At 35.9% G+C, this 72,089-nt stretch overlaps 1 protein-coding gene and 2 pseudogenes across 1 annotated transcript; 1 reads left to right on the top strand and 2 right to left on the bottom strand.

Annotated features, from left to right (window-relative positions):
* Window positions 1-12,925: 12,925 nt before the first annotated feature.
* Window positions 12,926-14,094, top strand: LOC143592251 (uncharacterized). Its single transcript, XM_077072229.1, has 5 exons — window positions 12,926-12,943; window positions 13,034-13,283; window positions 13,361-13,503; window positions 13,594-13,696; window positions 13,748-14,094. Exons 1-5 carry the CDS (start codon window positions 12,926-12,928, stop codon window positions 14,092-14,094), a joined length of 861 nt encoding a protein of 286 aa, XP_076928344.1.
* Window positions 14,095-30,072: 15,978 nt separating this feature from the next.
* On the bottom strand, window positions 30,073-31,790 carry LOC143592174 (transcription factor MYB102 pseudogene; annotated as a pseudogene).
* A 19,153-nt stretch (window positions 31,791-50,943) lies between these two features.
* LOC143592089 (protein THYLAKOID FORMATION 1, chloroplastic-like) lies at window positions 50,944-57,072 on the bottom strand (annotated as a pseudogene).
* Window positions 57,073-72,089: the final 15,017 nt, after the last annotated feature.

Here is a 72,089-nt window from a genome sequence, read left to right as displayed (position 1 = left end):
ATCTACTCGACGTTTAAGTTTCATGGCTAACTGTCCATAAAATCACCATCTTTAATTACAAAGAACATACCTTTAGACGTTGGTTATGTCGCGGTTTAGCTCGGTTGTAACTTAAATCTTGTATCTTGCTTGTATGTTCAAGATCTATCAAGGATCAACGTTTGTTTGGCCTTGGATCTCTCTCTTTCTCTCACAACCAAACGTGGTGTGTTGTTTGTGTGTGTTTTGAGTGTGTAGATAAATATGGAAAGATGGAATGAGGATTTAGGGTTTTAGGGAGGTTTAAGGGAGTATTTATACTCTCTTAAGCCCATGGACCTAAGACCCATCCCATCCTTTATTCCATCTTAATTATCCAAGTCCATACTTCTTTCTTTAATTTAATCTTAATTAAATATTAACACACGTTTCAAAACATAAACTTTCTTTTATTAATTATTTAAATTTAGGATGTTACAAGTCTTCCCTCCTTAAAGAGGTTTCGTCCATGAAACCTAACTATTACTTAAACAGATTAGGGTAAAACTTGTGCATCTCATCCTCAGCTTCCCAAGTGGCATCTGATCCCTTGCGATGCTTCCATATCACTTTCACTAAAGGTATGACCTTGTGACGAAGTTGTTTCTCCTTGCGATCAACAATATCTATCAGTTGCTCAATGTAATTCAATTGTTCATCAATCTCAATGTCCATCAATGGCCCTTGAGACGTGTCATCAGCTAGACATTTCTCAGATGAGAAGCAAGGAAGGTTGAATAAATTCCTTCTAACTCATTGGGTAAATCCAGCTTGTAAGCCACTTCACCCACACGATCCATAATATCAGATGATTCAATGTACCTCAGAATCAACTTTCCATTTTTACTAAAACGGATAATTCCTTTCCAAGGCGAGACCTTGAGCATCACATTGTCTCCAACGTTAAACTCAATCGGTCGTCGCTGCTTATCAGCATACGACTTATGTGTGTCTTGAGTAGCTTTCATTCTTGCCTTGATCTGATCGAACTTTGAAGAAGTTTCTTGCACGACTTCCAAACTTCCCATTTATTTTTTACCAATCTCTCCCCAACATACCGGGGTTCTACATCGTCTACCATAAAGTATTTCAAACGGCGGCATACCAATAATTGAGTGGTAACTGTTGTTATAGGAGAACTTTTCCAGATGCAGATGATCATCCCAACTCCCTCCAAAGTCTAAAACACAAGCACGTAGCATATCCTCAAGGGTTTGGATCGTCCTCTCATACTGTCCATCAGTATGAGGATGCTACGCCGTACTGATGTTCAATCTCATTCCCATAGCTTCATGGAATTTCTTCCAAAACCTCGAAGTAAACCGAGTATCTCTATAATACACGATCGATAACGGTACTCCATGTTTAGTTACAACCTCTTTTATGAAACAAGCTTGCTAACGTTTCTGACGAGATAGCCTCTCGTATAGGCAGAAAGTGAGTACTCTTGGTCAAACGGTCCACAATCACCCAGATGGTATGATGATGCTTAGCTGTACGAGGTAGCTTAGTTATGAAATCCATGGTGATGTGTTCCCATTTCCATTCAGGTATCTCTAGCGGTTGCATCTTTCCATAAGGCTTCTGGTGCTCTGCTTTTACTTGTAAACAAGTTAAGCACTTACTACATAATCCACCACATCATTTTTCATTCCTGGCCACCAGTAGCCTCTTTTTTTAAATCTTGGTACATCTTTATAGTTCATGGATGAATCGAATATCTCGACTTATGAGCTTCATCTAAGATTCGACCTCTAAGATCTCCATGACGTGGAATCCACATAATGTACAGCCAAACCTAGTTTTAACACCATGAGTGTTTTCCATCAAATCGTCTTGCTGACCAAAAATCTTTTCTTTCTTTATTAGCCCTTCATTTACCAGCACTTCTGACTGCACCTTGATGATTTCTTCAAATAAACTGGAGTTCATGATCAACTGGTATGACTTCACTGTTGAAATGACTTCCTCATTCTTACGGCTTAGCGCGTCGGCGACCACATTAGCTTTACCAGGATAGTACTTAATGTCGCAGTCATAATCCTTTAAATTCTAACCCCCTTCTCTGCCTCATGTTCAATTCTTTCTGCTTGATGAAGTACTTTAAACTTTTATGATCTATGTAAATAGTACACTTAGTACCATACAGATAATGCCTCCATATCTTGAGATCATGCACTACTTCTATTAGCTCTAAATCATGTGTCGGATAAGTACTCTTGTGGACTTTCAACTGTCGTGACGCGTAAGCTATCACTTTTCCTCGTCGCATCAACACACATCCTAACCCACGATGCGAAGCATCAGTACAAACAACCAAATCCTCATCGCCATCGGGCAAGGCAAGGATTGGAGCTTGCGCGAGTCTTTTCCTTATTTCCTCAAAAGCTTCCTCTTGAAACTTTCCCCAACTGAATACTACCGACTTTCGGGTCATACCGGTCAACAGTGCGGCTATCTTGGAGAAACCTTCGATGAATCTCCTATAGTAGCCAGCTAACTCTAAGAAGCTTCGTATATCAATCGGATTCTGCGGAGTCTTCCAATTCGTTATCGCCTCAATCTTAGCTGGGTCCACGGTGACTCCTTTAGGATTAATCACGTGACCTAGAAATTTCACTTCTCGCAACCAAAACGAGCATTTCGAAAACTTAGCATACAACTTCTCTTCTTTCAGAACTTCTAACACTTCTCTCAGATGCTCGGAATGATCAGACTCACTCTTTGAGTAAATCAATATATCATCAGTGAAGATGATAACTGACTTATCCAACATCGGCCGACACACCCTATTCATCATGTCCATAAATGCAGCGGGATCATTCGTTAAACCGAACGACATTACGAGGAACTCGTAGTGTCCATACCGCGTTCGAAACGATGTTTAAGGGATGTCTGACTCTTTCACTTTTAGCTGATGATAGCCTGATCTGAGATTTATCCGTGAGAACCAACTTGAACCTTGCAGTTGTCAAACAGATCATCAATCCTTGGGAAAGGATATCTATTCTTTTACCGTAAGCTTATTCAACTCGCGATAGTCTATGCACATTCTCATACTTCCATCTTTCTTCTTCATGAATAACACTGGTTCGCCCCACGGGGAAACACTTGGTCTTATAAAACCTTTTTCGATGAGTTCTTGCAGTTGGGACATCAATTCTTTCATCTCGGACGGCGCTAGACGGTAAGGCGCCTTCGCGACGGGTTGGGCTCCTGGTACTAAATGTATCTGAAATTCTATCTCTCGTTCCGGTGGAAACCCCGGAAGATCCTCAGGGAATATTTCTGGGTAGTCACGCACGATAGGAACATCTTTCATTTCTTTTGTCTCGGCTGAAGCGTTGACAACATACGCCAGGTAGGCACCGCACCCTCGCCTTAACAAATACTCGGCTTTTATCATCAAAATGACATAAAGCCTAGAACTTTTCTTATCACCATACACCGTCACCGCATTACCATCCAAGGACTTTAACCTTATTATTCTACTCTTACACACTATCTGAGCTTCATAATCAGATGACCAGTCCATTCCCAAAACCATATCGAACCCTCCTAAGGTCATAACATATAGAGTAACAGGAAACTCATGTCCCTCTAGCTCTATCTTACAGTCTTTAACCATTTTCATTATTTTAACCGAAGTGTCACTAGCGGTTTCTACAATTAAGCATGCTCAGGTGGGAGTAGTATGAGGATGGGTGACCACCTGGACAACCAAAAGCAAATCCGTGAGGCGATGGTGGTACGTCCCGGCCAAAGCGGACAATATTATGGTGTGGTGGTAGTTGGGTTGTTACATTTATGCAAAACATCGCGTTCTCACAATGTTCACTCTCACTCTGTTTATATATCTGATCATACATGTGATGTATGTATGTGAACACACTTAGTCATGATATAACCTGTGAAAAATAAGCTTGTAACACGTTGAAATCTCCACCTATGTGAAGGGTTGCATAGATCGGAAGGTAATTCGGGTTGGTTTTGTCTGAACCGGGATTGGGTGTCTTGTGGTGGTTCAAGGGTTTTGGTTAATGAGGATGGAAAATACAACTTCTTTTGATTTCTCTGGAATCTTAAGATGTCTTCAATGGTCAACTTTTCTCCCATTTGTGAATATATATATATATATATATATATATATATATATAAATCAAACTTAGTGACTCTTTTAAGGTCAGATCGTCAAGACCAGTTTCACCGAGGATGTGAATAAGTTCTTCCTCAATCCTGCTCTGAACATAACTCCCAACTCTAATGGATCCTTCGGCTTTGAGCCTAATAGCCCCACCCTCATTAGTTCGGTATATTCATGTTGAGACTGAGTTTGACTTTTTCTACATCTTCCTTTGTGGGACAGTTTCCGCATCCTAGGCATCGTTTATATCTTTTTGCTCTTCTTTTCATTGCGCTTTTGGAAACTTCACAAAATGGTGGCCTTTGTTCATTTTGGCGCCACTTTTTCCTCACCTCATTGCTTAAGAGAAAGATTCTCTCCCTAAGTTCTGGAGGAAACCTAGTTTTTTCAAAATGTATGCAGCAAAGGAAATTGAATCGAAAAAATACATTTCCAGTTCTTTAGGGTCTACCGGTAAAAGATCAGCGTTGCATTGTACCGGTTTATGAGGGGTAAAGTGGTAAGGTTTTGGTTTAGGGTTTTGTAATTTGGATAATGGTTTGAGAGGTTTGTAGTGATATTACCTTCTTCCTTACACAACGCTTCGTGCGGTCTTGAAATAACTATTTCTGACAAGTTCTAATTCACACGAAACATATGACTCACTCAAAGCTTCCGAAAAAATATTTATGTCATGAGGTTAATCTTACACTAACAGAGGAATTGGGTATAAACGCCATATTTTGCATAAATTTATTCTCAATATTACAAAACTGTTTTTTACTTTTTCACTTTTTGGTTATAACAGATTTTTAGTTGGTTATTTGAAAAAAAAAAAAAAAAAAAAAAATTCTTGAATACGCTTTTGGTTTTGTTAAAAATAGTCCTTGTTTGCTACAAAAATTTTGGTTATTAGAGAATTTTATAATTAGTTTAGCATGAAATTGGTCAAGTAATTACCCTCCCCACACTTGACTCTCACATTGTCCTCAATGTGAAAAGATTTAAACAGATTCATAATAAGATTCAAATGAAGTATGGTGGGTAAAATGGAAAGGAACTTCCCTACGGGCTAACGGAATTTTGACAGAGCGTCCCTTGTTTTTCGTCCGTTCTCCTGTAATGTACCTAAATTATAAAAAACTGCACACAACCAACAAACATCCAAAGCATAATAATACTGAAAATTATTATTATTATATTTATTTATTATATATATATATATTTTAACCTATTTTCAATGCCTAGTTTAATCAGAGTCTTGGCCAGACCCTTCTCCCAACATGTTCATTGATCTGGGTGGATGATAAGTACCTCTGAGACGGTCTTGAATGGTCCACCGATGTATGGTTTTAATCGATGTCCATTAAATTTGAACTTCTAGCTTTCAGAATTTGAGATCTCGACTGTCCCAACGAGAATTCAACTTTCCTGGAAAAAGACGTAAACGTGTGTTATATAACAGCACACGATATCCAACTTGAATTTTTTTGTTTCCTTTTAAATGGTCGTCGTGCAAACGTTTAGTATTTTCTTTGAAAGACTAGGAATTTTCATATGCCAATGCTCTCAGTTCATCTAGTTCGTGAATTTGATCTTCCCGGTTTTTATCGGCGAACATTAGATCAAAGTTTACTGCTCTAAGAGCCCAATAAGCTTTGTGTTTTAGTTCTACTAGTAGATGGCATTCTTTTCCATAAACGAGTTTGAAAGGTTATGTTCCTATGAGGGTTTTGTATGCTGTCCTAAGGGCCCACAAAACGTCATCTAACTTTTCCGCCCAATTCTTGCGATTCATTCCTATAGTTCTTTCAAAGATTCTCTTAATTCCCCGATTCGTGACTTCTACTTGCCAACTATTCTGAGGGTGATATGGTGTTGCCAGTCGTTGGTAGACTCCATATCTTGCTAAGATTTTGTCCATTAGTGCGTTACATAAGTGAGTACCTCTGTCGCTAATTAGGGCTTTCGGAGTACCGAAGAGTGAAAACAACTTTTTTCAGAAACCGTACAACTACTTAAGCATCGTTAGTGGGAAGAGCTTGTGCTTCTACCCATTTAGACACGTAGTCGACTGCTACAAGGATGTACTTATTCCCGAATGAGTTAGGAAATGGGCCCATGAAATCTATTCCCCATACATCAAAGACTTTACATATTTGAATGCCTTTTTGAGCCATCTCATTTTTGGCTGAGATGTTTCCGGCTATTTGATAGGCATTGCATGCTTTGATCAAAGCATGATATGGTGGGCCAGAAGAATCTTGCATCAAACAATTTTCTGGCCGTGGTGGCGGTATTGTGGTGTCCACCAATAGGTCCTTCATGGTAGTGTTTGAGAATATCTAAGGTTTCCTTTCCTGATACACACCTACAAACAAACTAATCGGCTCCTATCCTAAACAAGTATGGATTTTCCCAGAAGTAGAACTTAAGATCGGAGAAAAATTTCTTCCGTTGTTGATGAGTTATCCCTCTTCTTAAGATTCCACAAGCTAGATAGTTTGCGAAGTCGGAAAACAAAGGACTTTCATCTTCCTCTTTCATTAATATTTGGATATGTATGAGAACTTATTGTGGAAAATTATTATCAATAATTTCCTTGCGATGTTCTTTTAAAGCTGGGCATTCTAAGCGTGAAAGATGGTCTGCGGCTATATTATCTGCTCCTTTCTTGTTCTTGACTTCTATGTCGAATTCTTGGAGTAGTAGAATCCATCGGATAAGTATGGGTTTGGCATCTTATTTATTGAAGAGGTAGCATATTGCGACATGGTCGGTGTAAACAATTGTTTTGGAAAAAACTAGGTAGGATCTAAATTTTTCAAAGGCAAACACTACTGCCAATAACTCTTTTTCTGTTGTGGTGTAATTTTCTTATGCATCATTAAGAGTTTTACTAACATAGTAAATAAGGTGAAAATTTTTTTCTTTGCGTTGTCCGAGTACGGCTCCAACTGCAAAGTCACTTGCATCGCACATGATTTCGAATGGAAGGGTCCAATCGGGAGTAGTCATGATTAGTGCGTTGACAAGTTTGTCTTTTAATATGTTGAATGATTCAACACATTCTTCAGAGAAGACGAATGGTGTGTCTTTCTCAAGAAGTTTGGTCATAGGTCTAGCAATTTTGGAAAAGTCATTTATGAAGCGGCAGTAGAATCCCGCGTGACCTATAAACTTCTAATGGCTCTAACTGAAGTTGGTGGTGGAAGTTTAGAGATGATTTCTATTTTTGCCCTATCAACTTCTAATCCTGCTTGAGATATCTTATGACCGATAACAATGCCCTCTTTGACCATAAAGTGGCATTTTTCCTAGTTGAGTACTATATTCACTTCTTCACACCTAGTCAATATTTTGTCTAGGTTTTTCAGAAAATGATCGAAGAAGTCTCCAAAGACTGAGAAGTCGTCCATGAAAACTTCCATAGAGTGTTCGGTCATTTCATGAAAGATAGCAACCATGCAACGTTGGAAGGTGGTCGGAGCATTACATAGTCCAAATGGCATTCTTCGATAGGAGAAGGTTTCATACGGACATGTAAAGGTTGTTTTCTCCTGATCCACAGGAGCAATGGGAATTTGAAGGTATCCAGAAAATCCATTAAGAAAACAATAGAACATTTTTCCATATAGACGTTCAAGCATTTGATCGATAAAAGGAATTGGAAAATGATCTTTTCTTGTGGCGTCATTAAGCTTTCAGTAATCAATGCAAACTCGTCAGCCTGTGATGTTCCTCATTGGTATTAGCTCGTCCTTCTCATTCATCACTACTGTCATTCCTCCCTTCTTTGGTACTACTTGACTTGGACTAACCCAAGGTGAATCCGATATTGGGTAGATTAATCCGGCATAAAGGAGTTTGATTACTTCCTTCTTCACCACATCTTGCATGTTAGGATTGGGGCGTCTTTGATGTTGGACCACATGCTTGTATTCTTCTTCCATAAGGATTTTGTGAGTACAAAAGGAAGGACTGATGCCCTTGATATCCATGATCTTCCATGCGATAGCCTTCTTATTATTTTTAAGAACCTTAAGAAGTTCGTCTTTCTTTTCTTTAGAAAGGTGAGATGAAATCATTACTGGGAGTTGAGAGTCTTTTTCTAGAAAGGCATATTCGAGATGGTTTAGGAGTTCTTTTAACTTTAAGGTTGGTGGTTATTCGATTGATGGTTTTGATTTTTCATAAAAATTTGGTGATCTCACATACAACATCTGATGTTTCTTGATTGTTTTTGTTAGTATTGATATTTTTGTTTTCTAAAATGGGTATGGTGATGGTTTCGGTTAGGACTTGTGTTTCGAGTGGGTTAGTGATGGAGGAGTCTCGGACATAGCAACTCACGATAAAATCGATGATATCGACACAATATAATGTGTCATCGTTATGTTGCGGATATTGCATAGATTTTCCGATGTCAAAAGTGATTGCCTCGTCATTGAACCTGAGAGTGATTTTGCCAGTGCAAACATCAATAATAGCCTTTGCAGTGGCTAAGAAGGGTCTTCCTAAAATCGGAGATACACTTTTGTCTTCCTCCATGTCTAGAATCACAAAATCTACTAGGATAACAAACTTGTCAATTTTGACAAGCATGTTTTCAACAATTCCCCGAGGATATTTGACGGATCGGTCTTCTAACTGAATGCTCATGCGGGTGGGCTTTGGTTCTCTTATCTCTAGTTCTGCAAAAACCGCATAAGGCATTAAGTTAATACTAGCTCCTAGGTCAGCCAGGGCATTGCTAAAAGACAACTTTCCTATGAGACAAGGGATAGTAAAGCTCCCTGGATCAGTAATTTTAGGCGGCAACTTGCTTTGGAGGATAGCTGAACATTCTTTACTCAGGGTGACATGTGATAGCTCCTTCAGCTTCCTCTTGTTTGTCAGCACTTCTTTGAGAAACTTAGCATATTTTGGCATTTGAGCAATGGCTTCGACGAAAGGGATGTTGATGTGGAGTTGTTTGAAGAGTTCTAAAACCTTCCCGTACTGAGCTTCCAATCTCTCCTATTTCAGCCGTCCACAGTATGGAATACGTGCAACATAAGTTCGGACTGGTTCCTTAGGTTGTACGGTGCCTGTTGGGATCCGTCTTTGCTGCATTTTATCAGGGGATTCCTTCTCCATAACTGGTTATGAAGTAGGTGAGGCAACAGTGGTTGTGCCACTTCTTAATGTAACAAAGTTGGCTGCTGCATTTGGGTTTGTTATAGTGTATCTTGGAAGAGCGTCAGGTGGTCTTTCAGACAATTGTCGGGTAATCTATCTAATCTGAGTTTCTAGATTCTGCAATGATGGTTGTTGAATTTTCAGGCCATCTTCATGCTTTAACAATACTTCGCTGATATCAATAACTCTTGAGTCGGCCTTCATTTCTGCTTCATTTGTTTTGGTCATGATTTGGATCAACATTTCTTCGATTTTTGAGTAGATCGGATTCTGATGGCTACTGGAACTTTGGTCTTGGAATTGTGGTTTAGGCTGGAAGGATTGATTCATCAGTCTCTTTTCGAATCCAGATAGGGTTTGAGTGTTACCTCCGTCCTTCCAACTGAAATTCGGGTGGTTTCTCCATCCTGGATTGCAGTTGTTGCTGAAAGCGTTGTTTTGACGAGCGATGAAGTTGACTTCTTCCATGTCCATAACAACTTGTTTGCAATCACTTGTCTTATGAACTCCTCCACAGGTGTCACAGGTGATTCTGGTTTTTGAAAATTCGGCTTGAAGTTGTTCGAATTTTTTAGAAAGAGCTTCAAGCTGTGCAGTGACAAGAGTGTTGGAATCTATGTGGTGCATTCATTTGTGTTTTGGTGTAGATCTTGGTGGGTTATAAGCGAAACTCTTCTTTTCTGCCTTCTCCGTGATTTCAAATGCTTCGTTAGGTGATTTGGATCCCAGTTCTCCATCGACGACTTGGTCGATGCTCTGTTTGTTTTGACTGGATTGTGCGTCAAAGAAAGTTTGTACTTGTAACCATACGCTCAGTCCATGAAGTGGGCATCTTATCATAAGACTTATGTAGCTCTCCCATGCTGCGTGTAACGACTCATCATCATCGGTCCGGAATCCGGTGTTGCTGGCTCGGTATTTGGCAGTTTTATCAAACAGAAAGTATTTGAGGAGAAACTGTTCAACCATCTGGTCCCAGGTAGTGATGGAGCCAGAGGTAAGAGATTCTATCCATTCTAAGGCTTGACCCCTTAGAGAGAAAGGAAAGATATTGAGTTTTCTCTGATCTTTTGAACAGTTTTGAATTTTAAAGGATCCGCAGATTCGTAAGAATTGGGATATATGAGAAAGAGGGTCTTCATCGAGGAGACCATGAAATTGAACTGAATTTTCCACCATATGAATGGTGCTTCATTTGATTTCGAAATGTTCGGTGATATCGAGTGGAGCCACTCCAGTGTCGTAGCCTTCGAGAGTTGGCTTGGCATACCGGCTCATGTTTGGTTCATTGTTTTGTGCTTCCATCATTTCTTCGGTTTTGTTTCCTCTTGATGTCATGGCGTCTACTGACTCGTCTTTGATTGTTTTGGCGGATTCTGCAGCCCGTTTACGCGTTCGTCGATGAAAGAGTCGTTCCGGTTCAGAAATTGGAGAAACAAGCTCAGGTCCGAATGTAGAGGACATACATGGGATTAAATCAAGATTTAAACTATTTAGATTAAACTAAAGGCTAGGTTAAGGTTAAGCTAAAAGTTAGTATAAGCTATTCTAAAACTAAACTAAGGTATAAGCTAATTAAACTAGATTAAAGGTCAAGGTAATTAAAGGTAAAGGTTAGGCTAGCCTTAAAATAATTAATTCTAATATAGTAATAAGTGAAAGAAAATAAAATAAAAGTTACAAATTTTTACAGTTATAAACAATGATTAAATTAAAACTTGGAACGTTCTTAGAAACGTACCGTGTCCCCGGCAACGGCACCAAAAACTTGATGTGCGTGCGCGTGGCTGTTTGAAATATTAATATGAATTGGAGATTTAAGCTTTGCACAAGATCGTGTTTTAAATTTATAAAAGTGATTTCTACTAAAACTAAATACACACAAAATAGGCAAGTGTACCTGTCGTATATGTAAGATAGTATTGGTAAGAACCAAGTATCGATCCGTGGACACAAATGTTTCTAATAATGAATCTTCGTTTTAATGTAATCGGAGAGTTTTAATCATTTTGGGTTGATTTTTGAAAATATAAATACTTATAATATATATATATGTGTGTGTGTGTGTGTGTGTGTGTGTGACAATAAGAGAAGTTCTAAATGAGTAGTTCAATTATATGAAGGTTACCATCTAAGATCAAAAATCCACTCCATTTATCCTTGATGATTATAAAGTAAACATGTGATAAACTTGTCGTAATAATATATGATAGAATAGCCCCTCATTTCTAAGTGAGCATATCCTATGACATAAAATAAAGTAGCATGCGCATTTTAAAGTCAACCCTTTCCTAATGTCATGCTACCACGAGAATGTCAATTTAAGTTGGCAAGTAGTTTAGTAAAGTAGAAAGATTAGGATTGACTTCGATTTCTCAAATACCAATTCTAACAACTTTGGGTGGTTATAGTTTAGTCACACAACATCCCCTTGGTTGATTTAAGTAAGTTATAATTACACATTCCGTTAACATATGATTTCTTTTACTAGCATGATAACCTAAGAAATCGTGTTAACGATGTTATTTCAGAATTACCAAAACTAGAGAAATAGATCATAACTTATATCTCATCATTTCTGAGTACAATATAAGGATCTATGTTTCGATAAATTATCAAAGTATTCTATCTTTCAAGAACATGAATCAATCACGAATGATTGTCAATATGATTGTCAATTACCAACTTTGAATTGTTGATATAAGATAGTGAAACATTTATCATCAAAAGATAATTGCCAAATAACCATGTACTTTACTAAACTAAATCACATGTTTTTTATAATCATCAAGTAAAACAAAGCTTCTTCATAGATTTTAGATGGTAAATGGAGTTTAGCTCATAATGAGCATTGATATGGATATAAAAAGAGATGATAATAACAAACACATGATTAAACTAGGACAATCTAACCAAATGTGGATGAATCTCCCTTCTTAATGATGATGATGGATTATGATGATGTTGATGATGATGGATGATGATGGTAACCTCCAATCCTTCAAACTCCTCATAAGATCTTCAATATGAGTGTAATGTTGGTGTTTTTATAAGAGAAACACGTTTAGAGATCTTCTTCAAACACATCAAATGAGTGAAACTTAAGCCTCTATTTATAGGCTGTCTGGAGAGAGGGGCATGGCCCGTGCCTTAAGAGGCACGAACCCGTGTCCAGGTGTCCCAGTTGCATGTTGTTAGATCGTACATGATGACTCACCACGGGTGCGTGCTTTTGAGGCACAACCCCATGCTTTTTAACATGTGCTTAATTCCATTTTGTCTTATCTGAAGGTTACCACAACCTCGTGGTTGTGGGGCACGGCCCCGTGTTTTTGGTCTTCAGTATGTGTCTTTTCTTGTAGATTCTTGTCTTTTCTTGTGCTTAAAGTCATGGGGCATGGTTGAGGCTTTTCTTTCGTTTTTCTTCATCTTTTCACTTTTTTCTTCGTTTAAGGCTTGGATTTACCTGAAATTGCATTTTAGTGTGATAAGTAGCCTTCTGAGCTAGTTTATGTGATAGAAGTTGTTGTTTTTAGAGATTATTTGATGCTTAAAAGATGTATAATTTTATATACATAAGGTCCAAACCCATGTTTCACTTTCATGAGTGATAGGCAAAAGGTATGTTCTTTAGTTTGTGTTTGTTTTTAAGTTATAACTTTCTTGTACATTGCACTAGATCTGGATTTAAGTTGTAACTTTCTTGAACAGGGCCTTCATCCTGCTATTGAAAATTTGTTTCCATGTGCTGAGCACAAATTTTGTGTTAGGCATATTCATGAGAACTTTAAAGCAAGTTTCAGAGGGAAATTGTACAAAGATCTTCTATATAAGTGTGCTTATGCAACAATCATTCCTGAATTTGAGGCAACAATGGATGAGTTGAAAGCATTCAACCAGGATGCCCACTTGTGGTTGTCCAACATTCATCCTAAACACTGGTCTAAGTCACACTTCTCTGGTATGTACTTTATCTCTTTAATGTGTCAACTGTCATCTTTAGCTCTGTGATTAACAACTTCTTTGATTTGTTCATAGGGAGAGCGGTGTCTGATATGTTGATTAACAACATGTGTGAGGTTTTTAATGGTAAGATTGTGGAAGGCAGAGACAAGCCAATCGGATCAGCACTTGAATACATAAGGGAATACTTAATGAGAAGGATAGTGAATGTTTTGGAGGTTATAGACAAGAGTAAAGGGTTGCTTACACCCACTGCCACCATTGAGTTGCAAAAAATCAGGACAAATTCAGCACATTATACTGTTTAGTGGAATGAGGGAGATCTATATCATGTTAGTGGCAGACTAGGTAAGCAAAGAGTTGTTGATTTGGTTAAGAGGACATGTACATGCAGAAGGTGGGAGCTGACAGGTATGCAATTGTCTATTGTATAAATTTTGTATTATGTATTTTATTATGTAGTTAGTTGGGTAGTGTTTGAACTATGTTATATATGCAACCCATGTATTCCTTGTGAACATGTGGTTGTAGCAATTTGGTACAAGGCTCTTAGTGGTCGAAGGGTTGGTGCAGTAGAAAGCTGGGTTCATCCGGTGCATAGAATGGACACATGGAGACAAGTTTATTCTTTCAGGATCAATCCAATCAATGGCAGGCCCTTATGGCCAAAGTCTCAAGTTCCTACAGCTCTTACTCCTCCCAAACATAACAAACAAGTTGGTAGACCAAAGAAGTCTAGGAAGAGATCAACATTTGAGTTAGAGGACTTGATTCAAGGTGGTAAGTTGTCAAAGAAAGAAACCAAATGAGCCTGTTCAAAGTGTGACTCCACAAGATACAACATAAGGACAAGCAAGCAGGCAAGATGATTGGTCTTATGGAAGATTGGGCAGTATGTAAGGATGATTTGTCTTTTGGAATGTGTTTAGTTTATGTATGTGTTAATGTATGTTTTGATGTTGGTAATTTGGTGTTTTGAACTTGGTTTAATGACTTTAGGATGCTAATTTGGTGTTTTGAATTTGGTTATGTAATGACTGTGGTTGAATGGTTGATCTAATGACTTTATTTGAATGGTTTATGTAATCTCTTTGGTTAAATGATTAATGTAATGACTTTGGTTGATGTTTTTGACTTTGTTTTAGTGAATATTTTGACTACTGCAGTCAACATATGCCTAGTGCAGTCACATTTTGATTATTGCATTCAACATATGTCTAGTGTAGTCATAATTGGTTATTCCAGTCAACATATGTCTAGTGCAGTCAAAATTGGTTAATGCAGTCAACATATGCCTAGTGCAATGCACATTTGGTTTCCGCATACACAAACTCATTGTCAAATGCAAATGTGTAGTCAAAATGAACAATTGTTTTCTTTGCATTGTCTAATGCACATTAGTGTAGTCAATTGAAACTTAAAAACAACCAATACACATCTTTTCACTACCAATACATGCAATCAAAATACACAAACTAACATGCATAGTGGATTTGAAACATGATTTGAAAACATATTACATCAACCTTGAAAACTTACATTAGGAAGGTGTCATAAGTCAACAACAACAGTCAACACTACAAGACAACATAAACACCTTATGATGTGCTTGAAGTAGTTATAAAACAAATAACTAAAAATAAGCTAATCTAGACACTAAGTAATACTCTAGACCCTTAAACTTAACTTAAACTACTAACCGGCAAGTGAACCGGTCGACTCTAGTACAGCTAAGTAAGTCCGGATATCGAACCCACGAGACTCTTTAAATTACGAAACTAGCAAATTAGACTCAACTACAAGACACGACTATTTATTAATAATATTTGAGGGGGATTTAAACTAATTATTAAAACTCTAATAATAATTAACTAATGATTACTTAACTATTAAACTAATAAATAAACTAATTAAACCTAACCCTAATTAATATAATAATAATAAAACATAATCATTACTTATTAATTAACTAATAAAACTTAAACCCTAATTAGTTTTAACTAATAAAAAATTTAGAAAACTTGGATTGATTCAGATGATTAAAATAACTACCCAGGCCGGAATCCCCAAAGTTACGGTTATTAATTTAAATGGAAAAACGAAAGTTATGGAACCGGGATCATAAAATAGACCCTTGACAGAAATCCCGAACAGGACCCTTGAACTTCAAGAAGACGCCTATGGATTTCTAACAAGTTTTAAGACTCACCAGTTTTATATTAAACTTCCTTACGGTTATTTAATGGCTTAAGTCTAAGTATCTTTTATGACGAAAACCTACCTTACCGCGCGGAATTCAAAAGATAGGAAAGCAGACTCAATTAATTTAATAGACTAAGCTGACAATCAAACCTAGACGGACTCCTTACGAAGAACTAAATCTAGCAATCCCGACAAGCAAAGATCTATCAACAACCTAACACCTTACAACTTTCTAGGCTGGCAGTTCACTTTTATCTATTTACTTGATTTTATTGTTTCTATGATTTTATTGCATATTAATCACAAACTAGTCAAGAACACACAGTAAATGACCTAACAAAAGCCTATCCTATGAAACAATCAACAAGGGCAATGTGAAAAAATAAATTCAAGTAAACAAAACCAAGTAATCATACGCATTAATCGAATCAACTCAACCGTTTACTTAAAACATAAAATCCATAACGAAATAAAAATCCAAATAAAAATCAAACCGAACTAAGGTTCATCACGACCTAGGTAGTTTATAAGTTTAGCCTAGCATCATATAGTCTAAATCAAACGAAACAATCAAAACTGAAAACTTGGTGAAATAATATAGAACGAAAGATTAAATGCGGTAAAACCCGTATTTTTCGATCTTAAACGTCTAGCTCTTCACCGGATGTTCTCTTGCCTTCAAAATCACCACAAGGCTCGAAAATATCCTTCCAAGAACTCCAAAATCGGCTGGCTGCTTAAGGTTATGTCAGGATTAAGTTAAAGTTGTTTAAATACCCAAAACAAGGCCCGACAAGAAGCAAAAACGAAAATAATCTAGCCCAGCTGTGCCTAGGCGCCGCGCCAAGGGCTTTTAGCCTTCTGCCTTCACGCGGCGCGGCGTGCTCCTCCATGGGGGCCGGTCAGACCGGCCCAGTTTGACCGGTTCCTTCCTGATGCGTTCCGGATCTCCGTTTTGGCTCGTTTTAGCTCGTTTTTCATCACGATCAAACCCCGGAACCTACGAAACATAAAAGCGTTATTAGTATACAAATCTCGACTAAAAACGAACAAAAACTATTACAATATTAATTAAAATATACACGGGAAACATAAATATTTAGCATTATATCACCTTATTAACCTAAACAAAAGCTATATTCATCTAGAACAAAAGAAGCTACATTCATCTAGAACAAAAGTACATAGATTATGAAACATATCCAACTAGCAATCAACATCCTTTTTCATTTTTCTTGCTTTGTATCCAAGATTCTTGTTTGCTTCCTCAGGCTTGTTCTTAGCTTCTTCAAGACTATTATTAGCTTTCTCAAGACTGTTCTTAGCTCTGAGCAGACCTGGTATGATTTCCATGCACCTTTGACACTTTTTATGATCAAACCATCCAATAAATTTACAATTTGAACCCTAATTTCAAGCAAAATCATATAATTACTCGTGTTAAGCACATTCACATAACCTTAATTCAAGAAGAGAAATAGAAATTTATACCTGGACAGGGATGAATAGATACGACAACCTGGGTTTTATCCGTCCAAGAGGTTTAATCATGGCTTCTTTACCACATTCACACATAACACCATCCTTCACAAATTGATTACGGCTTCCCAATTTCCCCAATTAGATAACGGCTCGTAACCCTAATTTCTAATTGAATGAGGGAAACGACAGGGGAGGGTTATAAAAGGGGGGAAATGAGCTGGATAGTGAAATTACGTATTTAACCTCATGTGCAGGTCATGTGATAAGAGTTAACGAAAAAATCTAACTGAGTTAGTGGAAAAGGACGTAACGTGAAACATTTTGAAAACACATAATATGATTTCGGTTATTAAGTTTTCCTAAGGATAACTAATGAAAAACCATGAAAACATAAAGGACCTGTTTTGCCATTTTACCTATAATATGTCATATCTAAAATGTTTGATTATTTGTCATTAACGTTCCATTGGTTTAATGAGATAGTAACACTTTTAATACTAGACATCATAATTCGAAAAAAATTATTTACCATATTATCGTTTCAAAGTTTCATGCATTACAATTGTTGAAACCTACAAAGTGAAAACCAAAAATTATCATCATATTGATTCATTTTTTAACTAAAGCATAAAATAAATTACAACAACGCTGTTGAAAACATGTTTTCAACTCGGTTCAGTCTTTTTGACCCTGAAACCTGCAAAGTGAAAACCAAAAATTATCATTATATTGATTCATTTTTTAACTAAAGCATAAAATAAATTACAACAAAGTTGTTGAAAACATGTTTTCAACGTCTAACCATTAATCCATGCATGTTTCTGATTGTCAAAAATTAACATATCATAGCAAATATAGTTTATTCAAATCAATCACATATACAGTTTTATGTAAAAAAAATGTTAAATAACCTTAATGTTCTCTTTCTCAGTTATCCAATAAACATCATCCACTCCAAAGTGTTATACTAAGTGCATTACAGTTTTAATAAAAGAGAAAACCGATCACATAAGCTATTAAACAAACAATACACCCCTGCATAAAAGAATAACTTTCATCTAATGTAGAGTCTCTTACAAAAATTAATTACCATAACCTAATAAGCCCAGTTTGGAGTTTTATATGACTCTTGTTCGTAAGTTGGCAAGGCCGAGACGAACCCGAAAACAGACACAACGGAAAACCAAATATCTATCCTAAGTAAATTATTGAGCAATGATGCAGCGTGGTCACAGTTCAAAATCAGAAGAGTGACACTTTTTTAACTTTAAACGGCAATCATAAAATTAACGACAATTAGATTCAAAAAAACAGAAAGCTACACTATGTCACTATCCAAGCAAACACATGCTCTAACATTAGATTGCTACTCAGATTCCTAAAACCAAAAGCTCCCTTATCCAAGCACGCATAGGAACATGCAGGGAAATAAATAAGCTACAGGCTTTAACATTAAGTTGCTAATCTTAGACGTATACACAATTTTTTAAAGAGTGTATCGTTTAATAATGTTTGAACATGAACACGTTGATTAGTTGATTTAAAAATTAGTCACAAATAGTAACATTATAAGGCCTCAAAAACCTCAATCGGATACTGAAATCCTGTAACGGTAAAGTGAAAAAGAAAATTACATACTGCAAGCAATTGAGGCTGTCCCGATATTCCGAGCAAGTGTTGAACCTGCACAAATTAGAAAACAGTTAACAAATCTGCACATTTTCTTGAATTCCAAAATAAAATTTATAAAATTCCCTTAAATATCAATTTCAATACATTGCTTATATACACCCTTTGACTATTACGTGAAATTCATCAGTAACAACAGCAAGTGAACACAATCAGTGTCAGCGCATCAATGCTCCAATACTAAGTGTGTTTTCTTTAACACACAAATAGTCATATACAAACTAATGAGAATCATCTATGTAGCTGCATAATAATAAGTTAATAACCCAAAGTTAACCCTAATCAATAGCTAAAAGAAACCAAAATAAATTTATGAACCGAAATTAGTATAAAACACTTACCCAAATAATCAATCATATATATGTTGAATCAATTGGTGATTAAAACAGAGTTTCCTGCAACACAAACAAACAATGGTCAACAAATGAGTCTTATAACACAAAGATTACAGAGTTACAGTAGGTTAGAGCACGATAATTTAAATAGAGTAAAACCCTAATCCGAAACAACATAGAAATTGTTACCTGGATGGTGCACGACTTAGGGCTCATAGTCGTTTTCATACATCTCTTTCATTGTCACTGTTAGTTTGAAAAGTGAGAGAGAAGTAGAGGATAACACGTATGCATCTCCGAAGAGAAGCTATGTTCATCCGGTGAGTTGGTAGATGGGGAAGGTTAATTAGGGTTTTTTTAGGGTGTGATTGAGAAGAAGTGAGCTGTGTCTTGTATGGTTGAGGATAAATGAGTTTGTTGTGTTCACGAGTTCATTTATGAAGAGAAAGGCAAGATAAAGAAATTGTTATTCTTTTGGTATCTCCTATTTCTCTTCAACTTATTTTCCTTTCAAATATTTTTAATTTGAAAAGATAGAAATTTTTTTATTTTACTCGTCATTATCTCTTCTCTCCCCTCATTTTTCTTTCTTTTAATGAAACTTAGGAACACCTATTTTAACTTTTCCTTCCTTTTCCATTCTTAAATGAAACTCGGGAACACAACATATTTTTTTCATCCTTCATTTTCGTTCCCTTTCCTTGGTTAAATGAAACTCGGGAACACAGAGAGAAAGAAAACGGTATACACGTGTGCGGCTGAAAGTGAAGGGTATTTTAATATATATATATATATATATATATATATATATATATATATATATATATATATATATATATATATATAATAGTTTACATTAACCCTTCCTAAATACCACATACAACTTCGACAAATATACATTTTTTAAATAACCAAATGTCTATTTAACCGATCAAAGCCATAATTTTGTCAATCAGCATCGGATCTTCCTAAAATTGTCCATCCTAAATCTCATTAGGCCACTAAATTAATAATTATTATCTGACTAGCTAGATTTTCAACCACCTAGCTAGTCACGCCATATGCCAAAAATCTAGTCGTGACACCCCGGGTATTTTAGAATCTAGATGGACGCCTAGAGTGCAACGTCCCCGAAATTTCGATCCAAAAATGACAAGTTAGTAAAACTAAAGTGATTTAAAAATAAAAATAAAAATCTTGATTTATTGACCCATCGCAATACGCGATGGGCATAGCCAAAGAGGCCATCGCGATACGCGATGGTCCTTGATGACACATCACACACGTGTCACCCGGAGGTGACACGTGGCAGACGTCGCGACACATGGCAGGCCACGTGTCAACACGTGGCAGAGGGTGTTTCAGAATGTGACACGTGTTCGCCACGTGGCGACACGTGGCACTCTCTGAATAATGTGTGTCATCGCGATACGCGATGACCAAGAGAAAGGTTCCATCGCGTATCGCGATGGGACCAGATTTCAGCTCTAAATAGGGCGGCTCATGGCTTATTTCCATCACACAAACCCACTCTCTCTCTAGAAATACTTTCTCTCTCTACCTCGGTTTCCGTGCCACCGACCCGACAAATCATAACCTCGTAATCCGTACCATACACCAATGACACCTCGAAGTTCGTACCAACAAACCCGACGACCGGCGCACCTCGTTTTGCGTGCGCACCTCGTAACGCGTGACGACCTCGTAGACCGTGCCGACCCGAGACGACCCGACATTCTGTCTCGAAGTACGTGCAAGACCCGGCAACCCCCGAACGTTGCCTCGATTTGCGTACCGAGGAGTTGTTGATCAAGATTCTCAAAGTACGTGGAAGCGTCAAAGTGCTGCCCGAGAATCTAGAAAATAATAACCTAAGCAAGGTATGGGTTCTGCCTAAATAAAATATTATTATTTCAAAGGCTTAGACCCTAGTCGGGGGTATAACCTAGACCTTGATCAAAGTATAACAACTAAATAAAATTACTTTATAATTAAGAAATATAAGATGGTCTAAACAAAGATTATAGTTTCTTTATGAATGAGAAATTTAAGGTTATAGTTAAGATAGTGTTTCTTTATTTTTAAAGAAACATAAGACTTAACAAACAAAGGCTATAGATAAATGACGTTTCTCCTTAAAGAAGAAACATATCATAGACATTTCTTCTTGAAGAAGAAACGTAGCACATGGTTAGAAAATAAAGAGAAAGAATTCATATCAAACATATTTTATTCAAACAAAAGATCAATCAAGTTTAAGCTGTCAAAACCAGACTAAAGGTCTGTAGCCGGATTAAGAGACGATCCGGGTATTTACATAAACCTATTTTATTATTATAGGTCAATCATACAATCATTCATCCATTCACAAAGGTTTTCAAACGAGATCACCAATTCATTCATAACAGACAATCACAGGTAAATACGTTAAACCTTGTTCAGTCAAGATAAACGGGTTGTTTATCTTAAACAAAGACAGTCAAATAAAGATTTATGGAATTACGTGTTCCCTATTAAAAATACAAGATAGAAAATAAAAACAACTCAGACCGAGTACACATGTGTTTGGATCCAAACATAATCAATCTAGTCTATCAGTCAAGGCTACGTGGCCGCAGACTAGAGGTCATAATAAAAGTTCTCCAAAGGGTGTCAATTCCCGGAGAACCGTAATTGTGTGTGTATGGCAGTGGCACAATCCCAGAAAAAATAGACGTTTCTGCTGAGATTGTTTCATGAAAACTATCTTGTCAGTCAAAGAAAGATTTATAAAAATGTTTCTAAAGTCAACGATTCACGAGCATATCGCTGACGTATTCCCCCCCCCATCCCCCCCCCCCCCCGGATACAAAGTTAGTACATGTAGCAAGGAATTAGAGCCATTCAAGGAGATAGACGCTCGCAAGGTAGAGATGACTCAGTTTTAAAATTATTAAAATATTGCAAACAATATTTAAACAAGTTTTATAAATCAAACGAGGTTTACAAATTAAACTCACGAATATTTATTATTCGAAAAGCTTTATAATAAATCAAATATTATTATTGTTATAAATAAAGATTTTACAAATAAACTAATATTAATAAATATAAATTAATATTTTATTATTAAAAAGACTTCCGCTAAATAAAAATATATTTTAAACACTTCCGTTAAAACTCTGATATATTTTCAAAACAGGTACCAACTATTGGTCACACGCCTAGGCCCTAAGTGCAGGTGTGACAGGTTGGTATCAGAGCCATCGATCTTAGCAAATTAGGTATTTAATCATACCTAGGCTTCGATCAGAAATAAGTTTATAATAATCATTAGTATTCAAGAAAGGATATCAAATAAATAATTGAATGATTAAAAATACGAATAAAATATAACAAGTACGGATAAGATAAGAAAACGCGCTCTTATCCCCAATATAACCTCATACAGATGTGCGATCGTCAATCTAGCGAAGAATCCGTTCAGCTTCGACCCGGTAAAGGGAAAGGCTATATGGGAACATCTTTTCTCCCAATTCCTATATCTAGTGATGAGAGTTCATATCAAACAGCAATGGAAGAAGATTCAGATTCGTTTGATTCTAACATTCCGCTAGCTTGGATTATTCCAAATCGGAATACATATGGAGACGTATCAAGTAGATCCAAGAAACCAATGGTGTCGAAAGGAAAGGAAGTAATGACTTATTCAAAAGAAAAATCCTCAGGGACAGGAATATTATTCAACGATGCAAGATCTATACTTAACCAACATTGAAGGTGAAGGTCAGAACATGGAGATGTATGACATTGAAGATGATCCGACTCATTATGAGGTCAATGTCACCAAACTAACCAAAGCAATGGATGCTAAGGAAAGGCGAAGAGAAAAAGAGAAAGTAAAAAAAATACCAAGAATGACAACCAGATCAAGAAGCTGATTATTCAATGGAGGAAATAAGAATTCTTAGTAGTTGTAAACAATGCAATTGTAATAAATGTCGTGCAATCTTGTAACAACATAAATAAGAGATGTATTTAAATTTCCTCGAAATTTGTAATGTATCTTTTAAGGAAATATGTCAAGAAAAGATTGCACAAACTCTTAAGTACATCTGGAAGTATGAGAGTTATAGCTATAATTGAAGGAAAAGTCCAGGTGGACAAATTAAGCAAAGATTAAAAGGATCAGACCTAGAAAGAGAAGTATAGAAATTCTCGTGGTCTATTTGTACACAAGATTTGTACTAACCACTTCAATAATACACAACTAGAAAATATTGATGTCTCTCAAAGGACCCCATCGACTATCATCGTTAAAATACTTTGAAAATAATTATCGTTTCATACAATTATCTCAAACATCAAATTCTCAAATAAAGAATAATAAGAATTGCGTCATTACAATACAAACAATATCAAGAAAGATTAGAAAGAATCCTCTCGAAATGCGATAAGCGTAATTAAATATTTCATAAACAAATCAATCTTTTGCACTAACATCAAATGTCACACATCCGTTGAAAACATTCAATCATTAGTATATAAATAAAGAATTTCTATTCTGTTTACAGAATGTCGAATCCAAACAATCAAGGAAATGATGATGAAGCTTCAACTCATAGAAGCAACAAGGATATGACAAAACCTGCACAGGAGATTCCTGAGTAGTATCTGGTCAAAATCCAAGACATGATTCATAATGCAATGACTCCCTTCATCAATGCAATGAAAGAAGGGTCACACAAACATAAAATAGAACATTCAAATAAATCATCAAGAACTCATCCGTATAAGAAACCTTCTCATCATGAAGAAAGTGTTCATAGCTCCAACGCTGGGAGCAAACTCAATCTAAATTCAAGAAACAACTAGTAATTCAATGCAGTAGTTTTAAGAACTTCAAGGAATTTGGACCAAAAGAATTCTATGGCGATAAAGGTGCCATATCAGCTGTACGATGGCTTGAAGAAATCGAGTCCATTGTTATCATCAGCAATTGTACTGATATTCAAAAGATTCAATACTCCTCTCAATACTTTAAAGGTGAGGCTTTGGAGTGGTGGAATACCCTGATCATGTCAAAGGGTAGAGAAACTATGTACCAATTGAAGTGGGAAGAATTCAGAGAACTGGTGTTACGAAAGTTCTCTCCCATGCATGAAATCGATCTTATTCAAAATAAGTTTTTGAACCTCAAGGTGGAAGATACTAATCTCAGAGAATACAATACTAAGTTTAATGAGTATTGTAGATTGGTACCACATTTGGTAATACCCGAATCCAACAAAGTAACCCGCTACATATGGGGTTTACCTCGGGAAATTAGAGAAATGGTAAGATCTCATTTGCCTCAAACCGCTGATTTAGCCATGGAATTAGCCGGTTATCTTATGAATGGTCTTATTAGAAATCAAGAAGAAGATGAGAATGACAAAGGAAAGAGAGAAGAAATCGAGGAAAAGAAAACAAAGAAAAGCAAAGAAAAGGAGGAAGGGTCTTTTAAATATACAAGACCAATATGCCAAAGCTGTGGCAAGAGACATCACGAGAAATGTTTAAGACCAACAAACTTCCCCAAAAATATTCCATTAATCACATGCAACTTTTGCAATAAACTCGGTCATTCGGAAGACGATTGCAAAAGGAAAACAGTTGTATGTTTTAGTTGTGGAGAAAACGGACACTTCAGCTCAGAATGTCCGAATAAGACAAACAACGTTATTGGAAGTGGTGCCAAGAAAGGAAAGGCTGATATGTTAAACATACAAGATGCATCCAACCAAGAATAGAAGTAGACAAGAGTATGCCAACGAATGTCAAGATCTAAAGGCGTTAGAAATAACTAATAGTTTAGTTAGCTCTTGTAAAGTGTTTGTAATCTCATTTAAACGAGATATTTTGTAATCGTATAAGGGTATTTAAATCCCTAATGTATATAAAGAAAAATATTAGCATACAGATCGTGTCTTTACATAAGAATGCTAATACCTATGAAAAGAAATAATATCATACTTCATCATCTATAGAAAGATGAATTAAAGATGAAACAAATGAATTAAATTAAGACATAAGAATATGTCTACTCAAGAAAAATCAGTTATCCGAACAATTAAAGTTCAAGAGTATAATTGATAGAAATAAACGAAAGTAATCCATCAAGATCAAGAAGTAAAGGAATATTATTACTCAAGTATGAATATCTTGAAAGGTATCAAGACGAGTAAGATTAAAAGGATTCGATAGACTGAATCCAAGAAGCAATATTGTTAACATCAGTAAATGTTTAGAATACAAAAGGTAAGGTAAATAGTTAAACACAACTGGCCACTGTGCTTAACAATTTACAATTACTTATGATATTCTCAACTATTGACTGAATATGTCACCCAAAGATATAAGTTAACAACAAATCATAGATTGCAAACCATGCAAATGGTTCAAGTTAAGATCAAGTAGCAGATTAGAAAGAGTCTAATTGTAAATCGATAAGCAGGAAATCACTCACCACGAATCTCGAGGACGAGATTCATTCCAAGGTGGGGAGGATGTAACGTCCCCGAAATTTCGATCCAAAAATGACAAGTTAGTAAAACTAAAGTGATTTAAAAATAAAAATAAAAATCTTGATTTATTGACCCATCGCAATACGCGATGGGCATAGCCAAAGAGGCCATCGCGATACGCGATGGTCCTTGATGACACATCACACACGTGTCACCCGGAGGTGACACGTGGCAGACGTCGCGACACATAGCAGGCCACGTGTCAACACGTGGCAGAGGGTGTTTCAAAATGTGACACGTGTTCGCCACGTGGCAACACGTGGCACTCTCTGAATAATGTGTGTCATCGCGATACGCGATGACCAAGAGAAAGGTTCCATCGCGTATCGCGATGGGACCAGATTTCAGCTCTAAATAGGGCGGCTCATGGCTTATTTCCATCACACAAACCCACTCTCTCTCTAGAAATACTTTCTCTCTCTACCTCGGTTTCCGTGCCACCGACCCGACAAATCATAACCTCGTAATCCGTACCATACACCAACGACACCTCGAAGTTCGTACCAACAAACCCGACGACCGGCGCACCTCGTTTTGCGTGTCGACCTCGTAACGCGTGACGACCTCGTAGACCGTGCCGACCCTAGACGACCCGACATTCTGTCTCGAAGTACGTGCACGACCCGGCAACCCCGGATCGTTGCCTCGATTTGCGTGCCGAGGAGTTGTTGATCAAGATTCTCAAAGTACGTGCAAGCGTCAAAGTGCTGCCCGAGAATCTAGAAAATAATAACCTAAGCAAGGTATGGGTTCTGCCCAAATAAAATATTATTATTTCAAAGGCTTAGACCCTAGTCGGGGGTATAGCCTAGACCTTGATCAAAGTATAACAACTAAATAAAATTTCTTTATAATTAAGAAATATAAAATGGTCTAAACAAAGATTATAGTTTCTTTATGAATGAGAAACTTAAGGTTATAGTTAAGATAGTGTTTCTTGATTTTTAAAGAAACATAAGACTTAACAAACAAAGGTTATAGATAAATGACGTTTCTCCTTAAAGAAGAAACATATCATAGACATTTCTTCTTGAAGAAGAAGCGTAGCACATGGTTAGAAAATAAAGAGAAGGAATTCATATCAAACATATTTTATTCAAACAAAAGATCAATCAAGGTTTAAGCTGAAACCAGACTAAATGTCAGTAGCCGGATTAAGAGACGATCCGGGTATTTACATAAACCTATTTTATTATTATAGGTCAATCATACAATCATTCATCCTTTCACAAAGGTTTTCAAACGAGATCACCACATCATTCAGAACAGACAATCACAGGTAAATACGTTAAACCTTGTTCAGTCAAGATAAATGGGTTGTTTATCTTAAACAAAGACAGTCAAATAAAGGTTTATGGAATTACGTGTTCCCTATTAAAAATACAAGATAGAAAATAAAAACAACTCAGACCGAGTACACATGTGTTTGGATCCAAACATAATCAATCTAGTCTATCAGTCAAGGCTACGTGGCCGCAGACTAGAGGTCATAATAAAAGTTCTCCAAAGGGTGTCAATTCCCGGAGAACCGTAATTGTGTGTGTATGGCAGTGGCACAATCCCAGAAAAAATAGACGTTTCTGCTGAGATTGTTTCATGAAAACTATCTTGTCAGTCAAAGAAAGATTTATAAAAATGTTTCTAGAGTCAACGATTCACGAGCATATCGCTGACGTATTCCCCCCCCCCCCCCATCCCCCCCCATGATTACAGGATACAAAGTTAGTACATGTAGCAAGGAATTAGAGCCATTCAAGGAGATAGACGTTCGCAAGGTAGAGATGACTCAGTTTTAAAATTATTAAAATATTGCAAACAATATTTAAACAAGTTTTATAAATCAAACGAGGTTTACAAATTAAACTCACGAATATTTATTATTCGAAAAGCTTTATAATAAATCAAATATTATTATTGTTATAAATAAAGATTTTACAAATAAACTAATATTAATAAATATAAATTAATATTTTATTATTAAAAAGACTTCCGCTAAATAAAAATATATTTTAAAGACTTCCGTTAAAACTCTGATATATTTTCAAAACAGGTACCAACTATTGGTCACACGCCTAGGCCTTAAGTGCAGGTGTGACATAGAGAATCTAGTAGGCACCTAAAAAATCTAAGCGGGCGCTTAGAAAATCTAGGTAAGCCGTCATAATTTTTATTTACTTAAAAAACCTAGTAGGCTGCTTAATTAAGTTTTAGACAAAATTACAAAAATTGTCCTTTATGTTTACACCAAATTTCACTTATTGTCCTTTATCTTCAAAATTAACATGCTTTATCCTTTACGTTTATGAATCCAACAGCGTTTGTCCTTTGACCATAACCTAGTTAATTATTCTCGTTAAGTCAGTTCATGTGTCTTGCACATGGGGACAAATTGGTTATTCTACTCATTTAATTAAATAAAAAAGCCTTTAATAATTAAATTAAAATTTCTTAAATGATTAAAAACAAAATACAGTTTATTTTGTTAAATCAAATTTAATTAAAACTATATTGTAATTATTATATAACCCAACCCATTATCACCGTCTCCAAAAGTACCACAACTTTACTACCACCTGCAACCACCTACCACCTTCCAACACCTACTCCCACCCTAAACCCCCATAATTGTTGTTGAACTTTAACCAATGTTAGGTTATACAATGAACTTCGCCTAGATGATATCCATCCAATATAAACCTCCACCGTTCGATCCCATCGATTGAGTTCCCATACAAACCCTAGTTATCAATAATCTCACAAATAAAACTCCAATATCAACAATCAAACCACAAATCATTACTGATATCCACATTTCCCTTAGTCTATTTTCTACAGGCAACTCTAACACAACATTGCTATGCTGATATGAATAGATTCAATAGACTTGGCCAGATACTCGTGGGTGCAGAGGTCCAACTTCGAATCAGGATTTTATTCAAATGCTTATGAGAATCAAATCTCCCGGTCCCCATCTCAATCGGACACCGCCATCGCCTATCAACACCACATATCTGAAATAGACGGTGGGTGGTAGCTTCAGTCGGAGAACCTAGTACTATGATTTGGGCTATTTTTAGAGAGAGATTCATGAGAGAGAATGAGGGGGTTTTGCTTTATTGCCGAAAAAAGGTGCTTTCGCTGCCGTGGTCGAGGATGGTGACAGGTCATGGTGCCACCTATGGCTGGTTGTGGCAATGGCAGGTAGAGGAAATGAAGGGATGTGGTTGGGCATGTTTAAAAGGAGGAGAAGGAGAAAGGATAATATAAATAATTAGACATAATATATAATTTGTTTATGAATATTTTAATTAAGCATAATACATAATTTATTTATGAATTTTTTTATTACATAGGTAGAATGACCAATTTGTCCTCATATGCAAGGCACATGATCTAACTTAACAAGAAAAAAACTAACTGGGTTAGGGCAAAATGACGAACACTGTTGATTCATAAACATAAATGATAATGCATGTTAATTTTGAAAATAAAGGAAAATGAGTGAAATTTGGTGTAAACAAACATAAAGGACAATTTCTATAATTTTTTCTAATTTTATTAACCATCATATGCTAAGAAACAAAAACTATTCTTACTTATATAATTAATGGTAAGTGTTTCGGTATATAAATATTTTTAATAAATGTTGAGTAAATTAAAATCCTAGCGTCTCACATAGATCTTAAAATCTCCTGTGTCTAGACGAAACTTTTAAATATGATGTTACCTGGTTGGTTGAAAATCTTGTCAGATATTGATTTGTAACTTGGTAGGCTGATTGGATTTAAGGTAAGACAATTTCGGGAGAGAAAAATTTGATAAACAAAATGGTGACTTTGACAAGTCAATGGTTATTTTGGTCATTTTCCTCTAAACGACAAATAATGTTATATTTACTCTAGTTTGCACCAATAATTCAAATACTTTGACCACCGCCTCCACCAACAACAACCATAGTCACATGGTTCACTCACTTGGCCACGATTTTCGATCTGGATCGTTCGTACCAAAACGCGGTACGAAAACGATCCTGGAACGCTCTGGACCGCGATTCCAAGCCTGCAATTGGCGTTCCAGATAATCGACCAATGTTACCGGATGCTTTTGGGAGTGCGAACATAGATGAAGTTGCAGAGACGGGAGGCTGCTGAAATTAGGTTTTGAGGGAAGATACCACGATCTTTTTGTTTCTTTTTAACCAAATTTACATTTATATCCTTGAAGTCATAGTCATTATTTAAAATATACCCTAAACTTTTTATAATGTGTAAATATTAACAAATTGAAAAATTACTTATAAAAATTCAATCAAATTTATTGCGATTAATCTTGATTAACTGGTGCATTGTACCACACTATATGGTACACCGTACCGAAGCGATCCGAAATAAGGCTACCCTCCCTCGTACCGAATTTTAGAGACCTAGCGAATTGCAATCCCATTCCACGTTCCCGTACCGGAGCGTACCACGAACCATGTGACTATGACAACAACCATAACATCAACAACAATACTGTAAGTTTTTATTTTAAAGTTATAAAACTATACGGTTCATTCAACAAATCTATGTAATTTACAATACATCTCGTAAGCTATATGGAACGATTAAACTCTATACTATTTTGAATGTCTAAGTTAAACATGCTGCAGTAGCTTTCTCTCTCATCCTCGGTGCTGCTATTGTTGATGAACATCGATGACGAAATTAATGGTGTCGCACTTGACATGGGTGAGTCTAAGACCGACTCGTAGTTGAACTTTTGGCTACTGGAAATGATATTATCCGTACATGAAGGCCGAAAACTGGACGTAGATTGATTGTTGTCATTTGGGACACTAAAACAATCACTTGTCAAGCATGCACGCATCAAAATATCTTCACTAGTTTCGCCGCTCATGTTTACCGAGTCTTCTGGAAAGTTTTGCATAGCATTTGCATGCATGGGGTGTCTTTGATTCAAAAGGGTGCTTTGGAGATTAGAAGGGGTGAAACTGAAATTTGTATTTTGATGATTTTGATATGGATTTGTAGGGTATATGTGGTTATTGAATAACAACTCTTGGTTTACATTTTTTGATGATGATGCTAAGATGGTGAGAAGCTTTAGAACTTGAGGATTTACTAGAGTTTGGAGGCTAACAGAATTAAATATGGACGAAAATTCGAAGAAGTCTACACGAGGAGTGTGAGTCACCGGATCAATTCCATTCTGGAGTAGCTTTTTACGGATGTGGGTGTTCCAGTAGTTCTTAATTTCGTTATCAGTTCTTCCAGGTAAACGAGCGGCAATTGCTGACCATCTGTATTCAATCAAATTGAAAACGGAAAAGATGAGTCCTTAAAACTTTTGAGACAAAAAATGGCATTTCTCATTGAAAAATCTTAATGGTTAAAGAACATCTCTTTTATAGACTGTTATACTAGGTATTTTGTGATTAGTATAGTAGGCGTTTTTGGATTCAAATAAGTATTTTAAGGTGTTTATTTAAAGTTTTTCTACACTTCTATACAAGTGAACTCCATAGAGTATGATGAGAAACTTTAAGCGAAAAGTTAAGTTTGGTAAAAAAAACTATTATGGAAACAAACTCCAACAAAAAAAAAAAAGAAAAGAAAAGAAATTCTCAAATTAGTTAAGTATAGAAATACCTAATGTACTTAGCTGAATCGTAAACCACCTAGTAATCTAAAAAATTCTCCAATTAGTGAAAATACTGTATGTTCTAATGATTCATATTTTAAATCACTGGTGATCGAAATGGACAAATATTTTCATATAGTCTTTAGTTATGTGACAATTGGAAACTTTGAAGTAAATATTTTTTAGAAAGGTCTAGAGTAGAGTGTGTGTGTTCATCAATAAAAAACAGAAAAAAGAAAATAAAAGAATTTACTTATTTCCAAGAACACTATGAAGTTGGATGATAGTCTCTTCTTCTTCACAAGAAAATCTTCCTCTCTTCATACCAGGCCTCAAGTAATTTATCCACCGAAGCCGACAACTCTTTCCACATCTTTGAAGCCCTATTATACATTTATAATCAAAGGTTAGCTACATATATATAACACGATTCAATAATAACCGAAGGTAAGTATGCAGGCGATCGAGAGGCTAATTACCGGCTTTCTTGGGAAGGTTACGCCATTGGCCAGGTCCATGTTTTTGAACATGCTGGATGAGTATGAGATCTTCTTCCTCAGTCCAAGGCCCTTTCTTGAGCTCATTTTCAGATTGTAATAACTTTCTCATTTCTTACTGTTTTTTTTCAGTAAATGTTTCCTTATTGATATATCCTAACGAATATATATATATATAGACTTTATCTTAATGACTAATTAATATAATTAAGGACGACTTTTACAAGAAAACCTGAAAGTGGTAGGTCCAAGAGGGAGATGACTATTTACATGTATATATAGGAAAGATATACATATATGTTGCAATTGTTGTGAAGTGAAAAGGATCTGTTTTAATTTGATTATACACAACGTAACACATAGCACACGTTGATGGGATTGACTTTTATATTGTTTGACCTTATGAATAGTTGAAAAGAGGGGGTAAAGAAAGGTTGTTAGGTTGTCTACCGGAAATGTTTATGTAATTTCTTCATCTTTTTACATATATACACAAATACTCCGTGATCTTATGTCACATCGTTGATTAATGTTGTTTTCCTTGTACTTGAAGTGGAAGGATCTTATAAGCTTCGTTTGTCTATCAATGATGCAACTCCAACGTATGCATGTCATATGGCAATCCAATAACTTTTTATCAATAAATGAACTTGTAAACAAATAATATATGTATGTGTAATGGTTCTGCTACTGAAATTTAAACATATAAATCACATATATACTTTTAGCATCAAGGAGTACTTTCTGAGAGGAAAATCCTATTTAATTAAATTTACACGCATATAAAGTCTCTTACATATTTATTTTTTTTTTTTTTTGACATGCTTATAATTAAACATTTTAACTAGTTTAAAATAAATAGTATTATAACAAACCATGTTACATGATCTAGCCCGTCAAAATGATTAGCCTGATATTTAGGCTTTTAATTTGTCTAAACATGTTTTGCATTGCATGCTTTCCAGTATTGCCTAAATGCTTATGTGTTTTAATGTTAAATATGTTGTAGTATTTATTTTGTTTTCTCAGATTTATAAAAGTAATTAATAACTCACTACAAGTGTAAGAGAATCAAGTATTATATACGCATTATCATCGACGAATGGTGTCTGTTGGTAATATGCGATGATACCCCAAAACAGAGGTGCACAAACAACCAGAACCCGGAATCGGACCAGAAAAAAATACCTGGAATTGGTTTTTCTAATACTCGGGTTTTTAATACCCGAACCTGCACATGACCCTACCCATAGGGTAAGAATAAGGTATGCATTTCAGTGCCAAAATCCGTACTCGGAACCGGGTTTCTCCATTACCCGAAACCGGGTTTTTCAAATACCCGATCTATACCCAAATTACCCGAAACATAATTGAAAAATATCCGAAAATCCCCTTATAAAGTGCAACCCCTTAAAACATCCGATCTATACCCGGAAAAAACCCGGAATTGGGTTTTTACAATACCCGGAAATAGGGTATTCAAATACCCGATTCTATACCCGTCCTGAACCCAATGCATAGGATATGGTTTTTAGAAACAATATCCGGACTTGAACCCAACCCGGGTATTACCAATATCCGGTCATATTCAAACACGGTTTCATACCCGAAACCGGGTATTTAGAAAACCCGATTTGTGCACCTCTACCCCAAAAAACAAAACCCTAAAAAAAAGGAATGACAACTAAATATGTAAATATGTTGTCGCATGCCAGTAATATCCTACGATGGATAGCCTAAACTGGAAAGAATGAGATTTTTTCTGATGAATAACCGAGAGACCATTGATGCGTGAAAGTCCAAATGTTGTGGTTGCTTGTTTAAACAAACTTTTGATTGGCACTCCCTCGTCGGTAATCCTTCATATAACTTAGAGTTAAGACTAATAAGATTCACATAATGCTCCGTCAGATGTCCATAGGTGGGAATAGTTTTCTATAGATGAATATATCATCGATAATATATGTCGCTAATCTTAAAGATAAAGATTTCAAATAAAACTCTCTTCTAACCTTTTCAGATGCTTGTCACTAGGAAGACACCCCATGTATATGTCACGATTTTCTTTCTAGCTTTATGTATATATATATCAGTGCATACACATTTTTTGTATTTAGTATTACAGTATATTCATTACCGCGTGCATTGTATTATACGCGTAACAACTCGGGTTTTCCACTTAATATGTTATATGTGTTACCCGACCCGTTTTATGTTCGGGAAATTTTATTAACAAAAATATCGCGTTTATCGAGTAATTATTTTTTTAAAATTCTTTATTATATATAAATATAATAACTTAGGTTTATATACAATTTTTCCCCTAAACTATAATTTAATCTATTTTTTGTTTCCACACCTAAACTAGAGGGACCAGTTTGCAAATTCTGAATATTATAAACTCTTAACCCGTTTACCCATTTACCCAACCCATATTCATGATCCAAACCCGCAACCTGTATATCCATTTGATTTCATGAGCCACAATTGTCGTTCTATAGTTGGAATTAGATCAATAATATTATTCTTCTTACCTTAATCGGCTCCCCGACGATATGAATTAAGAAACGGGATCGTTTCTGTTATGTATTGATTATATTAACGATCTGTCTTAACCCGTTCTTCAATATACAAGATACCAATCACCATAATACAATTAAAGCTGCAGAAACAACCGTCATAGCATCACAAATCTTACTCCCAACAATAATTAGAGTAACTCAGATTGCTTGTGCATGCCCGTTCTTAATCAACTCATCGTCGGCTATTTTTTGTTCTAATTAGGCAGTCAGTTAACTTTGGTTAAGGTAATTGATTATACCAACTTCATCGTATTTATTCATAAATCGTTAACCCTATGGTTAATTAATCAAATACATACGAGATTAATCAATTAGGAATCTAGGGTTCATATGGTTTGGTTTGGGTTGGAGCAGGTCTGTTTATAAATTTTCCATTTTAGATTTTAATTTTCTAAACCCCTAGCCCAGTTGGCTAGGGTGGTGCATCTTAAGACTAGGAGTGGTTGGGGGGCGTGGGTTCGAGTCATCCCAACCCGTCTTTTTAGCTGTTTTTGATTAATTCATTTAATTTAGGAAAATTGGTTTTAAATAATTCTAACTATGTACTATTGGCAAATAACAGTTCAAACTTTATATTTGGCTGGTAGCGGTCCCAACTAAAGGTGTATTTGTTTACAACGGTCCATGACTAACAGAACCTTAACGTCGTTAGTTGCAGGCCGCCGGAAAAACCTTTTTGCTCGAAAAACTCATTTTTTTTCATTGGCAAACTCAACCTGAACACCACCACCACTAACTGACTCACCACCACCACTTGATCACCTCCAATTGACTCCGGCGGTGGTTTTAAGGTTCCGGTGACCTCAATAACCGAGGATTTTACTAGAAAAAATGTTCATAATGGGTTCGATATAACGCTATTAAAAGGTTTCAGTCGAAAATATTGAGTTTTCCGGCAAAAAATGTGATTTTCTGGCAAAAAAACGTTTTTTCGGCGACCTGCAACTAACGACGTTAAGGTTCTGTTAGTCGCAAGAATTGCAAGAATTGTTAGACAGGGGTTTTATCCGACCTAGTTACTCGCCGTGGGGAGCACCGGTGTTATTCGTGAAAAAGAAGGACGTAAGTTTTCGGATGTGTATTGATTAACGGGAATTGAATAAAGTAACTATAAAGAATAGATACCCCTTACCCCGAATTGATGACTTGTTTGATCAGCTCCAGGGTGCGAAGTATTTTTCGAAAATTGATCTCAGATCGGGTTATCATCAAGTAAGAATTCAGGAAGAAGATATCCCAAAAACAGCATTTCGAACTCGGTATGGTCATTATGAATTTTTGGTTATGCCGTTTGGGTTGACAAATGCACCTGCAGTGTTTATGGATCTCATGAACCGAGTTTGCAAACCTTACCTTGACAAGTTCGTGATAGTGTTTATCGATGACATTTTGATATATTCGAGAAGTAAGGAGGAACCCGAACAACATTTGCGGGAAGTCTTAGAATTATTGAGGCAAGAGAAGTTATACGCAAAGTTGTCCAAATGTGAATTTTGGCTACAAGAAGTACAGTTTTTGGGGCACATTGTGAACCATCAAGGGATCCAAGTAGACCCAAGTAAAATTGAGGCCATTAAAAATTGGCAAGTGCCTAAGTCACCAAGAGAAATTCGCCAATTCTTAGGACTAGCCGGGTATTATAGAAGATTCATCTAAAACTTTTCAAGTATTGCCCAACCTCTAACCCTCCTAACTCAAAAAGATCTAGCGTATGAATGGGGAGAAGAACAAGAAATGGCCTTCCAAACGTTAAAACAGAAGTTATGTGAGGCTCCAATATTAAGCCTTCCAGATGGAACTGATGAATTGGTGGTATATTGTGACGCGTCTCGTAAAGGTTTAGGATGCGTGCTGATGCAAGGAAAGAAAGTAATAGCATATGCCTCCCGACAATTAAAGATACACGAGAAGAACTATACAACCCACGATTTGGAATTGGGAGCGGTTATTTTTGCATTGATGATCTGGAGACACTACTTGTACGGCACAAAATGTACTATCTATACTGATCACAAAAGCCTACAACACATATTTGATCAGAAAGAGCTAAATATGAGAAAAAGGAGATGGGTAGAACTGTTAAATGATTATGATTGTGAGATTAAATACCATCCGGGTAAGGCCAACGTAGTAGCTGATGCTTTAAGCCGAAAAGACAGAGTCAAACCATTAAGGGTACGAGCACTCGAAATGATTGTTCAAAGTAGCCTAACCGAACAAGTTCGTGTTGCACAAGATGAGGCTTCGAAGGCAGATCAGCTAGAAAAAGAAGAACTACATGGGAATGAAAGGAATTTTGAGAAGAAAATTGATGAAGTATATTATTACAAAAACCGGGTCTGGATTCCAACACTTCATAAACTCCGAAAGTTGATTCTTGATGAAGCACATAAGTCCAAATATTCTATTCATCCAGGTACTGATAAGATGTATAAGGATGTTAAAGAATTTTACTGGTGGCCTGGCATGAAAAAGGATATAGCCGTGTATGTAAGTAAATGTGCAACGTGTGCAAGAGTTAAAGCCGAATATCAAAAACCTTCGGGAATGTTACAACAGCCCGAAATCCCACAACGGAAATGGGAACAAATTACCATGGACTTTGTGACGCACCTTCCTAAAACCTCCCGAGGACACAACGCTATCTAGGTAATTGTTGACCGATTAACCAAATCCGCACACTTTATTCCCATCCGTAACAACTACACCACCGAAAAACTCGCTCAAATTTACATCGATGAAATTGTATCCCGACACGGAGTACCTCTTTCAATTATTTCAGATCGAGACAGTCACTTTACTTCACATTTCTGGCAAGCAGTACAAGAATCTTTGGGAACTCGAATAGATTTGAGTACCGCCTACCATCCCCAAACCGACGGCCAATCTGAGCGAACCATTCAAACCTTAGAAGATCTACTTCGTGCTTGTGTACTTGATTTCAAAGGAAACTGGGATCAACATCTCTCGCTTATTGAGTTTTCCTATAATAATAGCTACCACAGTAGTATAAAAGTTGCACCTTATGAAGCTCTATACGGGCGAAAATGTAGATCACCACTATGTTGGACGGAAGTGGGTGATACCCAAATCTCAAGGTCAGATTTAATTCAGGAAACCACCGATAAGATTCACCAGATTAAGCAAAAATTGAAAGCTGCCCGCGATCGACAAAAGAGTTATGCCGATGTTCGCAGAAAACCGTTATCTTTTGAAATAGGTGATAAGGTGTTTTTAAAAGTATCGCCGTGGAAAGGTGTTATAAGATTTGGAAAGACTGGTAAACTAGCCCCGAGATACATCGGACCTTTCGAGATTATTGAAAAAATTGGTCCCGTAGCTTACCGATTAAAACTACCCTTAGAACTGAGCACTATTCACGACGTGTTTCATGTATCGAATCTGAAAAAGTGTTTGACTGATGAAACGACAATAGTGCCACTGGAAGATGCTCAGATCAACGAAAATCTCAACTTCGTAGAGGAACCGGTAGAAATTGTGGACGGGAAAACCAAACATTTACGACACAATAAAATTTCATTGGTAAAAGTTCGGTGGAATTCAAAACAAGGACCCGAATATACTTGGGAACGAAAGGACGAATTCCAAAAGAAATACCCACACCTGTTCCCTAAAAAAAACCGATGACACATTAAATTTCGAGGACAAAATTTCTTAACGGGGGGAGAATGTGACATTCGTGACAAAACGAGGTATATTATATTCACTATGTAGCAAGTAAACGATAAATCGGTTAATTCGTAGTGCTTAAACGAGTAACCGACCGATACTAATTATGACCCGTATACATACTGAGGGGTCATATACGAGTTATAGATATATTATAGAGGCTAACATATTGATATTTAGGCCCCAATACGTTTAAAACTCTTTAAACGAAAAGGGTTTCGTTTATCGATACGCTATAAGCTTAAACGCAATTGTTAATATCAAAACGAGCATTGTAGTATCCGTTAAGCCGAAAAAGATTTATAAAACACTTATATGACATGTTATAAGCAATCCGTGAAAATATTTTGGAATTTTACAACTAGTCAGTACGTTTTTCTTATTTTACAAAAAGAAGCTGAAAAACACTCGTTTTCGCGCTGGTTTTCGCACTCAAACTAGTTTTCTTGCAAAAAACCAAACCCGAATTAAATTTTGGACCGAAGTTTACGTATGGCACAAATACCAACGCATCATTGGGCCAAAATGGAGGCCCAATGGGCCTTATACATTGGCGGCCGCAAAGGGGGCAGCCCACCCCTCCTTCTAGTATTTTCTATATAAAAACATTTAGAGATATTTTGGACCAACTTTTCAAGAAAATACTTACCCTTGCTGTTCTTCTTCATCCTCCAGCCCAAACACTAAGGTAAATATTGATTTTTACATTGATTTTAACCATGATTAACATAGTTTAACCATGAAAAATTAATCCTTGATTAGTTTTAAACATGTTTAACCATCCGAAAAGCATAAAAATCAAGTAAAATCATGTTTTGATGTTAAACATGTTTACAAACCAGGAACATATACTTTTTTGATCAAAAACGCGGATTAGAACATGAATACAACGTTTTTACTGTTTGAAAGTTCGGTTTGAACCCAAAACCGAAACCCTAATTATCAAGGCTTTTACATGGATGATTTATGCTTGATTTGATGTTATATGATATGTAGATACACTGAGTTTACAACCCGAGACCCGGAAAGTCGTTTAAGCTAGCAAAACTCATCGAAAACCGACAAGGTAAACTCGTAACACTCGTTTAAGGGCTGTTTAGTATTAGGTTGTGACGTGCTTGTTGTTATCTTGTGAAAATTTTCAGGGACATTAGAAATCATATAAATGAGTCCCTATTCAAATTTGGTAATTTTTCGATAAACGGAGAATATTTGGTGAATTTATTTCCATTTATGAGCGTTTATTTGGGAAAAATAGCTAAACATATTGAAAAATTATGAAATTTGGTTTTGGAGATTAATATGTGATTGTAAGATCACTGGTAAAGTTTGTGGATCATTGGAAATGCCTAAGTATGGTTTGTGCAATTATGATTTAACCGAATTTTAACAGCCGAAAAACGCATAAAAAGGCATTTTGTAAAAAGAGTTAGGTTCTGGAGATTTTTCAGGGGCTATTTAATAACATTGAGGCCATTTTTAAAAATTATCGGATTTTTCGGAGGTCGTTTGATATAAACAGGCCATTTATTACACGATTATAACCTATTAAATGAATTTTTATAAATAAATAATTAATCATAAAATTTCTGAAAATATTTTTATAAAATTATCCATATTTTAATGTATTTTTACAAAAATTTACATAATTTATATATAAGTACATATTTAGTTATGATTAATCAAAGATTTAAATTATTATTGTTTTAACGAAACTGGCAGTTTGATGTTTAACGGACTGACTGGTACGTCAAAATATCAAAAGTGATCAAATATTTTATTTTTGGATTAAATTGATAAAAGCGAACTTTTTACGAGAATTCCGGACAATTTGGGTGGATTGTACGCGTCTTGTATAATCAAACCCCGTGTGAAAAAGGAAACGAACCCTGCGATCAATCCAGATACCGAAATCTTAAAATTCTTTTATAAATTAAATCATTTTATCAATCAATATGTTTACTTAAGTTTTTATGATCTTACCTATTCCCGAAACGCGTAAAAGATCAACTTGGCTAGGCTCGGAAAACGGTGAAACTGAGCCAAATCTGATTTTAAGTATTTCATAATATACAACGTCACAATCTAAGACTATGGTCATGTTTTGGGCCTAACAACTATAACCAAACTAGTTATACAGCCCAATTTGGTTTAAACACTGTACTAGTATTAACAGTACGATACCGATTATAGGATACAAGCTATAATCGAGGCATAACATATATTGACGTATATTACCTGCTCGAACTACAATAAGGTAAGTTTCACGACCCCACTTTCTAAACTGTTTGATGAACTTTTGGGGTGTAAAGCATGTTTACATATACTTATATACTTGAAAACGTGATGATGTGAATTATCTAAGTACTAACACTTGAAAGTCCCCACAAACACAAGTGATTAACTTCGTGCCGGTGACGTGTGGATAGTACTATCGGTTTGACAAACCCAACTGACAGAGCCGGTGGGGTATGCCGGAACATGTTAACCCAGTTGCACATTGTCATTTAAACTTATTACATACTGCAATGTGGTGTTAGACATAGTACATACTTGGGGCAAAGTGGCTGTTAAATGCCAACGGGAGTGCATGGGCAGGGGTGGCCATGTGTTTTAGCTCGTTTCGGTTTCACTTGTGGCTTAGTATAATACATCATACACATACATGTATACATACACACTGTAAACTTTACTAACTCGTATACTGATTTCGTTGGTACTCATGAAACTTGAAACTCACTAACTAGACGTAGTTGACCCGTTTTAACATGCTTTTCAGGTAAAGCAAAGGTGGAATGATTTGCTTAAGTTCTTGGTGTTAGGAATGAAGTTGAATAGCTGTGAATAGACGCAGATATATAATATTGAATAAGAAGCTCGTAAACCGGTTATGTGATTCTCATCTAGTTTGTAAACATAGTACCAACCCATGTAATATGATGTAAATTAATTTGTGAATTTCTTTATAAACAATGTTGTTGATACCAGTATTATCTGTTACATTCTCGTTTTACGCTTCCGCAACTACCTAGTCGGGGTGTGACATTTAGTTGGGACCGCTACCAGCCAAATGTAAAGTTGGGACTGTTATTTGCCAATAGGGCATGGTTGAGATTATTTAAAACCAATTTTCCTTTAATTTATTATATTAACATATTTAGTTATTTAAACTATATTATAAATACAATAACTAATCAATATTATTTTTTTCAAAACCGACACATTAACTAGTTGTTTTCCGATCCTTTGTTGAAACCATATATATACAGCCCGTCTTTTTAGCTGTTTTTGATTAATTTATTTAATTTATTATATTAACATATTTAGTTATTTAAACTATATTATAAATACAATAACTAATCAATATTTTTTTTTCAAAACCGACACATTAACTAGTTGTTTTCCGATCCTTTGTTGAAACCATATATATATATATATATACATATATATATATATATATATATGTATATATATATATATATATATAGGGTTGGTATCATTTAAGAACTCTAAAAAAGTTAAGAACCCTTAGGAACCATTAACAACCAAACATTTTTAAATTTGTTTTTATATATTAACATTATTTAAGAGTAGTTTTATCATATTTTATATAAATATTTTTTTTATTACATATATTAATCACAAGTTTACATATATGTAAAATTTATGTACTAACAAATTTACATAGGTGTCAAACAAAACATAGATATGTATAAAACTAATTTTCAAAAATGTAGATATAGATATAAAAAATGATAAAACTAATCTCAATGAACATTAACATACAAATTTTTGTATAAAAAATATTAATTTTTAAGGGTTTCTTCAAGTTCTTAAATAATTTTACAGTTTTGTAATGATATTCATCCTATATATATATATATATTTATATATATATATATATATAGGATTAGTATCATTACAGAACTCTTACATTATTTAAGAACTTAAAGGAACCTTTGAAAATTAACGTTTTTTACAAAATTTTTGGTATGTTAGTGTTATTTGAGTGTAGTTTTATCATTTTTTATATCTATAATTACGATTACAATTATGAAAATTAGTTTTTACACATATCTAAACTTTTTTCTGCATATATGTAAATTTGTTATCACATAAATTTTACACATATGTAAACTTGTGATTTATATATGTAATAACAAATTTATATATAAAATATGGTAAAACTAGTCTTAAACAATGTTAATATATGAAAAAAATTAAAAAAAATGTTTGTTTCTTATGAGTTCCTAAAAGTTCTTAACTTTTTTGAAGTTCTCAAATGATACTAACCATATATATATATATATATATATATATATATATATTCCTAGAAGTTCTTAACTTTTTTGAAGTTCTCAAATGATACTAACCATATATGTATATATATATATAGGATTGATTTCTTTTGAGAGCCACTTTGAGTTTCAAGAACTCGAAAAAACTCAACGTAACAATTTTTTTTTTCGAATTTTTTTTACACATGTGTAATACATAAGTGTAAGTGATGTACAAAAAATTACGGTATTTTTTTACACACCGAATCGACTTTTTACACATGTGTAACTAACGTTTAAACTTGTGTAATTATCAAAAATACTTATTCTCTCTCCTGCTTTATTTTTTAATTAAATTTAATCTCAACCAAATATTTCATATCATTTAATTAAATGTGTGGTTCAAAATTGAGTTTTTAAAGTTCTTAAAACTCACCATGGTTCTCAAAATAACCCTCCCCTATATATATATGATTATCAAAATTGATTAAGGGTTTTAAAGTAAAATATAGATTTAATACTTATTATTGATGAATATAGTAAAACAAAGTTCAAGTATTTTATAAATTGGTAAAGATATAAATAATAATATTTTGAAACAAATAAAAGTAATTATAAATACACTAAATATATTTTATTTAAAATAAAATAAATGTATTTATAAATACACTAAATATATTTTATTTAAAATAAAATAAATGGATAAAACAATCTATTTATATATCCTGTAAAAAAATTATAAGTATTTATTTATAATTATAATGTTACATAACTGAAATACATTTTATTAATTAACATTTTTGAAATAATTATTTGTACAAATACTGTATAAACAAATGTATTTTAATATATTATTATTTACTCACAATTTTTAAGATAACCATTCTAAATAAATAATAATACTTAATTAAGTTATAATTTCAAATACTCGTTTATGTCTTAATTCTCTACTAGTCCATCTTTTGATCCGTACTTATTTCTCCGATTATTATTACTACTTAGGGTTTTCCCGTTGCTTCATCTCGAAGAGGGTGACACTTGTTTTCTACCATTCTTATCGCATTCATTTACCTTTGCTTGTTTACTAAAATGAGTAACCACTCCCCTATTTTACTCATTTTAATCGTTTGGGGACATATACGTATTTATAGTACTTTCTTATTATGATCATCCACATTAGCAACTGTTATCCTTGTGTGTATATCAGTTTATGCCTAACTTGCTAGTTGCTGCATTCGGAGAAGTCCATCATTATAGTATGATCATACGACTGTCGTAGTGGTCGGTGTCCAATCTCATGACAATGGTTTCATAGACAACTCGTTTTTGGTAACCAATGCTCAATTCGCATGGCAACGGTTTAATCCTTTTTTTATTATTGGTTTGAATTGTGTTAATGCTATGACTTAATTGTTATCTCACATGAACAGTTTGCGTTTTCCTTTAAATATTATGTTGTATCTCAATTAACTGGTGTTTTACTCACTCAACCTTGTGTTGACAAAATTATTTCTATTTTATACGCATATGCAGGCTATCATTTGAACTAGTTACAAGATTTGGTGAAGAATTTAGGATTGCTTATGTTAGAACTTAGAAGAAACGTATTTAAGATTAATCAAGACTTAGTATAACTTAGATTATAAAATATCTTGTTTATAAATGTACTTTGTATTTGATTTATTTGGAAAATTAATTAAATAAATAGATATTGTCATTTTTAAATATTGCATGATAGTACCTTGAGAGCTGTGAGCAATCAGCTCACGCATTGACATTTCCGCCTTAGGTTGAAGTGTGACATATATTGTTTTATGTTATCATACATGTGTGGTTTTTTCTCTTTTTTTATTATTCGATGTTCGTCAATTTATTTTTGTCGTTTGATTTTCTATGTTTAGAACGTTTACACCTGGTGCGTTGTGCCGTGCTGATGGTGTAGTAAGTGAAAATAAATTTCTCAATGTCCAAATACAACAAGTTAACATATTTTAAAAAAATAAAAATCATGCGTTGCGGTGGCACTAGGGATGAGCAAAATCGGGACCGGTACCGAAATCGGTACCGATTTGGTACCGTCGGTACCGAATCGGTACCAAAGTTTTAAGTTTCGGGATCGGTACGGTACCGGTACGGTACCGGTATTTCCCGATTTTTACCTCGGGGAATATTTCAGTACCGGTACCAAGAATTAGGGATTTTCGGGATCGGGACCAGTCGGTACCGGTCCGGTACCATGCTCATCCCTAGGTGGCACATCGAAAACGAATTCACCGGTACTGTTTTAATTACGACACCGAAAATAAACCAAAAAATAAGTTAGCAACAAAACTCGTTGCGAAAAAAACTGCGCTTTGCGGTTGAAACCAACGCAATTTTAGTTAGTGTTGAATGTGATGGCATTATAAAAAAATGGAAGAAAAAACGTGTTGTGAGCGTAAATCAACAAGAACTCAAGCCCAAATACAACAAAGTAACATGTTTATATATTATAAACCCACAATGAACCAAAAATAGTAATAATAACCAACACGTTACAACCGCAAATTGACACAAATATGGCTAATAACAGCGGTGAAATAATAATAAAATAATAATAATAATAATAATATAATAATAAAGAGAGAAAAATATAAATTATAAAAAAAATAAAATAAGAAAAAGGTGGTCCGCCAAGTAATCCAATGAACCATTTGCAGCATCAAACCACCATTTATTTTTATCTATTACTAGCTTTAGAAACCCGTGTATTACACGGGATAAGTTAATATATAAATTACAATGAATAACTTAATACAAATAAAAAAATGATAATTAATTCTCTTTATATTATTTAATTTTTAAGACTTATTAAACATTGAATATTTGTAAAAAATAAAATAAAATAATTTATTATAGTTTTCAATTTCTCAAAAATTGAATGAAAGTGTATTTTTTTAAACATAAACTCTTTTATATACATTTTATTTTTAGAGAAAATATCTTTTGTGACATGTAATTATTATATTAGTATTTTTATATATTAAGTATGTTTACAATATAATTTATGACATTAATAATTCAATTAATGAAGATTAACCAATTAATACGGTATGTTGAATTTATAATCAATACTATATATTAAAAGATATATTTTTTTATTTTTTTCCATCAATAGAAGAGAATTGATTTTGAAGAGAATTTGATAATGAAAATAATCTTAGAATAATACGTGTCCAGAATTATTTTCTTTTATTAGTATAGGTAGATAGACATATAATAATGTTATGTTCGATTTTATATCATTTCATTTACTTTATCTTTTCAAGTTTGATTAAGTTATTTTTAGTAAGATATCTATTTAATCGTTTTTGTTTGATTTTGATTTGTTCTCTATCAATATGTACGTTTATATACACTGATCCAACGAATTCACCCCTTTTAGTACTAAAATAAAGGTGTAGCTACATTAACAATTATGTCTTCTATAAAGGACACAAAGACTGTTCTAACTTTTAAGAGAAGTTTTGTTTGATCAATATAAAAAATATATTTTTTATATCATTTATTCTAACTTAAAGGTAGCTAGTTAGTTAACTAACTTATAAACAAACACAAATACAATTGGATCAAGTAATCTTGATGTTGTGTTTTCTTGGAGTACAAGATTAAGATGTGATCAGTGACTACAACGAGTAACAGAAGTCAAAAGTCGTTGAAGTTCAGACTTATCAACCATATTGTATGCACTCATCACGTCTTTAGAAAATCTATTTGACACCAAGATCCATGCACATCTTGCTTGCCATTACACGTTAACGTTTTTAAATGTTTTTCTAATTTGTTTCTAGAAGACATTCAGTCACACCTTGGCATCATACCTCTGGTTCTTGCTATGACAATATATTTCTTATTTGACATTAGAAAATAGTAAGTCAATACATCTGACGACATCAACAGATATGCATAAAAGTTTCTATCTTTTCCACTCGTATATTTGGGAAATGGAGACTTCTAGGGCTGTAAACGAACCGAACGAACACTAACAAGGTCTTGTTCATGTTTGTTCGTTAAGGAAATAACGTGTTCACGAACGGTTCACGAACACTTACCGAACGAGATTTTATGTTCATGTTTGTTCATTAAGGAAATGAATGTGTTCACGAACAGTTCACGAACACAAATAAAATCAACAGAGCCTAGAAATTGAGACTGATGTATTCATCAATGTGAATAATGAAAGCATGTAAACGAATCGAACAAACACAAACATGGGCATATTTGTGTTCGTTCATTTAACTTTAAACGAATACGAACACTTAATCGAACAAATAATAATGTTCCTTTCCGTTTATTTAAAAAAAGAACATTTGTGTTCGTTTATATTCATTTGTTTATAATCTAATCTAATGAAACATAACTGAACAAAGATAAACGAACATAAAATGAATATAGATGAACAAATGTAAGTTAACACAATAAATATAAACGAACATAAATGAAAACACTTCAATGGACACAAATTAAAAAAATATAAAACCTTTATAGATGATTCATCCAGATAATAATTAATTATTTTATATTGATACATATACGAACATAAATAAACGAACATAAATGAACGTTTATGAAAATAAATGAACGAACGGAACATGTGTTCATGTTCGTTTGTTTAATTAAACGTACACAAATTTTTTGTTCGTGTTCGTTCGTTTAATAAATAAACGAATATAAACGAACTTCCCGCCGAACGATTTACGAACAGTTCACCGAACGTTCAGTTCGTTTAAAGGCAAAAAGACTTCTAAGAAATATAAAATATGTACCTAGCAAGATATAGCTTAGATATTTTAGGTGAAGAAACTACCTAACAAATGATATATTGAATACTTTCTAATATATACACTAATGGTGTCCCATTTGTTATCCAAATATTATACCCCTCCTTTATATTATTATTATTATAAGATTTAATTACTAGTTAATTAAAGACTGATCCTGTCCTTTGTGTGCTGTTACATAGGCAACTCAATCACAATTTCACACTGTCATATACAAGGTTTTTTTGTGAGCAGATAAACATGTACCGATGGATATATATACTAATACACATGGATTGAATATATCATTAATTTAAGGAAAATTAGTTTTAAATGCTCCTAACTATACATTATTGGCAAATAACATGCTCAACTTTACACCTGACTGGTGGCAGTCCCAACTAAAGGGATATTTATTTTTAACAATCCGCGACTAACGGATGACTAACTCCGTTAGTCTGATGATTACGTGGCATGATTTGTTGTCAAAACCTTAATTACGTGACGTAATACGTGGCAACTAGGCATAACAATAATAATAATAATAATAATATAATAGATAGGTGTAGATCCACATCATCCGTTCACCGTCTTCTACATCCCCACTTCACCATCTTCTCCGGCGGCAATTTCGCTGCCACCTCACCATCATCTGGCGAGTCATAATATGCCGCTATCTTCCTCCTCCCTGTTCATTCTCTAAGAGCCACCACTGCACCACTGTGCCATTGCCACTAGCAGCCGCCGCCATCGTCATCACCTGCAACTGCCATCATTTGGCTCCTCCCTCCCATAGAATATCCCTACATGCACCCATGTTTTCCGACGAATAAACGAATCACCACCACCACCACCAGTGGATTGTTTGAATCCAAAAAATCAGAATCGTTTTTCCGGTGGGTTGTTTGAATTCCGGCAAGGCTCCGCGGGCTATTAATTTGAACACCGTTTGAGGTAATAAATGCATCATTCAACTCGTTTTTATAAACCAAGTTAAAGCCCTAAGATTTTAATTGCAATACGTAATAAACTAACATGAATTTTGGGTTCGAATTGGAGTCTGTTTCTAGAGTTGTAATGAAAAACCCCAGCGTTGGACCAGAACTTCATCGTGAAGCATGGAGATGACAAATTAGCAGCAACAGTGGTGGCCGCGAATGGTGGTGGCCGGCGTATATAAAGACGTTAGTCCATGAGAGAGAGAGAGAGAGAGAGAGAGAGAATGAAGATACTATGCCATGTAAGCTGCCACATAAGCAATATTTTGACAACTAGGCTTGCCAACTCAGCAACAAACTAACGGAGTTAGTCATTCGTTAGTCGTGGACTGTTAAAAACAAATACCCTTTTAGTTGGGACCGCCACCAGCCAAGTGCAAAATTGTGCCTGTTATTTGCCAAGAGAGCATAGTTGGGAGTATTTAAAACTAGTTTTCCTTAATTTAACTAATATAAATTAGAAATTTCAACCCTGTTGTATTAATCCAGGGGGACTAATGTCTAACACAACCTAGTGTTTTAACTAAGATAAAACCGAAAGTATGACACAATTAAGCGGAAATGATTACTAAATAAAAGCCGTTTTATCAACCAAATAAAAGCCCTAAGATTTTAATTGCAATATGTAATAAACTAACATGAATTTTGGATTCGAATTGGAGTCAGTTTCTGGAGTTGTAATGAAAAACCCCACCGTTGGACCAAAACTTCATCGTGAAGCATGGCGATGACTAATTAGCGGCAACAATGATGGCCGCGAATGGTGGTGGCCGGCGTATATAAAGACGTTAGTCCATGAGAGAGAGAGAGAGAGAATGAAGATACTATGCCATGTAAGCTGCCACATAAGCAATATTTTGACAACTAGGCTTGCCAACTTAGCAATAAAATAACGGAGTTAGTCATCCGGTAGTCGTGGACTGTTAAAAACAAATACCCCTTTAGTCGGGACCGCCACCAGCCAAGTGCAAAATTGGGGCTGTTATTTGCCAATAGAGCATAGTTGGTAGGGATGGCACTGGGTCGGGTTTGGTTCGGGTTTAGGTAATCCCAAAACCATACCGGTTATGAAAGTCCGTCCCAAACCCGTCGGGTTTTACTCGGGTAATTACCCGTCGGGTTTCGGGTTTTCCCATCGGGTTTCGGGTTTTGATAAAATACCGGTCGGGTATACCCGACTCAAAACCTGCTAGGCTTCTACCGGGTTTTGACAAAATATAACTAATCGATTACAAAGATCGTTACCATAATGATAAAATGTCTCAAATAATCGACATAAAGAAGGTACGACATATATATATATATATATATATATATAATAAGTTATATCGGGTAAATGGGTTTATGTTATCGGGTAATCGGGTATATTAAAAATCCCATACCCGCGAAAAATTTCAAAACTAATCCCAAACCCTAATGGGTCGGGTATTACCCGTCCCATTTATGTCGGGTTGCGGGTTTTCCCATCAGATTCGGGTTTCATTGTCATCCCTAATAATTAGAAGTATTTAAAACCAATTTTCCTTAATTTAACTAATATAAATTAGAAATTTCAACCCTGTTGTATTAATCCAGGGGGACTAATGTCTAACACAACCTAGTGTTTTAACTAAGATAAACCTGAAAGTATGACACAATTAAGCAGAAATCATTACTTTTATTATAACTATGTTTCAGGATAGAACATGAACACTGTTACGCTTAATATTATCCAGTTTCTAAGAAAAAATAATGAGTTATGTTTGTTATAAAATTTATAAACTGTTTGAAAATATTTTGGTTTCCTTCTCTAATGATATTTTTATGCTATTCTCAAATAATAAGTTTTATTTAAAGTGACTAATTTTTCTTTTTTTCTTTGAAGACAAGCAAGAAATGAAATGATAAATGGATATTTGACAAGTTATAGCCTAAAGGAATTTTGTCACGTCTTAATACTTTACAAGTTAAAAAGACATATCTTATCAAGATTTTTGATGGTTGGTATCAGAGTTGCAATTGCAAAGGATCCCATTACGGGGTTAACTACGTTCTGACTCTTGCAAATATTCAATTCTTCTATTTTGTGGTACTAATATGAGAGAGAGAGAGAGAGAAAGAGAGAGAGAGAAAGAGAGAGAGGGATGTAAATGTGAAAAGCATACTAAACAACTCCATTCCCTTTATTTACTAGAAAATATAAGCAATTAAAAAGAGAAGATGAGGTGTAGTAGTTAGGTTATTTGGTTACATCACCATTTTTCATGTCATTCTTTTCATCCCCAACACATTGTGTGTAAATATAGAGTATATCCTTCCCATTTTGCATATCCCTAAACCATTTTTCAACTACTAATTTAAAAAAATATCATCAAGACCAAATAATAGTTATACGACTCGTATAGTTACTAGTCAACGTCACTTGACACCACTTGACACTTATACGACTCATATCATAATGTTCAGTGGAGCTCGGTAGAAAATGGAAAAAATGTGTACGTTTGAATTTAATTGAATATAGTACTCTAACAACTTGATAAATACCCATGACACTCACTCTATGTTAATTTTTATTTGTTTCAATTGAAATATAAACTTAGATGGGTATATTCATCTTCTAAATAGTACAAGTTTTGCAGGTCAATGCCAGTAAATAAATAGTTATTTTATCAGTTAAAACTTGCATCTGGTATCAATGGAGCAGTTGATCCAATATATGAGATTGTGAGGGCCCAAGCAAAAATCTAACATTTACCTGAAGAGTTTATGGCTATCTTTTCACGTGATGGAAGGCACACATACCTGAAGTACCTGTCGAGTCACGAGCTTGAATATGTATAACGAGTGCTTGTCGTCTTGTTCACAACAAATATATCAAAAAACATAAGGAAATATAATGGCTCAACTTACACTTAACAAAGCTTCAAAAGTTTCTGTTAACTACTTTCTGATGTATAAGTTTTCCGCTAAACAGTTGTTAACTGCTTCATTAGCCTTTTGAGGTTCGCTTCTTTCTTCTCCCTAAAAATAAAAGGTATAAATTATAATTTATAATAGCTCAATCATTAATAATTTAAGTGTTCACACAATCATAAAATAAAATTATGTACCTCTCAACATATTCTTTTTACAATTCTTTTGCTTGAACAAGCTTTGTGAATAGGTTGCGATAAACATCAAGGTCCCGATCAACACTCATTTTGTTTATGTTTAATGTTGCACTAAGCTGTAATCCCAATAACAAGTTATAAACATGGTTTCTCAGATAATAATCGATAAAAATGTGTATTACCTTCTCCAATTGGTGGGGTCGGTTGCATTTGCCAATTCCAAAAGGCGAAACAAACCAACAGCAAAGAACCGACTGTAACTAAAACTTCCATCACCCCCGGCTCTCTCTGAAACGTCCTTCAAAATATCCTCCTGTTTTTTTATGAAAATTCGACCAGAACTAGAGTTTTGAGCGCGGGCCCATGTTTCCAGTTTGTGTGCATCAGCCATGCATTTTGCTCAGTCTTAATGTACAAAATCATTCAAATATGAAAGCCCTTTAGTGATGGACCTGTATTGTTGCGGATCCTCGTTTAGTGCCTTAATGTATGCTTGAAATATGGCCTCTCGATCATCTTCACTCGGGAATCCGTCCATAAGTTGATCATAAACGGTAACGAATCACAAAGCGAATACTTCATCGTAACGGTGTGTCTTTTTGTGTTTCATTAAATGTTACTGCTTGGTATTGGCCGTTTGTAAGCATTCAGAAATTTCAACTTCGTCTCTGAAACTGGTGGCAGATCTGAAGGGAAACAAACCTAAATATTAGTCATTTGAACCCTAAACAAAAGGAAAATGACCAAAATTTCCATTTTACGGGTCAAAATCAACATTCTCAGTTGACCAACTTTTTCCAAAAATGTCCATGCTAAATCATGGCGCATCTATGGCTTTTAATCATTAAGTTGATGGGAATTTTAGCCAACCAGTTTATGCCGCCTACCATATTATCGCCAAATCGACACCCTTTTTTCTAACAGTTTATATTCTTTTAAAAGCATCAGATGCTACTGTGTTTTTTAAAAATGTTGGACGCCGGGATTTCATTGTTGACTCGCTCAGATTTTTAAAAATGTACAAAATGGAGCGTTCGACGGGAAAAGCATAGCTTCCGACATTTTTCAAAAACCCAGTGAGTCGAGGATGAAATCACACCTTCTGACATTTGTAAAAAATCACAGCGGCCATCAATTTTAAAAACAAACATAAACTGATGTATAAAAGCACATCGGGTCGACGATAACACACCTTCAGTCTGCCTGAATCCCGTCGGCTAAAATTTAAATTTGCTTTTTCCTAAAAAAGTGTGGATTGGACGATAATAGGAGACGTGGCATAATCTGGTTGGTTAAACCTCCTGTAGAGTTAATGGTAAACGTTAATGATTTAGCATGGACATTTTAGTCATTTTCACCTAAAGAAACCTAGGCCTGTAAACGAACCGAACGTTCGGTGAACTGTTCGGCGGGAAGTTTGTGTATTTAATAAAACAAACATGAACAAAAAATTTGTGCTCGTTTAATTAAACAAACGAACATGTCACATGTTCTGTTCGCTCATTTACGTTCATAAACGTTCGTTTATATATTAATAGAAACTAATTAAGTATTATATATGGATGAGTCATCTACTTAAAGGTTTTTATATTTGTTAACTTGTGTTCATTTAAATTTAAATGTTTTCAATTATGTTTGTTTGTGTTCATTTACATTTGTTCATTCGTGTTCGTTTGTCTTTGTTTAGTTTAGATTTTAAACAAACAAACACAAATGTTCATTTTTTAAATAAAGAACATCAACAAAATAAATATTTGTTCGATTAAGTGTTTGTGAACACGTTCATTTCCTTAGAACATAAACTCTTGTTTTCCTTAAGAAAGCTACAAAGCCTAGATATTAGAAATAATTAGGCTACTACTAATGATAATAATTGTTTCGGTAAAAAATTAGCAAACAAATGATGTGCGAAACACGTTCTATTAAAACCTAACACAACTTAGACACTCTAGTTTTAAATTTATAAATCTAGACTCTCCTAATGCTAGACCACTAGACATGCAAGTGTACCTATCGACTGTAGTAAAGCCTAATGAAGTCCGGATATCGAACCCAAAGGACACTAGCGACACCTAAACTAGACTCTGACTAATAACTTAAATAAATTGACATAATTGATTTTTTTGTGTTTTTTTATTACTAACTATAAACTAAAAAAATGCTTAAACAAAAACTGACACGAATAAATAAGGGTGGAACTCAAATAGGGGAAACAACTACCTAGGTAAGGAATCCTACTAGTCAACTCGTAAACTCTCAGAATTTGATTTATGATTGGTACCGTATTCTAAAAATAAGAAATTTAAGGAATAACTGAAGTATGCTAGATCACCTCCCGGTCTGACCAACAATACCTAAGAACCCTAAATATCATGTAAACTCAACAGTTTAATGGTTCGGATCACCTCCCGGTCTCACCTTACCTAAATATGCTAAGGTACCAAAAGATTAAATCACCTCTCGGTCTCTCTAATCACAATACACCCTGAGGCGTGAAGAGGTAATTTATTGAATTCGGTTATAATTCGGATTTGTAAGAATCTAAAGGAATCTAGGGTAACTCACTCTCGTGCAATCACTACCCAAACCCGCAAAGACCAAAACAGACGACACTCAATTACCTCCCGGTCTCACAAGTGGCTGAATAAAAAGTATCTCTAAACTCTCAATTACCGTTCCTATGGAATACGTTAACAGTATACCATAAACTAGTTACAAACACACAGTAAGCAACCTAATATGCATTCATACATGAAAGACGTTCACAAAGACACATATGGAACAAAAATTGATTATAAATTAATACCAAATACGCAAATGCATCACAACCAAATAAAATAAAAACTTTACCAAGACATGAACCAATCAATAATAATCCAACACCAAAATAAAATGAGTCTAAAAAGTTTTCATCCAAATCCAGGCAGTCTAATAGTTTGGCCAATCATAATTACGAATGAAACAAAGATAAAATATATATTGCAGTTCATCGTAAAAAGAAATAAATATGATTGAGCTACTAGCCTGTGAGCTTAAATTAATTGAGCCGTGTGCCTGGTAGCTTAAATTAATTCTCCTGCTTGCTAGCCTGCTTCTTTGTTTTTTAGCCGTGAACTTTTTGTTTGAGCAGCTTGTCTTGTTGCTTCTTTAAAATCAATTATTTGAATTGATAATAACCACAGCCGCCAACAACCGAGGGGTGGCCCCCCCAATTACGTCACAATCTTCCAATCTAATAATTGCCTTTATTTATACACTATTGCTCTTTCTTCTTTTGCTGACATACGAGAACCAACTAATTCCAACCTTGTTTCTTCTCTGGGTCATAACAACTGGCCCAAAGCCTAATCAATATTTTCTTTCAAGCCCGTAACATACTTTGGACACTTAACCTACATAATTTAATTTGAAACCCAATAACTCTTGGCTCCTGTGACACAAAACCTACACAACAAATAATTTCTTTTAAATTCTTTATAATTTATTATTATTAGTTTGTGTCACAACTAATTTGATGTGAGTCGATTTACATTGTTAAATAGAATGCATGTATATTAATATAATGTGTTTGAATATTTACTCAGTCTCAAGTTTAGTTAAAATACTTTAAGCTCTTTTATTCATGAAATTATTAAAAACTAAATATGAGTCAATTGAGAGTCATAATAAATAAAAATAACCCTAAAGTTACTCAAAAGTGTGAGAAATACTTATATTATTTATATATAATTTAGCCCATATCAAATATCCGCACAGTTAAACCTTTTTCGTCCCTGAAAAAGTATTTTGCAATGGAATCATAATTTGAAACTGATTTTTAAAACATATAGGTTATCTTTTAAGCACAGATAAACGCAAAAACCGCGATTGCCGATTTTTTTATCCACTTAAACCCAGCCACTAGTCTATCAAGCCCCCAATTTTATTTAGCGTTTTAAGTTCAAAAACCACGGCTACACCTACCCCATCTCAGACAAAGAGAGCTACAAAAACTAGAGTCAAAACAGAATGGTTTGACAAATCACCATAAGCCAATGACTCGTTGATGGTACTAAGTAGATGCACTCGGTGAAATTTGGTGGATGAATGGTCTTGTGGAGGTCGTACGAGCTATTCCTAAATATTATTGGACTTTGTCCTATAAATTCCTCATTTGATATTTATTGACTAAGAACCTTCGAGCCCCAATAGTGTATCCTCAGAGTCACTATCCCCTTGGTAACACGTAAACTCTAAGTCCCGTCTAGTATGTGCACATTAGCCTCTTTTTCTATTTTTGAGAATGCTTATTTGGCAATTTTCATTACATAACTTTCTCTTTCTTTTGATTTTCGGACAAATTTTTGGAATACTCATAACTTTCATAACATACTTTTTTTTTTCTTTTCTTTTTCAATCTTTTTTTTTCTTTTTTTTTTTCATTTTTTTATATCACCCTAAAGTATGTAACTATTTCTAAGCTCGTAAAAAGATGGACATGTGGTGGTGTGCTGGTTTGAGTGCATCTAAGTCTTGCCATCTCAAAGTTTTTAGATTATGGTAATCCTCCCTAAGCATCGAAATTCGTTTCACCATTTTTCAAATTATTAGATATATGAAATATGCTAAAGAGGACTATCAAAGCTAGTTGGGCCTACCGACACATCCCAAGCTTAGTGCGTTATCTTTTATTTAATCTCATATATAATAGTAGTTTTAAAAACCAATCTCAAATTTTTCTATCATTTTCCATTATTTTGCAAAAAATTTCGGTAAGTATTCGGGACAAATTTTTTCAACTTTTTTTTATTATTATTTTTAAACTTTTTTTTATTATTTTTATTTTTTTTTAAATTTTGAATTTTTTTTAAATATAAAAACGTCAGTTTCCCATCCCCACACTTAAATGTCACATGGTCCTCAATGAGACAGGAAAAAGACAAAAATTAAAGCACATTCAAATATAAGTAAAGTGGAACAGACTCCCCTGGTTAATATGACAAATTGCCTCGCGAGTCGTGTCCTGTGCCCTCCAATTCGAACGAAAGCCTCATACTCCAATGCTCTCTACCAAGCTGTCACTTATGGACGAAAGCAGCAATCAATCAGCAAATAATCTCCCCACACTTGAATCAAACCATGTATCATCAATCATCCAATAACATCCACAGCAACCTGAAAGCAAACTAAGAAACAACCAATACAAGAAAATAAGAAAAACCCAAAACAAAAATAAAAGTAAAACATAAACATTCTATCGGGTTGCCTCCCGGGAAGCGCTAAGTTTACAGAAGAGTCTTCAGCCAGACTCGCTCCCGAAATCTCAATCAAGAGGCTTTTCTTTTATCCAACCCCGGTCTAACCCGTTTAGTTTCACCCGTCCAACATTTTTAATCAAATAACACATAGTGAAACTAAAAAGCATTTTAAAACATTCAAACGGGTCGGACCACCAATACTTAAACTTACCCGGACCAAACCTAATACGTAAAATATAATGAGGAAAATGGTTATAATTGCATTTTAGTGCTCTCCTATAACTCTTAATGTACCATTTTTGAACCCTCAAAAAGTGCTGATCCGAGCATTTTCGCTCCCTCTTCTGTGGCTTTGTCGATTTCGGTGGCGATCCACTATCTAGTTCCTCCACAAACTTTCTAATCTTCATAGGATGTAACGACTCAACTAACTCTAATGACTCCACATCCTCTGTTACAACTTCCTCTGTTTTTTCTTCTTCTGGTGACAATTTGATCTAGATTGTTGGCTTCCCCATGATTAGTTTTTCTAAATAGATAAGATCGCCAACATGGTCAAATTCTTCATGTTCTTCATATACTGGTAAGCCCACTAACTCATCACCAAACTCATCCTCCCAATATGGTACATGCTCCTTCTCTTCGTCATCTTCCATCTGGTTAAGTGGCTCCTCAACGACATCTTCACTCGAATTCATGTAATCAGGTAGCTCCAACTCCATCTCTTTTATCACTCCCTCATCATCATTATTCCAGAAGTCATCATCTGTTTCATAGAAGGCTTCCTGCTCCTTGTAAGAAAAACTCTCATTTTGAATTCTAGCACTTATCTCTTCTAACCTAGCTTCGAGTTCCTCTATCTTACGGAGTCTTTCTCTTTCGATCAACTTATCAATCCTGGCTTCCAATTCCTTAATCTTTTGGAATCTTTCACGTTCCTCTTGTTCGGCTCTTTCCAACATCATCTCTTTCCAACATCTTCTATATAAAATACTCCTAAACTGACTCAATCTATTAAACATATTAACTAGACTCGAAAAAATAAAACACAAACTAAATTAACCTAAACACAACTAGCCGCGCTAAATTTAAGACACTCACAACTAAAAAAAACAAAAAGACCAATTAATCAATTAAGTTCAATCAAAACTAGTTTCGCTATCGCCTAAGTATCCCCGGCAACGGCGCCAAAAACATGATGTGCGAAACACGGTCTATTAAAACCTAACCTAACTTATCTAGTTTTAAATTTATAAATCTAGACTCTCCTAATGCTAGACCACTAGACATACAAGTGTACCTATCGACTGTAGTAAAGCCTAATGAAGTCCGGATATCGAACCCAAAGGACACTAGCGACACCTAAACTAGACTCTGACTAATAACTTAAATAAATTGACATAATTGATTTTTTTGTGTTTTTTTATTACTAACTATAAACTAAAAAAATGCTTAAACAAAAACTGACACGAATAAATAAGGGTGGAACTCAAATAGGGGAAACAACTACCTAGGTAAGGAATCCTACTAGTCAACTTGTAAACTCTCAGAATTGGATTTATGATTGGTACCATATTCTAAAAATATGAAATTTAAGGAATAACTGAAGTATGCTAGATCACCTCCCGGTCTGACCAACAATACCTAAGAACCCTAAATATCATGTAAACTCAACAGTTTAATGGTTCGGATCACCTCCCGGTCTCACCTTACCTAAATATGCTAAGGTACCCAAAGATTAAATCACCTCTCGGTCTCTCTAATCACAATACACCCTGAGGTGTGAAGAGGTATTTTTATTGAATTCGGTTATAATTCGGATTTGTAAGAATCTAAAGGAATCTAGGATAACTCACTCTCGTGCAATCACTACCCAACCCCGCAAAGACCAAAACAAACGACACTCAATTACCTCCCGGTCTCTCAAGTGGCTGAATAAAAAGTATCTCTAAACTCTCAATTACCGTTCCTATGGAATACGTTAACAGTATACCATAAACTAGTTACAAACACACAGTAAGCAACCTAATATGCATCCATACATGAAAGACGTTCACAAAGACACATATGGAACAAAAATTGATTATAAATTAATACCAAATACGCAAATGCATCACAACCAAATAAAATAAAAACTTTACCAAAACATGAACCAATCAATAATAATCCAACACCAAAAATAAAATGAGTCTAAAAAGTTTTCATCCAAATCCAGGCAGTCTAATAGTTTAGCCAATCATAATTACGAATGAAACAAAGATAAAATATATATTGCAGTTCATCGTAAAAAGAAATAAATATGATTGAGCTACTAGTCTGTGAGCTTAAATTAATTGAGCGGTGTGTCTGGTAACTTAAATTAATTCTCCTGCTTGCTAGCCTGCTTCTTTTTTTTTTTGAGCCGTGAACTTTTTGTTTGAGCAGCTTGTCTTGTTGCTTCTTTAAAATTAATTCTTTGAATCGATTATAACCACAGCCGCCAACAACCTAGGGGTGCCCCCCCCCCAATTACGTCACAATATTCCAATCTAATAATTGCCTTTATTTATACACTATTGCTCTTTCTTCTTTTGCTGACATACGAGAACCAACTAATTCCAACCATGTTTCTTCTCTGGGTCATAACAACTGGCCCAAAGCCTAATCAATATTTTCTTTCAAGCCCGTAACATACTTTGGAAACTTAACCTACATAATTTAATTTGAAACCCAATAACTCTTGGCTCCTGTGACACAAAACCTACACAATAAATAACTAACTCATTTTTTCATGAAATCATTAAAAACTAAATATGAGTCAATTGAGAGTCATAATAAATAAAAATAACCCTAAAGTTACTCAAAAGTGTAAGAAATACTTATATTATTTATATATAATTTAGCCTATATCAACTAACTTTTGATCAGATTAGTGCGTGAGGTGGGCTGCTTAATGGTTAAATGATTGAACACAATGATGTGATTACGAGGGAAAAAACCTTGATTATGATAATATTGTCTCAGTCAAAAATTAACAACGTAATCTTTGGTCGAATTGCTTCGGTCAAAGATTAACAACGTAATCTTTGGTCGAATTGGTACGTGATTATAATAATCACCGGCACAAAAAACCCCGGACGGTGAAAACTATCACCGTCACTTTTATTAATAATAAAATGGTGGTTACAAGTGGTGGAGCTGATAAGTGATCGTAAACTATGTGTTACAGTATATGCTAGTAGTGTAACATCCTAAAATTTTTATATTGATAAATAAAAGAAAGTTATGTTTAGTAATTTCACGTTTTAGTTATTTAATGTCGAGTAAGGAACGGGTCTTGGGCTTAGTTATTTTATGAACTCGGCCTGTCTCGACCCGTAGGAAGCCAACCCGAGCCTAACCAAACCCGTAGTATATAAACGAAAGTTCTTGACACTTCCACCATTTTCACCATCTTCCTTCACTTACACCCACCCAAACACTCTCAATTCTAGAGAGAGAAGCTAGAGAGAGAAAGTTCTCAAATCACAAATCCGAGTCCACAATCTTGTTCCTAATCGTTTTTGGTAAGTCCCTCTCGAAAATCATCCGTTTTCATAACCATTTCGGCCTCAAATCGGGCAAAAACGTAACTTGAGTTTTCGGGTCAAAAACCGCCTTGTTTTGGTGTCAAAATGCAAGCTTTTGTGTTTAAAAGTACTAGGAATCGATAGCCCTTTCAATCCCGAGCATTTCCATGTCAAAAACTTCGATTTTGGGTCAAAAATCTGGAAAATCTGGAAAACCCGTAGTTTTCTCCGTCGCCCAGCTTGAAGGAGTCGAATCAGACTCATTCGATCGAATCAGTCGATCGAATCAGTCCATTCGATCGAATGTGTAGATCGAACAAGTCCAGTCGACCGAATAGGGAAGCAACCGAACGGTCTCCATCTTATTCGACCGAATGAGCTTCATATCCGACCGAACGAGTTCCTATTCGATCGAACAAGTGCCATGTCCGACCGAACGAGTTTTCCCAACTGGTTCGATCGAGTGTGTGTCTAGTTCGATCGAGTGTGCCTCAGATTCGATCGAATATGTCCCTATTCGACCGAATCAAGCCAGAACCAAGCCGAACGAGTTTTCCCAACTGGTTCGATCGAGTGTGTGTCTAGTTCGATCGAGTGTGTCTCAGATTCGATCGAATATGTCCCTATTCGATCGAATCAAGCCAGAACCAAGTTGTTTCCAAGATTCGCCTGAAGTGAAGTTCGTTTATGAAATAAATTAAAAACCTAATGGAAAATGTGTTAAGGCGGTTATCGAAAATGAGTAGTGGTAATAGTAGTAGTAGTAATTGATATGTGTAAATATTATACAGTTAGCCGAGCCCAGTTAAAGAAAGGAATTACAATCAACGGCGAGCGTAACAGGATCCAGGTGAGTTTCTAGCCCCACTTATGTGTTATGTTTTCGGGGCTGTGTGCATACTCAATATGTTTGTTAATACGCTTATCCTAAGAGATAAGTGTATGCCTTATGTGAATAATATGTAAGTACGAATGATTGCTTGATGGTGCGTGAACGATCTTCGGATATTGCACGTACTGTCAGGTTGTAAAGTTATGTATAAGGTAGGTATGTTATGCACGAATGATTGCTTGATGGTGCGTGAACGATCTTCGGATATTGCACGTACTGCCAAGTTGTACGCTAGCAGGAATGTAGATATGATATGTATGCTTATGTGTATGAATGTGATAATGTTAATAAAAGAAGGAAAGGACGGTTGTATGGTTACGAAAAGGGTACCGAGCCCTAATAATACTCGAAGTATGATGTATGGTTGTATGGTAACGAAGAGGGAATCGAACCCTACTAATATTCGAAAACATGGGACCAGACCCTAATAATATCTGCGATGTTAGGGACCAGACCCTAATAATATCTGTGATGTTAGGGACCAGACCCTTATAATATCTGTGATGTTAGGGACCAGACCCTTATAATATCTGTGATGTTAGGGACCAGACCCTTATAATATCTGTGATGTTAGGGACCAGACCCTTATAATATCTGTGATGTTAGGGACCAGACCCTTATAATATCTGTGAGGTTATAGGGCGAAAGGCTCTTTAAAACGTATGATTATGAATGTAAAGAAAGTATGTAAGTAAGAAAGAAAGTATGTAAGTAAGAAAGAAAGTATGTAAGTAAGAAAGAAAGTATGTAAGTAAGAATGAAGGTATGAGTACTTATGTGTGTATGAAAGAAAGTTATGAGGTTAAGTACGTATGTATGTAACAAGATATTGTATGGTAGTGTATGATAACTAGAACTCACTCAGCGTAGCTGACTTTTAGTATGCACGCAGGTGAGTAGGATGAGACAGCTGGCTTGAGTGGAGGACACATGGCAGAAGACTAAAGCCTGGCATCTGAAGATCCGATATGTTTTATAAGTTACGTTTTGATTTTGAAAGACAAGAGGAATGTTTAAAGACATGATTATGAATTGATATGTAATGTTTTATGAAAGTTTTATATTCCGCGTAAAGTTTTTAATTAACTCTGATATTTAGAACGGTGTTCATGAGTAAATCCAACATGAAAGTAGGGTTACCGGTAACGGGGCCTTACAAGTAGCTAGGTAAGTGAAGGTGTGTGTTCTAATGATATTATCAGCTCGTTTATATAAGAGAAAGTTACAACTGTTATCCCAAATAATCCGAAAACCCTAGACTATTTATTCCATATTCCGTTGCTTGCCCACGTTCCAATTGACGAAGTCCAAGCATTAGCCGTTGTAAGTCCACGTTCAAATTAGCATATTTAGCACGTGATCTTATCTGCAAAACAAATATAAGTAATATAGGATAATTGAATTAGTCATATATCATCCTAGGAATATTAGCGTTGACAGGATAGCTCAAAATCCTTGAATCGTAGCTCATTCTGAGGATAAAAAATCTACACCCAACAATTGCCCCCAATTTTTGTAGATTGCGTGTGACAGCTGTAAAAATTTCAAATTTTAAAAAGTAAAAATATCTTCTGTTAACTGAAAGGACATGCACGCGGATTGAGGAGACCCTAAAAACCGTCCTTTTAGGTTATAATCAACTCATTTCCCAATCTCAAAATAATAATAATCTCTCCATCGGTTCGCCATAAGGTCAGTTCTTCTTTCTTTTCTTCTTAATTTCTTGAAATTTTTCTTCCGATTCGAACAATAATGAGGAAGAGAACCCCTCGAGCGCCCAATCCTTTCTCCTTCATAACCTCAGAAGATTTCGTTGACCAAGCTCACATTCCCGCCACCGATGAAGACCAGTGTCTTTTCAGAGATCTAGATATTATATTTCTGAAAGACTCAGGCTTACTACCTGCTGAAGCAATTATTAGGCCGTATGACCCCAAAGTAAAGGCTGACTTTTCTTCCAAAACCTGGGTTTGCTTCTTTTATTATCCCTTTTCGATCGGCCTTTCATATCCGTTTTCTTCGCTTATCAAAGAGTTCTTTGATGTCACCGGGTTCTCTTACTCCTAAGTCATGCCAATGGTGTGGAGAGTCTTGGCTACTGTAGATCGATTGAATAAAACCCATAGGTAGTCGATAGGCATACCTGAGATAGCCGCGACCTATAACCTCTGTACCCACGGATATTTCCGCTACTGTCTTCAATCCAAATCAAGCCGACTTTATATGATTCCCAAGGTGTCCGGTAGTGACCCTGATTGGAAGAAAAGATTCTTTTTCGTGCGCCGCGACTCTATTCCCGACAGAATGAGCTTGCCTATTAAATGGGTTCACAAGGGTAGGAAATTCTTAGGATAAGATTTCTTTTTGCAAATAATTTGTGTTAATACGGTTTCTTTTTTGGCAGTTGTGTTTGAAGATTTGATAAAGTATATGAAGGATACGAATAGAATGCTTAAAGCATTGTTTAAGGTTCCGCTGGAGGATAGAGAGTTCTGGGTAGAAGAAGAAACAGGGGAAACAAGTGTGACCACTACGAAGTCTGTTGAGAGTATGTCTTCTGGTAAGTTTTTCCAGGTTTTTTTTATGAAATTCTTAGGATTTCACTTTCTTGGGAATAACTTGATAAATTGTTGTATAGGGATACCAAAGCCAAAGTCTTCTTTCAGCTTAGTCCACCTGGATGACCTTATCGAGGATAGGACCGTGGTTAAACAAGAACACTCCAAAATCCTCTCCCCGGTAGTGAGAGTTCCGACGACTCGCTAGAAAAGCGCTTCACAGAAAAAGAGGAAAGCCACTACTTCAGCTGAGACCGAGCCTTTTGCCGATATGAGCACTACTGATGCTGTGTTGAAGCTACAAGCTCTTGCCAACTTTCTTGGAACAGTAAGTATTTTTGTTTATCCTGAAAATAGTAAGCTGCAGAAATACTTATGTTAATTTGGGGATAACAGAAAGCTGAAGGTTACCGTCAGAGATCCCAAGATGCTGAATCAGCTCAGAGAGAGGCTGAGTCAAGTTTGCCGATCTTCTACATGCTGTTGACATAAAGGATAAGTTACTCAAAAAGAAGGATAAAGAGATTGTGGATCTCAGAGCTTCATTTGAGTTGGAGAAGACTGAATTCCTTGAAGAAGCCAAGAAGTGTGCAACCACCAATATCCTGGAGTTGATGCTCAAGATGTTGGAGGAAGTGCAAGCGAAGGGTTACACGATGGACTCCTGGAACTCCACTACTTGGAAGAAGAAGCTGAAAATGCTAAGGGTGGAGAAGTTTGAAGAAGATGATGTGGCAGGTACTTCTGAAGTGATCAAGGATGCTGGTGCTAGTGAAAAGGTGAAGGAAACCAAGGCTGGTGATGTGACGGAGTCGGAAAAGAAGGAGGGTGATCATGGTGAAGGTGAAAAGGCTTGAACCGGGTGTTCCAGTTGTGTTAATGTGTTCGTGATGGTTGTCGAAACTATTTATTTTGGTTGTGTAAGGATAATACAATATGCTAAGGATAATGATTTGGGTGGAGGGATCCTGGTTCAGTACGAAGCCCAAATCGTCTTTTATTTCCTGCTTTTAGAACAATATGATGGTTCGGGTGGTGGGCTCCGTTTTGAGTGAAACCCGAATAATCTTTTCCTGCATGATAATATTAGTATAACGTTTTATGACTTATATTGGTATCCTTTCCCTTTTTCTGTTTAGAGAAAAATTTAAGTTTGTTAGAAATGAAAAATTTCTTAGTAACAGCTTAAGTTTTATTCAACAAACCAATACCAAGTCATAAACTTTATCTTGTAAATAATACGAAAGATGAAATATTCACAAATAGGAAATCATACCGGAATCGCATATCAATTAACCTGGATAATGTCTAGACCATCTTATTTTTCCAATAAGACCATTGTTTAGGATGCTCCTCTAATCCTGGGGATATAGTGATGAGATTGCAATATCAACATTATCCTGAAAATAATTTCATAAATTCTGGCGACAAGGCCTCAACAATCTGGCGACAAGGCCTAAATAAACTGGCGAAAAGACCCTTAGAAGAGGTGAAAACCCCTTAAACCTTAGGAATAAACTGGCGACAAGGCCCTTAAGAAGAGGTGAAAACCCCTTAAACCTTAGGAATAAACTGGCGACAAGGCCCTTAAGAAGAGGTGAAAACCCCTTAAACCTTAGGAAATGGTACGTCTACCATAAACTTTGAGATTCAAACCAATAGCTGAGGATAACGAGGTAACAAGTCACTATATTTCATGTGCTGGCCCCGTCTCTCAAACTACGGCCGAATAAACGTGCGCTACAGGCAATCTTAAGAAGAAGTGAAAACCCCTTAAACCTTAGAAACAAACTGGCGACAAAGCCCTTAAGAAGAGGTGAAAACCCCTTAAACCATAGGAAATGGTACATCTACCATAAACTTTTAGATTCAAACCAATAGCTGAAGATAACGAGGTAACACGTCACTATATTTCATGTGCTGGCCCCGTCTCTCAAACTACGGCCAAATAAACGAGCGATACAGGCGATCTTAAGAAGAGTTGAAAACCCCTTAAACCTTAGAAGGCATTAAATAATACCTTAACTTGCGACAAAGGCCGAAGAAACTGGCGACAAGGCCCAAGAAGACAGGCGACAAGGCCACATATACTGGCGACAGGCCCAAATATACTTCATCCCATGTGGGGATACCATATGTCTTCAGGCTACAAAACAGTTAACTCTAAGTGAGGGGTGGGTGTTAGCCTTGCTAACACCCCTCCGATGCTTAAGTCAGTACCATGATAAAGGAATAATAATATTGAAAAAATGAATAAAAATGTAAATTCGAATACATACCTTAGTTGTTTAACATTATTGTTACATTCCTCATGATAGAAATTATCTTCGGGATAGAAGTCTTACATAAAATATTTTTTGAGGTGGATAGCGTTCCAATCCCTTGGCAATGAGTCACCATCCAAAGTAGACAATCTATATGCCCCCTTTCCTGCTTCTGACTCAATCAAGTAAGGACCTTCCCATTTTGGTGCGAGCTTTCCATCTGCAAGATTTGTAGTATTCTGAAAGGCTTTTCAGAGAACCAAATCCCCTTCTTGGAATCTACGAACCCTGATATTCTTGTTGTAGGACTTTGCTATCTTTTGCTGATAAGAGGCCATTCTGATCTTTGCTAAATTCCTGAGTTCTTCTGTTGCATCTAGATCTTCAAGTAGACTTTGAGTGTTATTTTCGGGATTTTGATGACTGACTCTAGCTGTAGGGATAACCATTTCTGTCGGGATAACTGCTTCAGCTCCAAATACCAATGAGAAAGGAGTCTGACCAGTAGTATTCTTTGAAGTGGTCCTATCTGCCCAAAGAATAAAAGGTAGTTCTTCGGCCCACTTTCCTTTCTTAGACCCCAACTTTTTCTTCAGATTATTGATGATGATTTTGTTGCTTGATTCGGCCTGTCCATTAGCCTGAGGATGGACAGGTGTTGAAGTGATCATTTTGATTCCCCAACTGGCACAGAACTTGGTGGTTCTCTTGCTGATGAACTGCGAGCCATTATCACACACTATCTCTGCCGGGATTCCAAATCTTATCAGAATATTGCTCTTGATGAATGAGATAACTTCTTTCTCTCTGACTTGAACAAAATACTCAGCCTCAATCCACTTCGAGAAATAATTTGTCATTGCCAGTATAAAGACTTTTCCTCCCGGAGCTCTTGGTAGCTTTCCCACAATATCCATACCCCACTTCATGAAAGACCAAGGGGATACAATAGGATACAATGGTTCTGCTGGTTGGTGCAGAATGTTGCTATGTCTTTGGCATGCATCACATTTCTGAGAATAATTTATAGCATCTCTCTTCATCGTTGGCCAGAAATATCATATTCTCAGGATTTTGGAGAATAGTGCTCTGCCCCCCCAGTGTGATTCCCACAGTCTCCTTCATGGATATCCTGAATTACTTCTTGAGCTTCTGCCTTCTCCAAGCACTTAAGATATGGTCCTGCAAGAGATTTTCTGTATAATATATCATTCATTATAGTATATGGGATTACCTTCGTGAGAAAATATCTTGGGTTTTCATTCTCGGGGATAACTCCATCCTGAATATATCTCCTGATCGGGATAATCCAAGAATTTTCATTATCTTCAGAGTTCTTGACTCTCATATCTTCATTGTCTTCTGATATTTCATTGACACCTTGCTCTTCTATTGCTGGGCTTAGGATATGTATGATGGGAATCTTGACACCTTCCGGTATTTTGAAAGATGAAGCTAAGTATGCTAGGGCATCTGCTTCAACATTCTCTTCTCTAGGTACCTGTGAAATATCAAACATTTTGAAACATTTTGCTAGTTTTTTTACTAGGTCTAAGTATTTCATTAGTTTTTCTCCTTTAACAGTATACGAACCATTAAAACAATTAGTTAATAATAGTGAATCAACATGTACTTGAATAAACCTGATTTTGATGTCGATTGCTGTAAGGCCCCGAACCCGGTAGCCCTACTTTAGCGTCGGATTTACTCATAAACACAGTTCGTACAAATCAGAGTTCATTAAAACTTTCGCGGAATATAAAAACTTTCATAAAACATTTCATAACAAAACACGTCTTGTCTTAAAACATCATTTTGTCTTACAAAATAATCGAAACATTTAACTTAAACGTCTTGAGTCTTCTGATGCCAGCCTCTTATTCAGTGCCACGTGTCTCCTCAAGCGAGCTGCCTCATCCTACTCACCTGCGTGCATACTAAAAGTCAGCTACGCTGAGTGAGTTCTAGTTAATCGGACGCCACACAATACATACACATACATACATATCCGAAGATACATATCCATACTTAACTAGTTACCCTTCTGTTCTACATACATACTTGCTACCATACATACATACATATCTACAATCACTAACCTCAGTCTACCGAGAGTACGTTCATAGTCCGCCGTCTATACCTGTACTCACGATCGTGAACACGTAAAAGGTCCGCAGTCCTTACCTATGTTCACCATTCATGGTACGTACAAGGTCCGCGATCCTTCCCTATACCATCATACATCCGCAACACGTACAAGGTCCACGATCCTTCCCTATTTTGCAACCTAATTCATAGCACGTACGAGGTCCGCAATCCTCCCCCATGCTAAAGCACGTATAAGGTCCACAGTCCTTTCCTGTGCTGACGCCTATCTACATTACGTATAAGGTCCGCAGTCCTTATCTACGTTACGTATAAGGTCCGCCGTCCTTATCTACGTTGGCGTCTATCTCCTATAACACGTATAAGGCCTACCGTCTCTATCTACGTTTATATCTTTCATCTACATCACGTATAAGGCTCGCACTCCTTAACTACGCCATCACCAGCCGAGTCGATGTCCGACAGAAGCTAGAGGGATTTGCCATCCTAACTTACTATGTCGAACGTAGAACTCACATACCATTCGTGTACCTGTATACACATACTTCACATATACAATAATTACATTATAGCATAAGGACACTCTAGGCGTTCTTTACATCATTCATTTAACAACCATACCCCTTGTCGATACGTGCAATATCCGAAGATCGTTCACGCCCCGACAAGTATTCATTTGTAATGTTCATAAATCTTCGATATATAATATTCGTACCTTTATTTTTAACCTGACAGTACGCGCAATATCCGAAGATCGTTCGCGTACCGGCAAGCAATCATTCATATCCATCACATACATCACATATGGCATACACTTATCACTTAGGATAAATGTATTAACAACACATCGAGTATGTACACAGCCCCGAAAACATAACAAGGAATGGGGCTAGAAACTCACCTGAACTCTGCTTCTTCCTCTGATAGTTGTAAATCCCTTCTTTAACTGTGCTCGGCTGACTGTATAAGTTACACGTATCAGTACTCGTCTGATCTAATCTGGTGGCCTAGTATTAGCTTACTTTTACTTATCGTTTTAATCTATTCTCTATTCGAACTTGACTTTAGGCGAAGTTAAACCTTAGGCGAACTTAGCTTTAGGCGAAGTTAAACCTTAGGCGAACTTAGCTTTAGGCGAAGTTGTCATCAGGCGAACTTGGCATTAGGCGAAGTTGTCATCAGGCGAACTTGGCTTTAGGCGAAGTTGTCATCAGGCGAACTTGGCTTTAGGCGAAGTTGTCATCAGGCGAACTTAGCTTGCAGGCGAAGTTCAACCTTAAGCGAACTTAGCTTGCAGGCGAAGTTGTCATCAGGCGAACTTGGCTGTAGGCGAAGTTGTCATCAGGCGAACTTAGCTTGCAGGCGAAGTTCATCAGGCGAACTTAGCTTGCAGGCGAAGTTGTCGTCTGCAGCTACTGTTCATTCTTAAATCCCTTAATCACCTTCGTTTCTTAACCAAATAACTCGATTTAGGTACCCACGGGATCGTCTGACCAGCGCCTACAAACCCCAACCATCAAATCGACCTAACATCGATGTTTAAAGGGTGCGATTTAGGCATATAGGTTACGGGTTCTTTTTATCAATCGATTAACCCATCAAATCATAACCATTTTCAGTAAGATTAGCTTTGTTGGATTCGTTTTTACCATACAAACTTAGATCTATCATTTCTCAAATCAACCCGAACCTACACGAACGATTTCTAACTATAAACGTACCTTGAACGAGTCGAACTGCGAACACGGTTAAGCCTTGATGTTGTTTTGGTCCGTCACAATGTTCCAGCACCGACAAGCTCGGGTTTTCGCCTTCGGATCTTGGTTTGGGTCGTGTGTGTTTTGGGTGTGTGTGTATGGAATATGTGAGAATGAGGATTAAATGGTGGTTAATGGTATTTATATTTAGGGATCATGGGCTTAAGCCCATGGACTCTCCTTCCTTCTTTCATAACCCAAGTCCATAACCCATATCCATTACCCAACACTAGCCGGACCCATACCAACTCCTACTCCATTTATTTATTTCCCGATAACCCGAGTAAACTTTCCCTATATTATTAAGTAATATAATTAATATCATTTTGGAAATTTCGGGATGTTACAAGTCTTCCCCCCTTAAAGAGGTTTCGTCCCCGAAACCAAACTTATTCCCTATAAAAGGAAAACTTCTTATATTTACACACTTTATCGAATCGCTTTTGCCTTCTGGGTTATCCTTCTTACTCCCGACTTTGCAGCCATCGAATGGTGGTCATGTGTTTTAGCTATTTAAGGTAGCTCGTCCATTAGACCCTCGATGTACCAAGACTCATCTCATCCTTCCAAGGCTTCGATTTGTACTTTTAACACTATTGTCTAAAACAACCTTTCATCATAGCATAATAATCATTCATAACCAAACTCAATATATTACACGTCACTGATAAACATAAGTTTTAAACCTTAACACAAACAAGTCCTTAAGCAAAAGTAACTTAATAAAACCATTGCATGAGCAATTATTCCTTCATCAAGTGTTCCTCTCTGCAGTTTCCCCAAGTCTTTATCCTTTCGCACCTCCCGCCCCTGATTCCTTGCAATCCCTAGCCATGTGGTCAGCTTTTCCGCATTTGAAGCACTTTGGACGATCAGGGCATTCTCGAGAATAATGCCCACTCTTTCCACACCGATAGCACCTGTCTGTCCCAGTCCTGCATTCTCCCCGGTGCACTTGCCCACACGTCTTACATGCATCCTTGTTCCCAACCTTGGCCTTCCTCTCATCAGTTGTTGTCACCATCTCGCCAGACCGCTTAACAGAGGTAGCCCATTTCTTCTCCTTCTTTTCCTCCACCACCACATCGTCCTCAGCCAGGTCAGCGTAAACCACTTCTGCAAGTTCAACAGCAGAGTCAAAAGTAGCAGGTTTATTTGCCCTGACTAACATGCGGACTTTTTGTGGCAATCCCCTCACATAACATTTGATTCTCTGGACCTCAGTGTCAACCATATCAGGCACCAACCTAGATAGTCGGTTGAATTCAGTAGTATACTCACGATGCGTCATCATACCGGCCTTTAAATTCAGGAACTTCATCTCCGTCCTTTCAACCTCGGCATCTGCACAAAACTTCTTCATCACCAACTCTTTCAGATCGTCCCATCTCAATGCCTTGATCTCATCCCTAGTCTTTCTCTGCTCCACACTTTCCCAACAATACATAGCTTCTTCCTCAAACGACTGAGTAGCATAACCCACAGCTTGGTCGGGACGGCATTCGCTAATGCGGATAATCTTGTCCATAGTGGTTATCCATTGGAGAGTAGCGATTGCGTCTCCCAACCCAGTCAGCTTTGGCGGGTCGCATCCTTTGAAGGACTTATAGTTGCACCCATCTTGGCCTCTTTTCCTGTCATCGACCTTCACAGACTTATCCTCACTCGAGGCCTCTCTTTCTCCTCCCCCATCCTTCCTACCATCACCACCTGCCCCTTCAGCAGTTCGTTCACGGCTTCCAACAGATCTTTCGGGATTTAGGTTCTTCACAGCAGCAACTACAGCTTGAACAATGGCTGCTTGAACTGCAGGGCTAAGTTGAACCTCTTCGTTGTTGTTCTGGTCTCCTCTAGCTGCGCTTCCTTCATCTTCGGTGTGGGAAGATTCTTCTACCGAGGGTTGCCGGACAAGACGAGGCCTGCCACGACGTCCAGTGCGACCCCCAGTTCCAACAAATTCTCCAGCTCCAGCCATTAGTATTCTAAAAGGGAAAACACAAACATCATCACTCAAGGAACTCTTTAGTACAAGGATAGCAAGGCTAACAGGTAATAACAGTGGCCAGCTGTGACTAGCTGATCACGTTGCTTTCCGTGTCCTATACACTTCCCTTTATGAGTCTCTTTGTGCTGGTTCTACTTAAGCAGTTAGTCAAATCAAACAATCAATTATTCCTATCCCTAACCTGCACTCATTCTTCATTTAGCAAATAAGCCAACATTAACATACACCATTTACCAAACACTTTACCTTTACTGAGCTTGCTTGAGTGACATATGGCTATCTTGAACTGGAATCTTCTTTCTTTCTCATTTTAAATCTCATTCTCTGTTCGAGTCTAAGCATGTAGGATGCTTAAATCTCTCGAACTTATGCTATGATACCAACTTGTAAGGCCCCGAACCCGGTAGCCTTACTTTAGCGTCGGCTTTACTCATAAACACAGTTCGTACAAATCAGAGTTCATTAAAACTTTCGCGGAATATAAAAACTTTCATAAAACATTTCATAACAAAACACGTCTTGTCTTAAAACATCATTTTGTCTTTCAAAATAATCGAAACATTTAACTTAAACGTCTTGAGTCTTCCGATGCCAGCCTCTTATTCAGTG

This window comes from Bidens hawaiensis, unplaced genomic scaffold (assembly GCF_021521415.1).
Source record: "Bidens hawaiensis isolate Kalapana, Puna unplaced genomic scaffold, B.hawaiensis_p1.1 tig00000190_1, whole genome shotgun sequence".
In the NCBI taxonomy this organism is placed as follows: Eukaryota; Viridiplantae; Streptophyta; class Magnoliopsida; order Asterales; family Asteraceae; genus Bidens; species Bidens hawaiensis.
This window is presented reverse-complemented; position numbering and strand designations above follow the sequence as displayed.

Excerpts from the sequence above, each read along its gene's own strand:
- LOC143592251 (XM_077072229.1), top strand. Across the intron at positions 13,284-13,360 it reads GTCTAAGTCACACTTCTCTG|GGAGAGCGGTGTCTGATATG; the intron begins GTATGTACTTTA and ends ATTTGTTCATAG. Across the intron at positions 13,504-13,593 it reads GGATAGTGAATGTTTTGGAG|TGGAATGAGGGAGATCTATA; the intron begins GTTATAGACAAG and ends TATACTGTTTAG.